The sequence below is a fragment of the Primulina eburnea genome, chromosome 17 (genome assembly GCF_022965805.1).
Source record: "Primulina eburnea isolate SZY01 chromosome 17, ASM2296580v1, whole genome shotgun sequence".
NCBI classification, from domain to species: domain Eukaryota; kingdom Viridiplantae; phylum Streptophyta; class Magnoliopsida; order Lamiales; family Gesneriaceae; genus Primulina; species Primulina eburnea.
The window spans coordinates 21,834,732-21,906,820 of record NC_133117.1 but is presented as its reverse complement, the minus strand read 5'-3'; the positions used below and the strand labels follow the sequence as shown (position 1 = coordinate 21,906,820).

General features: G+C 39.7%; 3 protein-coding genes and 1 non-coding gene across 4 annotated transcripts; 2 read left to right on the top strand and 2 right to left on the bottom strand.

The window, feature by feature from the left end:
• Nucleotides 1-1,699: 1,699 nt before the first annotated feature.
• LOC140817943 (uncharacterized) lies at nucleotides 1,700-3,032 on the bottom strand. Its single transcript, XM_073177735.1, has 5 exons — nucleotides 2,587-3,032; nucleotides 2,313-2,513; nucleotides 2,119-2,226; nucleotides 1,969-2,038; nucleotides 1,700-1,894 (listed from the first exon to the last, which is right to left on the bottom strand). The coding sequence occupies exons 2-5, from the start codon at nucleotides 2,477-2,479 to the stop codon at nucleotides 1,700-1,702; spliced, it is 540 nt and encodes a 179-aa protein (XP_073033836.1). The 5' UTR covers nucleotides 2,480-2,513; nucleotides 2,587-3,032.
• LOC140817942 (uncharacterized) lies at nucleotides 2,953-19,029 on the bottom strand. Its single transcript, XM_073177734.1, has 6 exons — nucleotides 17,526-19,029; nucleotides 16,893-17,024; nucleotides 16,084-16,409; nucleotides 15,454-15,939; nucleotides 15,229-15,312; nucleotides 2,953-3,150 (listed from the first exon to the last, which is right to left on the bottom strand). Exons 1-6 carry the CDS (start codon nucleotides 19,027-19,029, stop codon nucleotides 2,953-2,955), a joined length of 2,730 nt encoding a protein of 909 aa, XP_073033835.1.
• Nucleotides 19,030-49,897: 30,868 nt separating this feature from the next.
• On the top strand, nucleotides 49,898-50,003 carry LOC140818881 (small nucleolar RNA R71). Its single transcript, XR_012115112.1, has one exon. It is a non-coding gene; the product is annotated as a small nucleolar RNA R71 (small nucleolar RNA).
• A 15,571-nt stretch (nucleotides 50,004-65,574) lies between these two features.
• Nucleotides 65,575-69,040, top strand: LOC140817941 (uncharacterized). Its single transcript, XM_073177733.1, has 6 exons — nucleotides 65,575-65,659; nucleotides 65,987-66,364; nucleotides 67,196-67,248; nucleotides 67,925-68,056; nucleotides 68,366-68,504; nucleotides 68,670-69,040. The coding sequence occupies exons 1-6, from the start codon at nucleotides 65,575-65,577 to the stop codon at nucleotides 69,038-69,040; spliced, it is 1,158 nt and encodes a 385-aa protein (XP_073033834.1).
• The last annotated feature ends 3,049 nt before the right edge of the window (nucleotides 69,041-72,089 follow it).

Sequence of the window (72,089 nt, the reverse complement as noted above, 5' to 3'; positions counted from 1 at the left end):
CCCACGTCATACCATAATGCCCCTTTTCCATTGACAATAATTTTAAAATTATCCATTACTTTTAGTTTCCTATAAAAAAAATTATCCATTACTTATAATATAAATAAAATTATTTAGAAATAATTCATTAAACACCAATAATAATTTTTTTTTAAAAAAAATTACAATTAAACAGCATGACATGCACGAATTCGGTTAGTGTTTAATCATTTTAAGTTTTGGTAATTTAACAAATCTGCTGACCCAATGGATAATTACAAAGCCTAACGAAACTGAATTCGAGAAGAAAATTTAATATTCACGAGCCAAAATTTTCCAAGAGTCTAACTGACTTGCGAGCCAAACTGATAGTTTAAGACAATAGGGATATTGATAGGCAAACTGATTTAAGGACAACTAATGGAGCTCAATTGTTAGAAGTTTATTTCAATCGATCAGTCAGCTTAAATCCAAACAATGTTTTAAGAAATCAGTATACTCAGTGATTAAGAATCAGACTCCAGCCAAGCGCACTACCAGAAGCTGTCAAAAAGAGACCGTTGCAGATGAAGTCTATAAATAGGTCAGTTTGTTAAGCTATTAAGGCTTTCCATTTATCTGGAATTCTGAATTCTCTGATCTTCTGTATTTTCTTGAAAAATCTTTTTACGAGCCAAACTGATCAAAGCGAGCACTCGCTGATAAATTACTATCTAATGAATTGAGGATCAATTTGTGCTATAATTTCTTAGTGAAATCTTTGTAATTGAGAGTAAGAAAACTTATTATTAATTTTCATTAAGATTGAAATTTATTAAGAGTTTTAGTTAGACAGTGTTTAAGTCCTACTGAAGTATGCGATTCAAATTGCTTGTAATTACCAAAATGTGATTTCAAATTACTTGTAATTATCAAAATCTTTTAGTACAATCAATCCATGAGGAAAAAGAGATGACATAGGAGTGTTGACGACTCTAAATATCCAGAAACAAACTTGTTTCAATTTACTTTTCAGTTTACCTATATTTATCTTTCACTTTATAGCCCAATTCATATTTGATATTGAAACGTCTGCTATTCGTTTTGCTTAAAAGTACTAATTTTTTTTTGTCCTAATTGGGCCAATCCCTTCACTAGAAGAAAAACGCTAAATGACAACAGATTTTATCCGTTGTCTTTTAGGGTAAAGAACTGATGTTGTAAGCAGTGTTGTTAAAAACCAGGACACCGACAACGGATAAAATCCGTTGTCTTAGATAACAAAGACAACGGTTTTGCATTGTTTTTTAAATGTTGTGTAATATGAGATACGACAATGTAAATGAGCTACAACAACGTTTTTGCAACAAATTAAAAACGTTGTTGTTCTGAATTTACAACAACATTTTGACAATAGATAAAAAAAACGTCGTTGTTTGTGTTTTACGAACAATTATGCAACGAATAAAAACCGTTGTTGTAAGTAATTTAACAACAGGTGAAAACCGACGTCTTTGACCTTGATTACAAATCAATTTTGCATCATTTTATAATTATTGTCGTTAAATTTGTAAAAACTGTTGTCTTTCACATTTTATATATAATGAACTAATTAATTAATAATTATATAAAAACACAAATTAAAAAATCCTGAAATTAGAACTAATAAAAACTAAAAGCATACAATCATCCTCAAACAATTCAGCCCAAATGTAAAACATAAATTGTGCCCAAATACAAATTATGTTACTAAAAAAACAATAATTACTGAATTTTCAAAATGTTGAAATCGATAATGTAAATTTTCAAAGAAGCAATATAATTTTGCTATTGATCGTAGTGAATCTCTCTCGATAGTTGCAATTTCTTCAATAATTTGTCTCATAAATCTCATCACATAATAACCATATTGTTTTGCATCTGGTTGTCGAGGAGACTATGGTAATTAGAAACAAATGGTTAATTAAAAATATAAGCCTTAAAGTTACTGTTTAACATAATTACACACACCTTTACCACTTCCCACAAAGCATTTTTCCTGCATTTCCTTCCCTTGTTTGAATTAAACAATCTCAAGGCCCTCCATACAATAACAATAATTATTATGATCTTTTTATTGACTAAATTTAAATTCTTAATAAAAAAAGAATATTAACTCACATTTCCACTACATATTTCCATTCGTCATCGCGAATACGATGATACAGGGAATCCAACAAATAAATAACCTCCTTGTAAGGTTCAATGACAACGAGGATCCAATGAAAACTATGCAGAAACACATAATCAGTGCATAAAATGCAATAAATTGTCGAAATGAAGCGATTGAAAGTGAGATTGCAATTCGTACTCACCCGATATTATACGGCACAAAAACTAATTGATCCACTAATGCACCACTGAGCATATCTGCTATAACACTTGCATTGTGGTTCAACCTTTCAAGCTTACCTGTTTTGTCCTGTGTATTTTTTGACACATATGGAATGCTATGTGGATTGACAAATCTGAATTTCTCCATCTTTTTATCTTTCAATAGATTTTTGTAAAGATGCCTGGCATTTAAAACATAAGTAGCATACAAAACAATATAAATAATGATTATGGTAGACTAATCAAATCACTTACCATATGTACCCAACTACACAATTGGCCGAAATTGGGTCCAAATGATACAAAGGAATGATTTCTCGTCAAGGTGCAGAATAAGTTTGTAATTTTTACCAAATACATCATGATATAATAAAATCATTGATATGTATCTTCCTTCATCAAGAGCACGCTTACTATAACAATACAACATATGTATTGATCTTGGGACACTTGCTGACAAATGATGTTTCTTCATTGACTGTTCAATTGTCTTCCTTTCGGCCTTCTGGTAATTGCAAATATAAAAATGTTAGATAGAATAAATAAGAAACTTTTTAGTCAATTTAATTTTCCATCGAATATAACATGTACCTTATTGGATTTCACTATCAAGTGTTCTGGTCAAACCACAAGTGTTCCTACAGCATCACCAATAGTTTCACATTCACTAGGAATCGGAACTGGCAAATGTGTTGATTTGTCCACTGCTTCATCAATGGAAACCCGTATGCAATTATGGGGTAACGGAACATCATGGATCAATTTATCTTCTCTTTTGACACAGACAACTGTACCATATGCAACAATATTTTTTGCTACCTTCAAAACAGTTGTAAATAATAAAACAAAATATTAAGACAAACACAAGTAACAAATAGTAACAAAACAGTCAAAATATTTAATTGAAGATTTTGCATAGCTAATAACCAAACTCGTATTTTAATTGTTTAATTGCGTAAATAGGAATTAAGTTTAAGATATTATTTAATATATTTCATTAGATTTTATCCTTATCCATGGATTTTTTAAACTTAATTTATTAATTATTATTTTTTAAAACTTTAATAATATTTATACACAATAATATTAGTGAATTAAAATAACTTAAATGTGAATTAATAATAATAATCTACATTTAGCCCTTTAAAAAATGAAATATATCAGACAATAATGAAAGACAACGAGGAAAGACTTCTATTGGAATGAAATATGAGGGCCTTTTGTTCTTATATTTTAATGTATATTTTATCTTGATGCATGTGCACTGTTAGCATGTATTTCCCATACCAAAGTAATTAGGATGCGAACACACCACTGTTACCACAATTTTTCAAGGCAAGGCATTGATTATAAAAGGCTTGAAGTCAGCTGTAAAGTCGGTTGATAGACTCGTCGCCACCACGACCATCGTTGTTGTTATTATTATTATTATAAATAAATAAAACTATAACCATGATTAGATAGACCCCTTGGCTTGTATTATTATATTGGGTGGACCTCACTAGCCTACTTATATTCTTAATTAATCTCAAATTAATCATGAGTGCTAATTTAAGTACTGTATCAGATTTCAATAAATAACAAGAAAATATGTGTGCGTGTGTGTGTGATCAAATAAAAAGCCACTTCGAATTGAAGTATAATTAGAGAGATTAAGTAGATTTGTTAATAAAATTGGTGTTGAAAAGGGTAGACTGTGAGAAATGAGGGATTTCTGGTACTGTGAAAGGGATTCCTACCTATGTGAGCTAGGCTCAACCCTTGGCAATTTGTATTTTGGGTCTCATATGAAAAATTCCGACTTAACATCTTTCTGATGAGTCAATAACATTCTGGATTCCAGAAAATTTTTTTTATAGTGTTTACTCTTATATTGCAGGGGCTTACATGGTAGAAGTGTGAATTTGAGTTTTGTTTTTTTTTAATCGTAAATGTTGCTTTGTGAAAACAATTTTTCGTTCTGACCAAATAAATTGTTCTTGTTGGCAGATCTGGTAAATTATGTAACTCTTGTTACCTCTGATGTTTGTCGTACGTTTATGACACCTAAAAATTCAGAATATTCAATTTACTCTACCTATCATTTCTGAACTCTAAGTTAACAGACAGAAACCATTGGATTCTTCATGGCCAACTTTAAACTTTGCAGGTAGGGTATTGATCATCAGGAATTTTAGCTAACACTAACTGTGCCAAATTGGAACATGCTCTTCCACAATTAAAAACATTTACTAGTAGTTCCCACTTTTAGATTGCTATATCAAATGAAATTAAAATCTTCTTTTATTTATCATTCCATGCTTTTATCCACAATTGTTATACTCTGAAAAGTTCTGCAAGTTCAATAATTATAATTTGAATTACATTCAAATAAAAACTTTAAGTTTTTCGAATTTAAATAATTTGGGGAAGAACAAACAACCAAGAATCGATTCCACATAAACTTAATTCCTTACTCAATACAAGACAAACAACAAAGAATCAAACGCAAATCTAACCTGAATCGAACGCAAATCTCGCACAGCCAACATAAAAGAGGTGCAAAGGCTTGGGGAAGAACTTTAGGAGCTCGACGCTTCTTGTCCGGTGTTCTGGGCGGCGCTCGCCGGAGGCTGTCGTACGTGAGAGAGAGAGCAACGGGAGTAGGGTTGGGTTTTCTTCTTCCTTAGCTTGGACGGGGCGGGAATGAATTTGGGGAATGGGTTTTTGGGCTGCTCGGCTTCACTCTGTATTTTTTATTTTTAATTATTATTTTTGGTTTTTAATGGTTTTTTACATCAATTTTCCAAAACCGTTGTCGTAGGTAATAAAAAACGCGCTCATCGACAACGGTTTGTAAAAACGATGTCTTTGACACCTACAACACAACAGTTTTTTAAAAAACATTGTCGCAGCGACAAAAAAATCCGCTCATAGACAACGTTTTTTAAAAAACGTTGTCCTTGACCCATAAAAGACGACACTTTTTTGAAAAAAACATGGTCTATTGAAATAAAAAAACGCATAAAGACAACAATTTTCCTTGAAACCGTTGTTAAAAAAAAAGACAATAGTTTTTCGTAAAAACGTTGTCTTTGGATAGTGGTTGAATGTAGATTTTGTTGTAGTGTTTAATCGATTTATATAAAATAATTCGACACTATTTTAAAAATAAATCGACCAACAAATATTTGAAAATCAAGAGAATAACCAAATCGTCAAACATTTTACCAAACTTAAAAAACAATAAATTTGAAAAGTGTGGCCCATACTAAACCTCTCAAAAATCTCTCAAAAATCATAAATAAATAGTCGTAAAATCTTTAACTTAATCATAAACGGAAATCATAAGGGCGGAAAATAGAAGCGCTGGACCTCGGGTCATGTGCACCTCCAGTCCAGTCAAATCAGGCATCCAAGCCTCCCTCCACATTATTATCATACTCACCTGCATCAATCACACCTAGCGAGTGTGACGTCCCGAAAATTTGAGGTCTACATGAACCACATGTGTGCAATTCATTAAATTCCTTATGTATTTTTATTAAATGGTTTTAATGCATGTTTATTTCATTAATTTGTGTTTTAATTCATTATTTATTTATTTGCATCATTTTAAATTAACTATGCTTATGCGATGCAAGTTAAAATGTTTTCTTGAGTTTCATGATTCAGGCGAATATTCGATGCGGGATCGCGAGGAAAAGACCGGTGACGATTTTGGCAATTTTAACGTGGTATTTTATTTTTAAGTTGAGGTTGGGGTTGGGGTATTTTAACTAACTTATTAAGTTGTTAGTATTTTAAATCCAAATTTATCTATCTAGTGATTTAAAAGTTTGAACTTTTAAAGTTAGCATTTTGTGTGTGTTATTTTAATTAAGGGATTTAATTAAGGGTGTGTAGTGAATTACTATTTTATTGACTTGTTAATGGAGTTAGCATTTTAAATAGCTTGATTAATTATTTAATTAAGCAAATTGTTCCCCTAATTACTCACTCACACACGTTACACACACTTACACATTTTTACACACACCAAAACACACACATTCAGATTTTATATTTTTAAAAGAGAAAATCCTAGGGTTCTAAGAACCAAGAGCAGCCGCCCCACTCTCTGAAAAGTTCCAGCAACTTTCATGAATTTTATTACAAGATTTTAGCGTCACGTTCGTCCCGGATTGACCCTCACGCCATCTCCGCTTCGGTATCGTCGTTACGGTATTTTAAATATCAAAAGGCACGTATATCTTGTTCTTTCTGCATCGATCTTGTCATAGTATGTGTTGGGTTATTTTTATGCGTGAAAACTCATGTGTGACGTTCGTCGTTTGAGCGGAAAATGGTTTGAATGCGTTTGAAATATTTTTAGATCTGAAATCTCGTAACTTACTGTTCTGTTGAAAACTGCGATTTTTTTGTCGGTATTTTGAGAAAACTTTCAAATAAAAAATTGTAGAACTTTTTGATGCCTTCGATTTGATATAAAATTCGAGATTTTTGGATGAAAATTGAGTGAGTTATGACGTTTTTTGTGGGACTGCTCAAGCTGCGACTTTTATGTAAAATGTGTTCTTGAAGTTATTTGTTGCAGGCTTTGTTGGACATCGCCGGGCTTGTGCTACTGCATTTATATATGTTACGAGATGTATTTAGGTGTTATTTGGTGGTTCGTTCGGTCGGGTTTGGCTTGGAATGTAATAGAAGTCGTAGGAAGCGAAACGATACCTAATTTCGAGTTATTGTTGTGTTGGAATTAATTGTTGATGCTTAGGGACGTTTGGGGCGTTTTTACGGGTTTGAATCAATGTAATAACATCCTAGGATGAGTCTAGGGGTGTTGGTTCATGGTCCTTAGGCTTGGATTGAATGGGTGAAAGGTTAAGTTAGCGAATTTTCGTGGGCACGGAGTCCGTGTCCTTTTTCCTTCAAAAATACGAATTTCCAGAGTCTACCCGGACCCGTACACGGACCCCTACACGGGGTCCGTGTACACCCTTTTTTTTAAAAAAAAAAAAATTTTTTTTTAGGAATTGCTTCGGGGTTCTATATCATGGTTTAGCACCATGGTTAAAATTTATTTATGTAAAAATCTAGGATTTGTTTTGGGTTTTCATGTCATGGTTTAGTACGATGATTAAACGAGGTCAAGTCCGGAGCGAAATAGAATGTCATAAGCTACTTATTCACTTTGGTGGTGAGCTCGAGTACCTACGTCTAAGACATGCAAGTTAAGTTTTTAAATTCATGTTAGTATGTGCAGTAGCGGCCCCAAGTGAGATACAACGAAGCCCTCAACACCAAGTAAGTATGTTGACGTGCAAGAAAATATTTCAAGTTTTTGAGGTATGCTAAATGTCTTGTGACCAAATTATGTTTAGGATTGGAAAGCGTTAAATTATGAACGGGGACCAATCCGCCCGTTAAATTATGAACGGGTTAGATCGTGGTTGGAAAGCGTTAAATTATGAACGGGGACCAACCAGCCCGTTAAATTATGAACGGGGATCTTATGTATGTGGCAGTGGATACGTCCCTGTCAGCCCAGTACTGTGGTTTGTCTGATCAGACGTTTATTATGTTATGCGTCACTTGCTTTGAAACATCCTCTATGCAAATTGATGAAGTTATGTATGTTCAAGTATGCAGTATGTTTATTAAAGTTTATGTTGATGGCACGTCTAGTTATGTACGTACGTATGTTCAAGTTTATTATGCAAGCTCAAGTTTCAAGTTATGTATGTCCTATTTTAAAGTTGTATGCGATTTTATTATGTAGTACTCGCTATTTCCCAGTTTATACGTGTTGAGTCTTTAGACTCACTAGACTTGATCGATGCAGGTGACTATGTTGAGGAGACAGGAGGTGGGGACCAAGGGACAGGCTTGGACTGAGGGGAAGGCTAGACCCGAGGACCGCAATGCTTACGTTTTATTCAAAGTTTCAAAATACTCTGATTTTTAAATATCTGGATGCGAAATATTTTGAGACAGTTTCTTTTAGCAAAATTTTATTGGGAATGGATGATGTAGTGACGACCGTATTGATTTTATTTTCGTATTTAAGAAAATTTTAATTTTTCCGCAAATTTTGAATATGAAAAGTACGGTACGGCACAGCGAGTCTAAAGACTCAACACATCATATTCTTGATATCAAATAATACGTATAAAACCACAAGCAACAATGAAAAATACTTATACATAAAATACCATTTTCATGACATGCATAAACTTCAAACTTAAACATTTTCATAAACATTTTCATATCATCATGAATATATTTGTATACATATTATCATTAACATATATGTATTTCTTTTTTCCTTTTTGTTGAATTCAGATCGTTAATTGTGACTTTCGTGTTCATCTACGTCTACGTGTTGAGCGATGGATCCGTCTACATGTAACCACAGTATTGGGCGGCGGGGACATCAGAAACTCTCTCATAGGTCAACTGATTGGCCTTACTTATTAACATATCATCGTATACATATCTGTATCCAAGGAAACACGATCGTCGGGCTCCCACTAGGACCCTCACCCTCACGTTATTTCCAACATATCATCGTATTATTCACAATTACTTCACTTTCTTCAAAGTTTCATATTCTCATCACTTTATAAAAATTTAAACATGCGTATAACGTTTTTATTTTAAATCAGGCATGCAACATGTCGTTTAAATGTCCACGTTAAATCATAAATCTATAAACATTTTAAAAATACACATTTTAACATTATACATATCCATGAACATTTAAAATAATCATATTAACATATAAAACAGAAATCAGAGCACTGCTATGACATTTACTAATTTCTGGTGTAAAATTACTGTTTTACCCATAGACGAAAAATTTCATGTTTTTGACTTTTTATTAATTTCATTGACTCTTATCATATCCCAAATAATTATTTAAGTCTAAATGAAAATTATCACAATTTTATTTAGCTTAAATACTAGGCTTTTAATTAATTCGTAATTAGTCGTTTTGAAGGCGTTTTAATCCCGAAAACTTTCAAACCTTAATATAAAATTCCTAAATTCAAAACTTAGACTCTTTATATTATTTTAGCCCTCGTGAACTACGACTCGACCCCTGTGAGCCGTGTTTCGATTAATTTGTTCATTAAAAAACCCTCGCTTGACCCATACTTGGAACCCACGAGCCACAGTTCGATTTTTCTTGAGCTATGCTGGACTAAACCCTGAACAACCCCCTTAGGCACCATCCATGACCCTTAGAACCCACAGACTAGACCCCTAACTCGAACTCAAAGGCATAGCAGCAAACCATGTCATCGGCCGAGAACCCTTCATGCCATGGACTCTTGTTTGTGCACCTAGGACCTAACCCAACGAGCCAAATCTTGAACCAGACCTTCAAGCACTCTCCTAAGACCCTAAGAACCTATTGTAGATTATTCGATACAGCTTAGACCGAAGTCTAGGAATAAGACGTACAGTCACCCCGAGTGGGAGGGTAGGTGACAGCCATTGACGTCTTATTCACACCGGGATCCCTAGAGTTATAATTGAGTCGAGTCTAGACATGATTTGACTAGAACTGCATGTGTTTAGAGATGTGGTTTCATAGACTATGAAACCCATGTTTATTGCTTTCAGTATGATAGCATGTTTATATGATTTGATTTGAATTGCATGTATATCTGATTTGAGCTGCATGCTTATTTTGATTGGATTTCATAGATTATGAAATCTATTATATTTAATTTTATTCATGATAGAACGTTTCATGATTTACTTTGTGTATATGCATGTTTACCATGTGTTATACTGGGATTTATTCTCACCGGAGTTATCCGGCTGTTGTCTTGTTTTGTATGTGTGCATGACAACAGGTGGGGCAGTATCAGGGTCGAGAAGATGATGAGAGAAGACGAGTTTAGCGTGGTGATTCCGGACTTATTGTAGACTTGGTTTTATTACTTGAACTTTAGTAGTTGAACCTTAGATTAGTTGAAAGACTGTTGTACATTACTGTACTTTTATACAGATATGTATATTATTTAGATGCCATTACCTTCCGCACTTGGATTTTAAAAGAAAAATTTTTAGACCCTGTTTTAACTAAATTGATAATTAAATCCCAACAGATGATTAAGAAAAATATTAGCGTCCGGGTCCCCACATCTTGAAACCATAAACCATCACCATTACATCACATATCCTCGAACGATTATCATAATAAACCATAAAAGGAATAATGACCATACTTAATCAAAATCATTACCTTACATCATATGCATACGAATGTCTGGACGTTACAATTCTCCCCTCCTTAAGAATTTTTGTAGTGACCCGTTCCAGAATCACCTACTAATCAAGAACTAAGCATGCAATCAACCTAATTAACAATAATCAGAGATAACAGCGGAAATACTACAAAATAATGGTTATACAACCCAATCGAAGTCTAGAATAACTCAAAATAAAATATCCAATACAACCATATCGAATCAAAACAATACCGATAAACTAAACCAACCAGCTACTCAACGTCCTCCTCCTGCTCCTCCTGAGCTGTCCAACCTGAGGCCTGCCCCGTGGGAATGGGGTGTCCAAGAATAAACAAAACCGAGGACGTGAGCGATAAGAACGCCCAGTACAAAAGTATGAGTATACAGACCTATATGAAATGCACATGCTATGATCATGATACCGGGGTAGTCAAGAAACAGGAATCACAAAAGGATCTCAACAATGCTCAGTCTAGAGGCGCCAAGTGGATAGTGCCGCGCGGTACACCTCTGGGTCACTGCATCCACTATAAGACAGACGTGGACCTAAAATGTCCCGGACCACCGAAGCCCTCCCGACCCGTCGGCCACTGTGTACTCTCGGTGTCCATGCGTCCACAAGACAGGGCTGAGCGGTCCCAAGATATAGCTTATCTCGAAAGAGATACAGCTCAACAGTAAAGGCTATCTCGAAGGAGAATACGGCTCAACATGATATGCAATATGCATCATAACTCGTGACATAATAGCATGCATCATATGACATATATCAATGCACCACATAATCATGCAACACATATATGAATGTATACTCAACCAGGATATCTCGGATAGTACTTTCGTACCTCTATCACAGCAATCCTAATCCACTGGAACAACCAGACAACAGGTCTAATCCAAGCCTATTCATCAAGTGAAAACCATCACTAAACTTATCTACCAGACTTAACTAGATAATCCTGAGATAAATACTGATAAAATTCCAAACCTTCGTCCGTCGCTAGCCCGCTGATGCCGCTAGCTCCCAACTAGAGCACAGCTCTGCTACAAGACCAGCAGCTCCCCGCTAGTGCCCAAATCTCGGAACAAGACTAGAACCTGTCAGAAACGACTGAAATGCTATGGAATTCTCTGAATTGGCGAGTCAAAATGAGGAAATCCGACCACTATTTATAGGCCATGTTCGGATCCTCCGAACACCACTTCGGAACGTCCGAACGCTACGTGTCCACTGGCTCTTGACAGCTCATGATCGGATCCTCCGATCATACACTTCGGACCGTCCGAACATGCACGTGTCCAGCTGCTCTTGACACCTTAGGATCGGATCCTCCGATCATACACTTCGGAACGTCCGAACTCCCACGTGTCGATCAACTCTTGACACCTAATGATCGGATCCACCAAACTCACTTCGGACCTTACGAACTCTTCGGTGCTTCCGAACCATCTTCGGACCTTCCGATCATGATTAATCACCATTAATCCGTTAATTACCCAATTTGGAATTCGGGCTACTACATTCTCCCCCCCTTAAAACGATTTCGTCCTCGAAATCTAGGCAAGAGAATAGAACACCATTGTAATACACTGCAAATATTCTTCATTACAACTGTATAACAATTACATCCCAGGCTGATCCTGGTTCAGCGCAAAAACCTGACCTTGGGCACGAGGTCGAAGATTCGAACTACCCACTGCCTGACCCTGTCTCCTCTGCTGAACAGTCGTCTGGGATCCAGAACCAGATCCTGCTCCACCTCGCAACTGAGGACAATTCTTCTTGAGATGACCCATCTCTCCGCACTGAAAACAAGCTCCTGCTACTAATCGGCATTGCTCCGATGGATGGTTCTTCCCACAATGTGCACAAGAATCCTTCTTCTCACCAAAGCGAACATCACCGCTAGACCTTGATCCAGATCCAGAAGAAGAAGAAACTGACTTCTTGAAAGACTGAGGTCGAGGGCTCAAAACACTCGGAGGTCTAGAAGAAAGAATAGCCCTACCACGCTGGAGACTGATCTCTGCTTGACGACACCGGTTCACCAACCCATCGTACGAAGTAGGATTATCACAGACAGTGACTCGATCAAAGATCTCCTGATTAAGGCCCTGGAGGAAATGATCATACTTGGCTTCAGAACTGCCACTGATATGAGGCGCAAAGGGTAACAACTCGAAGAATTTCTGCTGATACTCATCAACAGACATACTCCCCTGCTTAAGGTTCAGGAGCTCAATCGTCTTGGCCTGGCGAAGGGCTGGAGGAAAGTACAGCTGCATGAACGCTGCACGGAACTCGACCCAAGTCGCTCTACCCTGCGACTGAACTATCGGCGCAGAAGTCGATCGCCACCACCTGCGAGCACGGCCCTCAAGAAGAAAACTAAGGGTCTCCATCTTCTGTTCATCGGTGCACTGGAATGTGCGGAAACAACTCTCCATGCGCTCTAACCAATCCTCCGCATCATCGGGAGTCTCACCGCCAACTAAAGGCTTAGGCCCCATCTGCATGAAACGATGCATATCGAAACGCCTAGGACCATCCCGACGATGACGATGTTCACGATGACGCCTACGATCGTCCTGGTCACCCCATCGACCTACACTCCCCTGACTACTCCCGTCATCAAAATGGTCAGCCATCGCTACAACATAGAATAGGGGAAACTAGTAAATTGGTCAACGGAAATCCCAAAACAGAAATCTATATCCCAAAATCGTACGCATGCTCTGATACCATAAATGTAGTGACCCGTTCCAGAATCACCTACTAATCAAGAACTAAGCATGCAATCAACCTAATTAACAATAATCAGAGATAACAGCGGAAATACTACAAAATAATGGTTATACAACCCAATCGAAGTCTAGAATAACTCAAAATAAAATATCCAATACAACCATATCGAATCAAAACAATACCGATAAACTAAACCAACCAGCTACTCAACGTCCTCCTCCTGCTCCTCCTGAGCTGTCCAACCTGAGGCCTGCCCCGTGGGAATGGGGTGTCCAAGAATAAACAAAACCGAGGACGTGAGCGATAAGAACGCCCAGTACAAAAGTATGAGTATACAGACCTATATGAAATGCACATGCTATGATCATGATACCGGGGTAGTCAAGAAACAGGAATCACAAAAGGATCTCAACAATGCTCAGTCTAGAGGCGCCAAGTGGATAGTGCCGCGCGGTACACCTCTGGGTCACTGCATCCACTATAAGACAGACGTGGACCTAAAATGTCCCGGACCACCGAAGCCCTCCCGACCCGTCGGCCACTGTGTACTCTCGGTGTCCATGCGTCCACAAGACAGGGCTGAGCGGTCCCAAGATATAGCTTATCTCGAAAGAGATACAGCTCAACAGTAAAGGCTATCTCGAAGGAGAATACGGCTCAACATGATATGCAATATGCATCATAACTCGTGACATAATAGCATGCATCATATGACATATATCAATGCACCACATAATCATGCAACACATATATGAATGTATACTCAACCAGGATATCTCGGATAGTACTTTCGTACCTCTATCACAGCAATCCTAATCCACTGGAACAACCAGACAACAGGTCTAATCCAAGCCTATTCATCAAGTGAAAACCATCACTAAACTTATCTACCAGACTTAACTAGATAATCCTGAGATAAATACTGATAAAATTCCAAACCTTCGTCCGTCGCTAGCCCGCTGATGCCGCTAGCTCCCAACTAGAGCACAGCTCTGCTACAAGACCAGCAGCTCCCCGCTAGTGCCCAAATCTCGGAACAAGACTAGAACCTGTCAGAAACGACTGAAATGCTATGGAATTCTCTGAATTGGCGAGTCAAAATGAGGAAATCCGACCACTATTTATAGGCCATGTTCGGATCCTCCGAACACCACTTCGGAACGTCCGAACGCTACGTGTCCACTGGCTCTTGACAGCTCATGATCGGATCCTCCGATCATACACTTCGGACCGTCCGAACATGCACGTGTCCAGCTGCTCTTGACACCTTAGGATCGGATCCTCCGATCATACACTTCGGAACGTCCGAACTCCCACGTGTCGATCAACTCTTGACACCTAATGATCGGATCCACCGAACTCACTTCGGACCTTACGAACTCTTCGGTGCTTCCGAACCATCTTCGGACCTTCCGATCATGATTAATCACCATTAATCCGTTAATTACCCAATTTGGAATTCGGGCTACTACAATTTTCGTCCCCGAAATTTCCATTACTGTGCGAATAACTCAGGATATCGCTGTTTCATTTCTTCCTCTGGCTCCCACGTTGCTTCTTCTACCAACTGATTACGCCAAAGAATCTTGATAATGCCGATCTCCTTATTTCTTAGTACTTTAACCTTGCGATCTAAAATCTGGATTGGTACCTCTTGATAAGTCAAGTTCGGCATCAGATCCAACGCTTCATGTCTGAGAACATGGGAAGGGTTCGAGATGTACTTCCTGAGCATTGAGACGTTAAATACATTGTGGACTCTATCCAAATCCGGCGGTAAGGCTAGACGATATGCTCTTTCTCCTATCTTGTCCAGAATTTCAAATGGCCGATAAATCTTGGGCTCAGCTTTCCTTTCTTGCCAAATCTCATAATGCCTTTGAGAGGGGCAATTTTCACAAATACATGATCTCCAACTTCAAATTCCAAAGGCCTTCTTCGGTTATCGGCATAACTTTTCTGTCTGGTTTGGGCCGTCTTCATTCTATCCTGGATTAAAGTAATCACATCAGCAGTCTGTTGAACCAATTCTGGTCCTAACATCTTTCTTTCACCGACTTCATCCCAATTCAACGATGACCTACATTTTCAGCCATACAATGCCTCGTATGGTGCCATGCCAATCGTCGCCTGATAACTATTGTTATAAGTAAATTCCGAAAGTGGCAATTTAGAATCCCAACTACCAGGAAAATCAATCGTGCAGGCTCGTAGCATATCTTCAAGAATCTGAATCACCCTCTCTGAATGCCCGTCACTCTGAGGATGATAAGCTGTGCTAAAAGCCAACCTGGTGCCCAAGGCTCTGTGCAAGCTCTTCCAAAGATCGGAAGTAAACCTCGGGTCACGGTCAGATACAATTGACACAGGGATACCATGAAGTCTCACAATCTCAGCTACATAGACTTCGGCATACTGGTTCATTATAAATGTTGTCTTGACCGGAAGAAAATGAGCCGACTTGGTTAACCTGTCAACAATCACCCAGATAGAGTTGTAACCCTTTGGTGTCCTTGGAAGTCCTGTTACGAAGTCCATGGTGATGTGCTCCCACTTCCACTGAGGTATTGGGAGGGATTGCAAAGTTCCAGCAGGTCTTTGATGCTCAATCTTTACCTGCTGACATGTTAGACATTCGGATATGAATTTTGCGATATCACTTTTCATACCTGGCCACCAGTAGAGACGTTGGAGATCCTGATACATCTTTGTGCTACCTGGATGTATCGAGTATGGCGCGGTATGAGCCTCTGTCAAAACATCCCGTCGAATGTCATCACCACTGGGAACACATATCCGACCTCTAAACGTTAACAAATCATCATTATTCATCGCAAACTCTGTATTTCCTTTCTCATTAGCTTTATATCGCAATTTCATCAACTGATTGTCATTAGGTTGCTCCCGTCGTATCCTATCTGTCAACGTAGGTCGAATAACCGAAGCTGAAAGTCTAGCGATGGTCCCTTGCTCTACCATAGCGATCTCGCTTCTCTGAAGATCCAATAGCAACGGCTTCTGAATCAATGAGCTCAAAGAAAAAACTGACTTGCGGCTCAACGCATCTGCAACGACGTTTGCTTTACCTGGGTGATAGCTAATGGTCACATCATAATCTTTAACAAGTTCTAACCACCTTCTCTGCCGCATATTGAGTTCCTTCTGAGAGAATAGATATTTCAAGCTCTTATGGTCTGTGAAAACTTCACATTTCTCGACATACAAATAATGCCTCCATATTTTCAATGCGAAGACCACTGCAGCCAACTCAAGATCGTGGGTGGGATAATTCTTCTCGTAATCCTTTAACTGACGAGAAGCATAAGCGATTACTTTCCCACGCTGCATCAGTACAGCTCCAAGTCCCATCTTTGACGCATCAGTGTAAACAATAAAATCTTCAGTACCACACGGAAGTGCTAGGATAGGGGCTGATGTCAACCTGTATTTCAACACTTGAAATCCATGTTGGCACTCGTTTGTCCACTCAAACTTCACCGCTTTCCTCGTCAGATTGGTTAATGGCAGGGCTATTTTGGAGAAATTGGCAATAAAACGTCGTTAATAACCTGCCAAACCAAGAAAACTACGCACATCGGAGACTGTCGTAGGAATAGGCCATTGCTTAATCACTTCAATCTTCATGGGATCCACTGCAATGCCTTCTCTCGAAACGATATGGCCCAGAAATGATACTTGCTCTAACCATAATTCACACTTTTTAAACTTTGCGTATAACCGCTTTTCCCTTAATAACTGCAACACAGTTCTAAGATGCTCGGCATGGAGTTCCCGAGTCTTGGAATAAATCAGGATATCGTCAATGAAAACGATAACTAAGCTATCCAGATATGGCTTGAAGACCCGGTTCATTAGATCCATGAAGACAGATGGAGCGTTTGTCAACCCGAATGACATGACTAAGAACTAATAATGACCATATCTGGTTCTGAATGCAGTTTTAGGGACGTCGGCTTCCCTAATTTTCAGCTGATAATAACCAGAACGCAGGTCAATCTTTGAAAACACTTTTGCTCCCTGTAGTTGATCAAAGAGATCATCAATCCTCGGCAATGGATATTTATTCTTGATCGTGGCTTTGTTGATCTCTCTATAATCAATGCACAACCGCAAAGATCCATCTTTATTTTTGACAAATAAAACTGGAGCTCCCTACGGAGAAGAACTCGGACGAATAAAACCTTTGTCTAATAGATCTTGCAACTGATTCTTCAGCTCCTTCATTTCAGTCGGGGCCATTCGGTAAGGAGCTTTTGAAATCGGAGCAGTACCTGGAACCAAGTCAATCACAAACTCAACTTCACGGTCAGGTGGCAATCCAAGCACATCATCCGCAAATACGTCAGGAAAATCCCGAACTACCTCAATCTCATTAAACTCAATCTTCATCTCAGTATTCAAATCTATCACAGCAGCTAAAACCCATGACACCCCTTTTGATAACATTTCATGAGCTTTGAGACAATAAATATAAGGAGTGTCAAGCGAAATACCTGAACTCTGGAAAATCCCGCTATCATCAACTTCTGCAGGAAATCGCACTGTTTTAGCCACGCAGTCAATAACGGCACAATATGACGATAGCCAGTCCATTCCCAAAATAACATCAAACGCCACCATGGGAATAATAATAAGATCAGCAAAAGAGATTTTCTCATTTACTTGCACTGTACAACCTTTAAGAATACTAGAAGGCCATAATTCGTCTCGCGACGGCAACAAAATACTATAGTGTAGGGGTTCAAAAGATGGAACAACATTCAAAAAGCGCAAGAAAATTTCTGACATAAAGGAATGCGTAGCACCAGTGTCAATCAATGTAATAGCGGCCTTGCCTGAAATTAAGATAGTACCTGATATAACAGAAGAATCAGGATTTGCGCCTTCTTTGGTCATTGTGAAGATTCTGCCTTGAACCCTATCTTTCCCTTTCTCACCTTTCACTGGACAATTTTTGATAACATGTCCAACACCTCCGCAACGAAAGCATCGATTACTTCCAACCAAGCACTCACTTGTATGCATTTTGCCATATTTTGGACATACATGTCGATCATATGTAAGCGGTGGCATAGGAGCTTTGGGTCGATGCTCCTCTTTTTCTTTGCCTCTGAACTTGCCCTTACCTTTCCATCCAGATCCTTGGCCTTTAGTAGAAAAATCTTGGTGCTTCAATTGTCTTTCTCTTTCAATTTCTTTCCCGTCCTGCTCGGCCATCCTTGCTTTTTCAACAATCTCTTTATATGAAGCAGCTTTAGACATTCGAACGTCTCTTTTAATTTCAGCTCGGACACCTCTAAGAAAATGCTTTCCCTTTTCGATGTCATTGCTAGCCAGATATGGGGCAAACTGACACCCCTCTTCGAATTTGAGAATATACTCTTGCATTGACATATTTCCTTGCTTCAGTTCTGGAAATTCCTTCACTTTCTGACTTCGAACATCTCGAGGAAAATATTTGTCGTAGAATAAATCTTTAAACTCCTGCCACTTGAGTGCCGATACATTAACTGATATCTTGGGGGCGTCCCACCAAGTCCTCGCCGTCTTGGTCAGTAGAAAGATGGCACAGCTGACTCGATCTTTATCGTCAAACTGCAGATAATCATAAATGGCCACTACAGCTTTGACCCATTCCAAGGCAACCATGGGATCAGTGCTTCCCTCGAATTCTGGTGGCTTCATCTTACGAAATCTTTCGTATGCGCCTTCACTATCGGGCTCGGGCCTCACTTGCTCTCTCTCTCTCTCCCTCGCCCTGCATTCTGCATCCGTAATAGCTGCTGAATTTGCTCGCCATGTACCTTGGCCTGTTCTTTCAGTAACTTGCTAAATTCACCAACCACTCTAGATGATGAACTATCCTCCCCTTCTGGTTCTTTACGCTTAGGCGGCATGATCCTATGATACATATTAGTTTAAAACCATTTCCATACATAACATATCATAATTATTGAGGCTACACATCCATATTATATCAAATGATGCAGGTACATACATACCGAATTGTCGACAGCAGAGGAAGTCATATGCCAAATCATTGGTCCGAAAATCTCGGCTCTGATACCAATAAATGTAACACTCGTGACTAAAATGCATATAATTAGTGCGGAAGCTTTAAAATATATTTGGAGAAAATGTGTTAAACTAAAAATTTGGGCAGCATCTCCCCGTAAATAGGACATGCCACCTGTCTCAAACAACACATAATACACAAGCAAAAGATTTTCATATACATCGGATACCAGTAAAAAAAGTATCTACACATCTTGCCAAAACCAAAGAGCAAAACAAGATTTTCAATGTTTTCCAAACTAGTCAAAAGCTTGACAATAACAAAATAACATCCATTCAAAATCTCCAAAGTTTGGCATATTCCCTTCTCTCGCTTCGACAACTTAGGGATGATCAGTATTTCTTACCTGTGCCTGCATCACATGAACATAACTGGAATGAGTATAAAACTCAGCAAATAGAATCAATACTAACAAGATACATATATATCATTTTATTGTAAAACATAAATGGGATAGCCTCAATTTCATTTTCTTGAAAACATTATACTTTTCATTTCATAAACGTCGAATCATCATTAATATAATCCTTCAAGAATCATAATACAACAATACATAGGGATGATATTCATTTCATTGATCAACTGAAGAATTGATAGTTCTTATAAGATAGTTCATTCATTTCTAACCCTCTTCGTAAAAACGAATCTTATAGGAGGGACACGTACCTCTGCATAAAATGCATCTTATAAGAGAGCACATGTTTTCATCATTAATTGGCCAATTACATTGCGGATTTAGGATTGCCAGAGACAACACCGCTACTATCACTATCAATCCAATCATTCAATCATATAAAACTTCATTCAAGCATTTTATCAAACACATTAGAGGCATCTTGAAAAGTTTAACTCCTTTCAATCAAAATGCATATAATTGCACTACCATATATACATATTTACATATATATATCATGAATGGAATTTGAAAGGAGTTAACGTCATAAAATCATCAAAACACATACATATAGGATCATGTGATGCATTGAAGAAATGATTCCACTTACAACACTTGGAGCACTTGTTTTCCTAAATCTTGATGGTAATCCTACAACAATAAACCCAATAACTAACCATCAACTCCAAAATAATAACATTAGATGACCATTTAACCAAATACATCTATCACAACCATCATTCCCTAACTTCGCCATCTTCATAACTCAAGAACAAGAAGAAATTCACTTACCTTTGCTCCTTTCGCTAAAAAGATGAAGTTCCAACTCCGGATTGAAGATTAATTTGCTTGGTTGAAAGAAAGGATAAGAAGAAAATGCATAACCCTAGCTTGGAATCGTTGGTGAAGAGAAAGAAAAGAAGAGAAATGAGGAAAAGTTGTGTCTTAACCGATTTTATACCTTAAAACACCCAAAACACGTTTTTTGTATTGTGCTGGGCGCTCGGGCGGTCATATATTACCGCCCTAGCGCGGACCATACTGTCCCAGACCGAAATTTCAGAACCAATGGCGCTCGGGCGGTAGTTTCTTACCGCTCGGGCGCCGCTCTGTGCACAGCCTCCTCAAAGATCGCCTCCGAAACGCCTCTTCCCTTTATAATTTGGAAAAATGGTAAACTACAAAGTTGTAGCTCTATGTCTTATCTTGAATCCCTCCAAATTTCAGATCATTTGGAGGTCTAAGGAAAAAGGTATGCTCAATCTCCCAACTTGTGTCACTGGAGGAACGACGATACACACGACACACTTCGGGGCGCTTTTGGCTAGTCTTCCACAATGATTTGGACAAAACTCAAAATAAGAAAGTTATAGCCTTATGTCTTATCTTTCTAATGAAAGTGGCCTCACATCATTTGGATCAATATACAAAACATTATGCTAAAAACCACAACTACTGCCACAGTTTCATACCGTTTAAGCATTTCTATTACTTATTTGGCTAAATATCAACTTTCTATTCTACCCATACATTCTTGGTTTCATTCCAAATCATTCAATACCATTCATATCACATCTTGAAACCATAAACCATCACCATTACATCACATATCCCCGAACGATTATCATAATAAACCATAAAAGGAATAATGACGAAACTTAATCAAAATCATTACCTTACATCATATGCATACGAATGTCTGGGCGTTACAAGAACTGTCTTTTCAAATCATTATACATCTTTCTGCCACCAGGATGAATGCTGAATCGACTGTTTTGCGCTTCTGACAATATCTGTCGTCTCAAATCTGAAACATTTGGCACAACCAGACGATTATTCACATACAATACGTTATCACGTACCTGATACTACGATCGATGCCCTGTTCTGACCAACGATACTGATTTCTGTACATTCTGATCAACTTTTTGAGCTGCCTTAATTCTTAAGATCAACCCGGGTTCTACTTGTACCGTATAGAGTCTCAACGGTTTATAATCTGTTTCAAATGCTAATGCAGACAAACAGCAGTCTTCTATCAAATTTGAAACACAGATCCTCGACAAAGATAAAGAACATACCTTTCGACTTAGAGCATCAGCTGCTGCGTTAAACTTTCCTGGATGGTATTTGATTTCACAATCAAAGTCTTTAAGCAAATCAAGCCATCTTCGTTGCCGCATATTCAATTCAGATTGTGAAAACAGATATTTTAAGCTCTTATGATCAGAATATATCTCAAACTTTTCACCGTAAAGATAATGTCGCCATATCTTTAATGCAAAGACAATGGCTGCCAATTCAAGGTCATGAATTGGATAACGGGTCTCATGTGGTTTAAGCTGTCTTGAGGCATAAGCAATAACATGCCCTCACTGCATCAGAACACATCCCAACCCTCTGTGAGAAGCGTCGCAATAAACCACAAAATCACTAGTATCGGATGGAATAGTCAACACCGGGGCACTTGTCAACCTCTTCTTCAATTCCAGAAAACTGGTCTCACATTCTATAGACCAAACAAATGGAGCATTCTTCAGAGTCAGCTGAGTAATTGGTTTAGCTATACTCGAGAAATCTTTAATGAAACGACAGTAATATCCCGCTAAACCCATGAAACTGCGAATTTCAGGTACTGATGTCGGTCTTGGACAAGAAATTACGGCTTCAACTTTACTGGGATCCACTGATATCCCGTCTCTGGATACAATATGACCCAGAAATACTACCTGTCTTAACCAAAACTCACATTTCGACAGTTTAGCATATAATTTCTCAGTCCTTAAAATTCGCAACACAGTTCTTAAATGCTCAACATGCTCACTCATATTCTTTGAATAAATCAAAATATCATCGATGAAAATAATCACAAAATCATCGAGATATTTCTGGAATATACGGTTCATCAATCCCATAAACCCAGCTGGAGCATTCGTCAAACCAAACGGCATGACAATAAATTCATAATGTCCATACTTGGTTCTGAATGCTGTCTTTGTGATATCAGAATCTCTGACTCTCAGTTGATGATATCCCGATCTTAAATCAATTTTGAAATATACCAAAGAACCCTGCAACTGGTCAAAAAAATCATGAATACGAGGCAAAGGATATTTATTCTTTATCGTTGTCTTGTTTAGTTGCCGATAGTCGATGCAGAGTCTCATCGAACCGTATTTCTTTCTTACAAACAGTACTGGAGCACCTCAAGGAGAAACTCTCGGTCTGATGTACCCCTTGGCCACTAAATTTTCCAGCTGATCCTTCAATCCTTTCAATTCAACTGGTGCCATTCTGTACGGAGCTCTAGAGATCGTCACTGTACCTGGCTACCTCCTGGCCTTTGCTGTGACTGAGCTGGCGTAGGCTGAAATGTATGAACAGCAGCTGATCGTCTCTCAGTCTGTGCTGCTGATCCCGATGACTCAGCTCCCTGAGATATTTGGGAACCTCTCTGTGGACACACTTTAGCAAAGTGTCCCGGCTGTTTACAGATATTGCAACTACCAATCACTCCCTGGCATTGCTCAGTTGCATGTCTTCTTCCACAAGTCTTACAGTAAACTCCATTGTAACTCTGGCTCTGTCTGGAACCACCAGAGCTAGAAGAACTGCTGCCCGATTTCTTAAATTGCTTTCCTTTGGCTTTCAAAAATTCCTTCTTCCCTCCACTGCTACTGCCACTCTCAAATCTGGGAGGTGGTTGTTGTGATCTCGGTGCTGGAGGCACAAATGAAGCTCTTTCTGTCTTATCAGACCGACTTCTGCTCCCTTAGCTCTGTTCAAGGCGTCAGTAAAATTATTCGGTCGCCGTGTGTTCACCAATGTGAAAATATCGGGGTTCAAACCATTGATGAACTGGTCAGCAGTAGCTTCCTCGCTGTCAGCCACATGTGGAGCAAATTTCAACAAGGTGGAGAACTTTGACACGTACTCTTCTATGTTCATCTGTCCCTGCCTGAGATTGGCAAACTCCGCCCCCTTGTCCTTTCGGTATGACACTGGGAAGAATCGTTGGTAAAATTCAGTTCTAAAAACATTCCAGGTAATAGTCGTACCTCTATGCTCCAAAGCCATCTTTATCGTAATCCACCAGTTCTTTGCAACATCGTGTAACTGGTGTCCAATCAATCGAATTCGCCGCTCATCTGTATACTCCAATGATTCAAACAACATTTCAATATCATCAAGCCAACTCTCGCACTCCACATCATTCTATGTTCCTTTCAAAGTTGGCGCGTGAAATGACTGAAATCTTTTCAGTAACGTTTCCATTGGAGTCGGTGTTACATCCATTGGAGGATTTGATGTACTACCTTGTTCTGGTACTCGTCTCGGAGGCATATCTGATCATCAAATAGATTAGTAACAAATACCACAATTCTGTTTCAATCCTCCTCTGATCATCTTACTGCTGATCTAGAATTGGTGCTGATCCAGTCTCAATAAAACATATTACTATATAAAATCAGATAAAGAAGTAACATGTATTAAAGCAGTAAGACATGCTAGCATTCAGAAGTAGGAAAGAAAACCTCAATCTACCCCGCTCACTAGCCTCTTCTATCCCAATCTAAAAGATCTATCGCTCTGATACCACCTGTTGTGGGGACCCGGACGCTAATCATCTTCTTAATCGTCGTTGGGAATAATTTAAACATTTAGAATAAACAGGGTCTAAATTTTTTTTTAAAATGCGGAAGGTAATGGAATCATTCTATTATACAAACCAGTATAATAATACAAATCCTGTATAACATGCATCTAGTTCAAAACTAAGGTTCAACTACTACAATCAATTAATAAAACCTATCTATATCCAAGTCTGGAATCACCACTCTAATCTCGATCTTTCTTCAGCTCTGTGACCCTGAACCTGTCCCACCTGTTGCCATGCACACATACAGACAAGACAACAGCCGGATAACTCCGGTGAGATAAAATCCCAGTATAAACAATGTATCAATGCAATCATATAAAACATATATAAAAGCATAAACAATCATAAAAACATGTATCTAATCTGATTACATGAATCAATACGAATCTGTATTTAAGTCAATGACTTGTTATCTTATCTTAACTCATTTCTAATCTAGGGATACCGATCTAATTTATACTTTGGCATGTTGTATCGAATGTCTACAATAGAAGTCGATCTACATCTACGTTCATCGATACACCGTAAGTCTAGAGTCTTTGCGGTTCTGACAAAGACTCGACCTGCCCTAGCTAGGCTGATCTGCCCTAAACTCAAACTCTGGCTCTTATATCATTCAATAGACTAAACATATCAATCTGATAATCTGCAAATATCAATGCAATAAAATAAAGTATGTGATTTTGGGAAACTCAAGTCAAACCTAACTCGAATTGTGCAATCCCGAATTAACATTTATTTATACCTTTCGTTCTGTCGTTCTGGTACAATCGAAGTCTCGACTCAAAGTTTGTCAATGTTTATTATGGCAATGACAATATCAATATACCGTATCAATATTCTATTCAAATCAAGACATCTCTATCTTATTAAATTCTGACGGTACAACCGTATAATTCTGCGATACCGGTGATACCACACTAGTATATAATAATTCCAATAACTTATAATCAACCACCGTACAAATCTGACATCACATCTCAGTCAATTTACTCTGAAATTCATAAAAATTCCATAATCAATCTGTTTCTTAATCTTAATAACTCTCGGATACCCTCGCGCAGATGCGCGAATCTAAGTCGCGCATGTGCGCCCAACTCTCTGGACTTTTCGCGCATGTGCGCGTATACAGGTCGCGCATGTGCGCTGGTCGAGCAAAACTTGCACTGTGAATTCCCCAATAAAATATGATTTTGTATGCTCAAAAAGTAATCGCAAGTGCACGATGTCAAGTAATAATATAGTGTATGTGAATAAGAGTATCGTTCCACTGAAGACTGTATTTAACAATTATTATTTTAGTTATTAAAACTTTAGCGACGAAAGGTGATTTGTTTTGTTATAACTACTAAAATGCAGAAAATTAAATAAACAAGTTCAAAGATTAAATGATCAAATATGACTGCTAAATCGATTGATTAAATTTCAAATGATAAAAGAATTTGTTGGGAATTCTTGTTCACCTACCCCTTATTAATTTATTAATTCGTTCGATTGTGTTCTACGCTTCCGACAGGATTTCCTATTCAATTGAACACACTCTCTCGAGCTATGCCAAACTAATTCACTCAATGAAGTAATTAAATGTCTTTAATTATTTATCAAGAATGAATCGCATTTCGATTTATGTAACCCCCTAGTTTTCAACCCTAAGGACTATGACTATCGGCACGTATCCAATTTCATATATCTATGTAAATTGTAGATCCGCGAATTATACCACTCGATCCTATCACTAGTTATTCTCTCGAACTCACTCGTGATATAAAATTGTCGTTAAAGTTAGTTACGCTCAACGACACAATGAAAATCGTAGAATAATCAAGAATAAATTACAAACCGAAATATAAATTAACCAACTAAAAGTTTGGGGTAGGATCCCCTTTAATCCCAACAAATATGAAGATTTAGCTACTAGAAATCATAATTAAACTGAGCAAAACAATGTTTAAAAGATAACAACTAAGTTAGAAATACTAGAATTGACGAAAAACGTGAAGAACGGTGCCCGGAAAGCTGCAAATCGTCAATCCAAGCGTGAATTCCTCTCCAAAACTTGCGGCGGCTGAAGAATAATGTCTCCCTCAGACAAAAACGTCTACCTAGGGTATATCCTCTCCAGCCCCTCTCTTTCCAAGTTGAATGCAAATTAAAAGGGAACTTTCCATTTTCGCGTCGCGCTGGGGCGGTCAAGTTTCACCGCCCTAGCGCGAGGTCTTTTGTTTTGAGTCTTCACTCTTCAGCATCTCGCGCTGGGGCGGTCAAGTTTCACCGCCCCAGCGCGAAGTGTTCTGTTTTGAGTCTTCTTTTTTTGTTGTTTTCTCCATTTTTCTGCACATTAACGTAACCTCAGTGAGCGATGATCAAAGTTAATAGACTAAGAGGAAATAAACAAAATGTAGACCTCATAAACTCAAAAACGATGCAAACTATGACTCACACAATGCATTAAAACACGTAAATATGCCCTCTATCAACCCCCCCATACTAACCTTTTGCTCGCCCTCGAGCAAAAATAGGTTGCAGGAAATAACAACTGGAGAAGTGGTACATCGGTGCATTCATGGTTCTGGTTTGCCTCAGTGAATATCAACACATACTTGTATCCACCAATTCATTAACACAAGACACTAGTTTCAAATGTCACTACGAAGTTTCGACATTACATTCTTTCATGGATGTGTAAAACAATGTGTGTGTGTGCACTGTTGGCTCAATCATCTTGCATTTTCATAGTGAATATTTCAACGTCGTCAGAGACTTTAATCTACACTTCAGTGTACAATCCCTTTCTCTCATCCCTCTTCACTAACACCGATATACGGCACAGTTAGGGAGGATTTGGTATGAACAGAATCATCAATGCAAGTTAAGGGTGTCTTCGACTAGGCTAGAACGGACAATGAGGGAGGTGTAGTGGTGTAATGATTGCGCACATTCAGACTTTGCGTCTGATTTCCTTCAACTCCATACATCTCCATTCTTTTAGCCCAGGAATAAAATTTCATTCCTTTATTTGGCTCCCCCACACCTTACATCTCCATCTTCCTCTTTTTTCTTTTTTTTTTTTTATTTTGTGCCGCAATCTTTCATTTTCTGTTCTCCCTCGGACTGTGACAAGAAGTATGGGCGTGTGGTGGTGTCCACTCTCAAGGGTGTCTCAACAAGATAAGATAAGTGTAGGTATAAGAGTGTAGATATCGCAGCACCATTATTATCAGTAAGCTCAGTTCGATGCATTTGTTTAGCAGATATATGCCTACTCAGTGTTCATGTCAAAGAATGTGTTCAAGTTCAAGTCACCTAGTGCATTTCAAATTCCCCACAGACAATGTCCAAGTTCACTATGTCATGCACTTTGATTTTGCCAACATTTGTGCCGAAAATTTAAGTATCCATTTCAGATTTTCGTGTGTCAACCTCTTGTGTATTCTAGACTAGTGCTGTGAAAATAACAGTGGTCATATGTATGTGTATCCCATTCAACATCATCATTGGCTACCATATACCATTCTAGCACCAACTATAGCTCACTTCTCATCTGACAACAACAAACACGAGATAAATGCAGTCCTCAAGCAACATGAACTAAACAAACAACCAACATACGACATAACCGGAGTAAATGCCCACCCCCCAAAGAAAAATGTGCACTGTCCCCAGTGCACAACATTTACGAAGACATAGATGCAACCGGTCAGACTAATAACCACAAATGCAAACAAAATGCATAATAAATAGAAGCAGAAAGTAAACGCGAAAGGAAGGGGAACGAGAAGACTCCCCTGATCACCGGTCATCCTCCTCGTCGTCGGGTGGTGCAACTCCATGCTCCTCATCATCGGCCTGAGGATAAGCATACTGAAAGGGGAAAGGCAGCGGGTATGCCGGTGGTGGTGGGTAGGCTACGGTGTCCATGCCCATGTGCAATGCTATCCCACGTACCAGAGACTCCATCGATGTCATGTGTGCACTATTGACAGTGTTATACTGATCTTGATGGACCGCAAAGGCACCCAACTCGTCAACTTTTTCAATAATGGACCGCCGGCGGGGCTGTGGTGGTTGTGGTGGGTGGTTGGCGGCCGCCTCCTCCTCAGGTACCTCGGGGAAGTCATTCGCACACTTGCCTCTTTTTGTCTTCGCCCACGAGACGTCAATGGGCCTCATTGGTTGTAGCCATTCGTCTTCCACATTAACGACTACCCCGGCTCGCACACACAGCTCGGTAATAATAGTAGGAAAGAATAGGGCAATGCTCGAGCTATGTATGGACTGCTGGATCTGCGAAAAGATCACTCGGCCCACATTAATGGGTATCCTTTCTACCAATGCGTACACCATGATGGCGCGGTCCTTCTGAACGTCACTGGTATGTGACACTGGCATCAATCGTTTGGATAGGAATGCATACCACATCGCGGGTTTGAATGTAGTAGCCCGAATCCTATTTATTTAAATAAACATGATTAAGTATCTTTAATTAAGTAAATCATGTGTAATTTGGCTTTAGAGTTCGTGTGAGTAAGCCGAGGTGTAGCCCGGGAAGGGAAGAGCAGCCCGGGAAGGGAAGATCAGCCCGGGAAGGGAAGAGCAGCCCGGGAATAGTATTTGGTTGACACGCCTGCCGGGCAGGTGTCAAGTGCATGGTAATTGTTGGACACGTTCATGCATGTAAGGTGAGGTGTCTTTGTGCATGCTGTCTAGCGACAGATGTCCGGATGCATGGGATTTGGTTGACACATTCATGCATGTAAGGTGAGGTGTCTTTGTGCATGCTGCCTAGCGACAGATGTCCGGATGCATGGGATTTGGTTGACACGTTCATGCAGGCTGAGGTCTATAAATAGGCCATGGGATTTCTCATTGTGGAGGGGGTACTGTGTGTTTAAATGCAAGTTTTAGCTCTCTAGAGCAGCCCAGAAAGGGAAGAGCAGCCCGGGAAGGGAAGATCAGCCCGGGAAGGGAAGAGCAGCTAGGAAGGGAAGAGCAGCCCGGGAAGGGAAGATCAGCCCGGGAAGGGAAGAGCAGCCAGGAAGGGAAGAGCAGCCCGGGAAGGGAAGATCAGCCTGGGAAGGGAAGAGCAGCCAGAAAGGGAAGAGCAGCCCGGGAAGGGAAGAGCAACCCGGGAAGGACAGAGCAGCCCGGACAGAACAGTCAGGCATAGCCGACGGTCCGAGAAGGGCAGTCAGGGAGCTCAGTATCGTCAGGGCTGACGACGGACTAGACCCGATTGATAGGATTTCCTGTGGACTAGGATTGCTTTACTAGAGGTACGAAAGTACTATCCGAGATATCCTGGTCGAGTATACATTCTTATATGTGTTGCATGATTATTTGCTGCATTGATATATGTCATATGATGCATGCTATTATGTCACACTTTATGCTGCATGTTGCATTTCATCTTGAGCCGTATCTCTTTCGAGATAGCCTTTATTGTTGAGCTGTATCTCTTTCGAGATAAGCTATATCTTGTGGGGCCGCTCAGCCTTGTTTTGTGGATGCATGGACACCGAGAGTACACAGTGGCCGACGGGTCCGGAGGGCTTCGGTGATCCGGGACATTTTAGGTCCACGTCTGATCTTGTAGTGGATGCAGTGACCCAGAGGAGTACCGCGCGGCACTATCCACTTGGCGCCTCTAGACTGAGCATATTGAGATCTTTTGTGACTCCTGTTTCTTGACTACCCTGGTATCATATCATAGCATGTGCATTTCATATAGGCTTGTATACTCATGCTTTTGTACTGGGCGTTCTTATCGCTCACGTCCTTGGTTTTGTTTATCTTGGACACCCCATTCCCACGGGGCATGCCTCAGGTTGGATGGCTCAGGAGGAGGATGAGGAGGACGTTGAGTAGCCGGTTGAGTTAGTTCTTCAGTACTGCTTTGTTTCGAGACAGTTGTACCATTTATTGTTGTTTGAATTATTCTGGACTTCGATTGGGTTGTATATCTATCGTTTGTTGACCTTTTCCGCCATTATCTCTGATTGTAATTAATTAAGTTAATTTCATGCTTAAATCTTGATTAGTAGGTGATTTTGGAACGGGTCACTACATTTATGGTATCAGAGCATGCTTATGATTTTGGGATATAGATTCTGTTTTGGGATTTCCGTTGACCATTTTACCATTTTTCCCCATTCTATCTTGTAGCGATGGCTGACCACCTTGGTGATGAGAGTAGTCAGGGGAGTGTAGGTCGTTGGGGTGACCAGGACGATCGTAGGCGTCATCGTGAACATCGTCATCGTCGTGATGGGCCTAGGCGTTTTGAGATGCACCGTTTCATTCAGATGGGGCCTAAGCCTTTAGTCGGTGGTGAGACTCCCGATGTTGCTGAGGATTGGTTAGAGCGCATGGAGAGTTGTTTTCGTGCAATCCAATGCACCGAAGAGCAGCAGATGGAGACCCTTGGTTTTCTTCTCGAGGGCCGTGCGCGCAAGTGGTGGCGATCGACTTCTGCGCCGATAGTCCAGTCTCAGGGTAGGGTGACTTGGGCCGAATTCCGTGCAGCTTTCATGCAGCTATATTTTCCTCCAGCCCTTCGCCAGGCAAAGACGATTGAACTTCTGAATCTTAAGCAAGGGAGTATGTCTGTTGATACATATCAGCAGAAGTTATTCGAGTTGTTACCCTTTTCTCCTCATATTAGTGGCAGTTCTGAGGCCAAGTATGACCATTTCCTTCAGGGTCTTAACCAGGAGATCTTTGATCGAGTCACTGTCTGCGATAATCCTACTTCTTATGATGGGTTAGTGAACCGGTGTCGCCAGGCAGAGATCAGTCTCCAGCGTGGTAGGTCTATTCTTTCTTCTAGACCTCCGAATACTTTGAGCCCTCGATCTCAGTCTTTCAAGAAGTCAGGTTCTTCTTCTTCTGGATCTGGATCTCGGTCTAGCGGTGTTTTTCGCTTTGGTAAGAAGAAGGTTTCTTGTGTGCATTGTGGGAAGAACCATCCATCGGAGCAGTGCCGATCAGCCGCGGGAGCTTGTTTTCAGTGCGGAGAGATGGGTCATCTTAAGAAGAATTGTCCTCAGTTGCGAGGTGGAGCAGGATCTGGTTCCGGATCTCAGACGACTGTTCAGCAGAGGACACAAGGTCAGGCAGTGGGCGATTCAAATCTTTGACCTCGTGCCCAAGGTCAGGTATTTGCGCTGAACCAGGATCAGGCTGCAGATGAGACAGGGAGAGTCATAGCAGGTACTTTTTTTTTATGCGGTATTCCTGCTTTTGTTCTTATTGATACCGGAGCATCACATTCATTCATTTCTGCACGATTTGAAAAACGTCATAAGTTACCGTATGTTTCTCTAGACGTCATTCTTTCCGTTTTTACTCCGATGGGTCATTCGGTGTTAGCAAAGCGTCTAGTGATGGGTTGTCCTTTAGATTTTGAGGGTAACGAGTTGACTGCGAATCTTATGATCCTAGAGATGGAAGATTTTGATTGTATTCTGGGTATAGACCTGTTGACTACCTACCGAGCTACTGTGGATTGTTACCAGAAGCTTGTTCAGTTTCGTATGACTGAGAGCTCTAGTTGGTTTTTCTATGGTGTGGGAGCGCGACCTCCGATGCCAGTGGTATCTGCTCTGAAAGCCTGTCGTGCTTTAGAGTCGGGCGGGGAAGGCTACCTCATCTATGCGATTGATTCATCCACAAGTAGTGTTAGTACAAATGATATTCCAGTGGTTTGTGAATTTCCTGATGTTTTCCCAGATGAGATTCCTGGTTTTCCTCCGATTAGAGATGTGGAATTTGGCATCGAATTAATGCCAGGGACTACACCGATTTCTCGTGCCCCCTATCGTCTTGCTCCGTCAGAGATGAGGGAATTGAAGCAGCAATTGCAGGATCTTCTTGATAAAGGTTATATTCGTCCGAGTGTTTCACCTTGGGGAGCTCCAGTCTTGTTTGTCAAGAAAAAGGATGGATCGATGCGATTGTGTATTGATTATCGCCAGCTGAATCGTGTGACGATCAAAAACAAGTATCCATTACCTCGTATTGATGACTTGTTCGATCAGATTCAGGGTACCTCTATTTACTCCAAGATTGACTTGCGATCGGGTTATCATCAGATGAGAGTCAGAGATGATGATATTTCCAAGACTGCATTTCGTACTCGATATGGGCATTACGAGTTTCTAGTTATGCCATTCGGATTGACAAATGCGCCAGCGGTGTTCATGGACGATATCTTGATTTATTCTCACAGTGTGGAAGAGCATACCCATCACTTGAGGATTGTGTTGCAGATTCTTCGCGAGAAGCAATTGTATGCTAAGCTGAGTAAGTGCGAGTTCTGGATTAATCGTGTAGTATTCCTTGGTCATGTGATTTCCAAGGAAGGAGTTTCTGTGGTTCCTAGCAAGATTGAGGCAGTGCTGAATTGGTCACGTCCGACGAAAGTGGCCGAGATCCGTAGTTTTCTAGGTCTGGCAGGGTATTATCGTCGCTTCATCGTGAATTTCTCTCAGGTAGCTAGACCATTGACGCAACTTACTCGGAAGGATGTTCCATTTGAGTGGTCATCTGAGTGCGAAGATAGTTTCAGAGATCTTCGTCGACTTCTGACTTTTGCACCTGTTTTGGCGTTACCGTCAGGATCTGATGGTTTCAGTGTTTACACCGATGCCTCCTTTCAAGGCTTAGGGTGTGTGTTGACGCAGAATGGTCATGTGATCGCTTATGCTTCCAGACAGTTAAAATCTCACGAGGAGAAGTACCCTATTCATGATCTAGAATTAGCTTCTATTGTGTTTGCGCTAAAGATCTTGCGTCATTATTTGTACGGTGTTCAGTTTGAAATCTTTACTGACCATAAGAGTCTTAAGTATCTGTTCACTCAGGCTGAGCTGAACATGAGACAACGTCGTTGGATGGATCTACTAAAGGATTATGACTGTGTGATCAATTACCATCCAGGTTCTGCGAATCTCACAGCCGATGCTCTTAGTCGCAAGGTGAGAGCCTCTGCACTTCAGACCAATGCTATGTCTAGTGCTGTCCAGTATTGTTGTTCGTTGGGGTTTAAATTCAAACATCGGAAAGGTATGGAGAGCATTCGTGTTGCTACCATTTTATCTGAGCCAACTTTGTTCACTCGGATTCGAGATGCTCAGATGTCTGATCTCAAGACTCAGAGATTACCTCGGTTGGTTGGTGGAGATAGAAATTTCCATTATCAGTCTAATGGTCTTCTGTGTTTGTCTAATCGGGTTGTAGTACCAGAGGATGATACTTTGAGGGAAGAGATCTTGTCTCAGGCTCATCGAAGCAAGTTGAGTGCTCATCCGGGAAGCAACAAGATGTATAAAGATTTGAGGACACGATTTTGGTGGAAAGGGATGAAGCGCAGCATTTATCAGTTTGTCTCCAAGTGTCTAGTTTGTCAGCAGGTTAAGGCAGAGCACCGTCGAGCGGGAGGATTATTGTTGAACTTACCTATTCCTGAATGGAAGTGGGAGCATATCGCGATGGACTTCATTACTCACTTGCCATTGTCTTCGAGGAACAGTGATGCTATTTGGGTAGTGGTGGATCGACTCACCAAGTCTGCTCATTTTCTGCCATATAACCGTGATTTCACTTTCGATCGTATGGCTCGATTGTATATTCAAGAGATTTTACGTTTGCATGGAGTGCCAGTCAGTATTGTTAGTGACAGAGATCCTCGTTTTACCTCACGATTTTGGGGTAGTTTCCAGTCAGCATTGGGTACTTCACTAAGTTTGAGTACGGCTTATCATCCAGAGACCGACGGTCAGTCAGAGAGGACTATCCGTACAATTGAGGATATGTTGCGAGCTTGTGTTATGGATTTCGGAACCGCTTGGCAGGATCATTTGCCTTTGATTGAGTTCGCGTACAACAACAGCTATCATCGTAGTATTGGTATGGCACCATTTGAGGCGTTGTATGGGCGACGTTGTCGTACTCCATTATTCTGGGACGAAGTTGGGGAACGAAATGTTGAGGGACCGGAGTTAGTCCAGCAGGCTATTGATAAGGTTGCAGTAATCAAGAAGCGGATTAAGATTGCTCAGGATCGACAGGCTAGTTATGCGAACACCAAGCGTCGACCTCTTCAATTTCAGCCAGGTGAGAAAGTGTTTCTCCGAGTTTCGCCTTTTCGCAGGATTTTGAGATTTGGTCTCAAGGGTAAGCTGTCTCCGAGATTTATTGGTCCATTTGAAATATTGGAAAGCGTGGGAGATTTGGCTTACAGACTTGCATTGCCGCCGTACCTATCAAGTATTCATGATGTGTTCCACGTATCTTTGTTGAGACGATATGTAGCAGATGAGTCTCACATCTTACATCCCTTTGAAGTTCAACTTGATTCAGATTTGTCTTACATGGAACGACCAGTTCGGATTCTCGATCGCAAAGACAAGGTGTTGCGGAATAAGATCATTCCTCTTGTCTTAATTCAGTGGCAGCGCAGAGGCACTGAAGAAGCCACTTGGGAGTTAGAGAGCCGTATGCGTTCAGAGCATCCAGAGCTCTTTTGAGTTGTACTGTAGTTGTACTATGGATGTATGTGTGTTTTTCCGTTGTAAACCAAACATCGGTTGTATTCAACAGTATTTGAGCTGTTTATCGATGCTGTGATTTCGTTTCGTTCTTCTTCTAGCCTGATTTCGAGGACGAAATCTTTTTAAGTGGGGGAGAATGTAGTAGCCCGAATCCTATTTATTTAAATAAACATGATTAAGTATCTTTAATTAAGTAAATCATGTGTAATTTGGCTTTAGAGTTCGTGTGAGTAAGCCGAGGTGTAGCCCGGGAAGGGAAGAGCAGCCCGGGAAGGGAAGGGAAGAGCAGCCCGGGAAGGGAAGAGCAGCCCGGGAATAGTATTTGGTTGACACGCCTGCCGGGCAGGTGTCAAGTGCATGGTAATTGTTGGACACGTTCATGCATGTAAGGTGAGGTGTCTTTGTGCATGCTGCCTAGCGACAGATGTCCGGATGCATGGGATTTGGTTGACACTGAAGAACCTAAAGGGGGGGTGAATAGGTTCTTTAAGGCTCTTTAGCGTTTTTAAAACGAGTTTGCAAAAATTGCAAGCGGAAGAATTGAGGGACAATCACAAATAAAAATGAATGCGTAAAGTAAGTGCGTAAAATAAATGCGTAGTAAAGTAAATGCGTAAAGTAAAGAGGGATAGAGATGTTTATGGAAGTTCGACGAAGAATCGTCTACGTCTCCCCTTCTCGATGAGGATCGAGGTATCACTATAACGACTTGGCTTTAGGAGCTCCAAGCTAGCTTTTACAACCACGCCTCGATGCGTCTACTTGGCCTTGAGGGCTCCAAGGATAGCCACGAACTTTACAACCCACTCGAGAGTATTACTTTCACTCTTTTTCTACAACTCTTTTGATATTACAACTCTTTTAATCAACGCACACAAGAGATAGTAGAAAGCTTTGTAAGAGACAAGAGAGAATGGAGTGGGATGATTGAGAATGCATCCTCAAAGGCCTATTTATATTAGTCTTGGACGCCAAGGTTCGGATCTTCTGTTTATGCTTCGGAACTTCCGATGTGATTGAAATCAATTTGCGTAATTCTGGAATGACTTCGGATCTTCCGTTCTTGACTTCATAGGGTCCGAACATATGCTTCGGAGGGACCGATCAAACTTCGTTTCTTCTGAACAGTTCTTTTAGACAGTGTATGAACCACTTCGGAAGGTCCGAACTCCAGTTCGTACCGTCCGAACTTTCCCGCGTTTCCGGAGATTTGAAATCTTCAACACTTCGTAGCTTCCGATCATGTCCATCGTAGCGTCCGAAATCTACTCAATCAACAGTCAGATCAATTTGTCTCCGGATTGAAGTGATTTGATTGCTTGTGTTCGGAACGTTCGATCCAGTCTTCGGAACGTCCGAACTTTGCTCCTCGCAGCTTCCGAACAGCTTCTATTTTGCTTCTGATTTGCACAATTTCGGAACGTCCGAACCAAATTTCGGATCTTCCGAACGTAACCTTGTTCTTAATTTCATGCATGCCTCAATATAAAACATTAGTACATTTTTAATCCAAGTTTTGGTATCATCAAAACAAAAACTTTGGGATATGTTACAGCATTAAAAACATTAATCTCATCCTCAAGATTTGTATGCGTTTAAGGCGTAACAATCTCCCCCTTTTTGATGATCACAAAACTTGGTTAAAAATTGAGAAACAATAATCAACATAATCTAAATGTTATTAAATAACTCCCCCTTAATCAAATAACAAGTCTAAGAGGTTGAATTAAGGCGAATTTATTTAATAACCATTTAAAAGCAATTTTAACCAAATAAATTCTCCCCCTTTTTGCGATAATCAAAAAGACATAAGCCTAAAGAGAGACAAATAAACAGGTAAAATATCCACTAATAAATGCAAGTCTTCTATACAATGATGCATAAAGATAAAATAACAAAAAAAACAAAAACATAAGCTAAGAATCCGCATCCGAATAAGGAACGGTGATTCCGAAGTAGCCAAGATGAGGAACACTTAAAATTTAAAATATTTAGCACATAAATGAATGTTGAGCCATAATTATGGATAAATACAATTAATTTGTATTATCCGACATTATAATGCTCACATTAATAATACTCCCCCTCAATTTAACAAATATGTATGAGAGTATTTGACTAATGTTTACAACTCAATCATGCCAAGTTCACCACGCAAACGAGTAAAAGTAGATTCATCTAGTGGTTTTGTAAAAATATCAGCAATTTGATTCTTGGTGTCAACATAGTGAAGTTCAACATCATTTTGCTCAATGTGATCACGAATAAAATGATGTCGAATGTCAATATGTTTTGTACGAGAATGTTGAACTGGATTCTTTGTTAGACATATGGTGCTTGTATTATCACAAAAGATTGGAATTTTTGAAAAAGTAACGCCATATACGAGTAATTGATACTTCATCCAAAGAATTTGTGCACAACAACTACCGGCAGCCATATACTCGGCCTCGGTCATTGAAAGTGCAACACAGTTTTGCTTTTTAGAAAACCATGACACCAAGCAATTTCCCAAAAAGAAACAAGTACCACTAGTGCTCTTTCTATCCACCTTATATCCTCCAAAGTCGGCATCACAGTAAGCTTTTAAATCGAAAAAAGAGTTCTTAGAATACCATAATCCGAGATTTGGAGTATTTGAAAGATATTTGAAAATGGGTTTTAAGGCGAATAAGTGTGATTCCTTTGGACATGATTGAAATCGTGCACACAAGCAAACACTAAACATAATGTCAGGTCTACTAGCAGTCGCATAGAGTAGGGAGCCAATCATGCTACGAAATAACTTTTGGTCAACATGTTTACCTCCCTCATCTTTGTCGAGTCTGATTGTCGTGCTCATAGGTGTGGATGAGGCTTTGGAGGACTCCATCCCAAACTTTTTGAGCATCTCCTTGATGTACTTCCCTTGGTTGACAAAGAAACCATCCTTGCATTGCTTGATTTGGAGACCAAGGAAGTAGTTGAGCTCGCCCATCATGCTCATCTCAAAGTGATCCTGCATAAGCTTAGAAAAATCTCTACACAAGTGTTCATTAGTAGCACCAAAAATAATATCATCTACATATATTTGTACTATCAGCAAATCATTATCTTTAGTCAAGGTAAACAAGGTAATATCAACTTTACCCCTACAAAAACCATTAGACAACAAGAAAGTAGACAATTTCTCATACCAAGCTCTAGGAGCTTGTTTCAAACCATACAAAGCCTTATCAAATTTATACACATAATCAGATAAGTTCACATCTTCAAAACCAACAGGTTGCTCAACATACACTTCTTCTTTCAAATCACCATTAAGAAAAGCACTTTTAACATCCATTTGAAACAATTTAAAGTCTCTAGAGCAAGCAAAAGCAAGTAGCATGCGAATGGATTCTAGTCTAGCAACAGGGGCATAAGTCTCATCATAATCAATTCCCTCTTCTTGACTATATCCTTTAGCTACTAGCCTAGCTTTATTTCTAGTGATTGTACCATGCTCATCTAACTTGTTCCTAAATACCCATTTAGTTCCTATGACAGGTCTATCAGTGGGTCTAGGTACAAGATTCCAAACTTTATTCCTTCTAAATTCATTTAGTTCATCTTGCATAGCAATAATCCAAGAATCATCAAGTAAAGCTTCTTCTATGTTCTTAGGCTCTATGTGAGAAAGAAAAGCAAGATAATTGCACATATTAGAAGAGCGAGTAGATACTCCCTTCGATGGGCTACCAATGATGAGGTCCATGGGATGATCCTTGTGCGTAGTCCACTCCTTCGGAAGAGGTGCGTCCTCTTGATCTTTAGGAACATCATCTAGGCTTGTGGACTCCAACTTTTCGCCAAGGATATCTATATCATCATCATCAGAAACAACAGGTCTAGGCAAGCAAGGGTTAGTTTCATCAAATATGACATGAATAGATTCTTCAACTAGTAAAGTGCGTTTATTAAAGACTCTATATGCTTTGCTAGAAGTAGAGTAACCAAGAAAGATACCTTTGTCCGATTTAGCATCGAACTTACCCAGGTTGTCCTTACCATTGTTGTGGATGAAGCATTTTGATCCAAAAGCGCGGAAGTAAGAAATGTTAGGCTTTCTCCCTTTCCATAGTTCGTATGGAGTTTTCTTGAGAATTGGCCTTATTGATACGCGATTGATGATGTAACAAGCAGAACTCATCGCTTCAGCCCAAAAATATTTTGGTAGAGAATGCTCACATAGCATGGTCCTTGCAATCTCTACTAGGGTCCTATTCTTCCTCTCAACGACACCGTTTTGTTGAGGAGTTCTAGGACAAGAAAAGTTGTGACCAATGCCTTTACTTTGACAAAAAATTGAAAAATTTTCATTTTGAAATTCCGTTCCGTGGTCACTACGGATTTGTTTGATCAAAAGATTTTTCTCATTTTCAACCTTTTTGACAAAAATTTTGAAATGATCAAAGGCATCACTTTTGTGGGCTAAAAACAATGTCCAAGTAAAACGTGAAAAATCATCCACAATGACAAAAGCATAGGATTTACCTCCTAGACTAGTTGTCCTCGAGGGACCACATAAATCTAAGTGAAGTAATTCAAGGGGCATAGAAGTGGATACAAAATTTTTATTTTTGAAAGATTCCTTTGTGTGTTTACCAAGTTGACAAGCATCACAAAAAGAATCTAATTTTAAATTCAGCTTTGGCATTCCGGAAACTAGGTCAAGTTTTAAAAGTTTTTCTATGGTGCTCATCCCAACATGACCAAGTCGTCTATGCCAAAGAATGTTGTCATCAACATTTAATGTTACAAGGCTTTTTATTTTGAAAAAGATGAAGTCTTTAAATCGACCTTGTAAACATTTTCACTTCTATAACCTTTGAAACTAATGGATTTGTCAGTTGTGAGTGATACTGTGCAATCGTGTGGTGTGAATTTGACTTCATAACCCATATCGCACAATTGACTAATGCTTAGGAGGTTATGTTTAAGTCCTTTCACAAGAAGTACATCATCAATAATAGTAGAGTTAGATATACCTATTGAGCCGATGCCTTCTATGATCCCTTTGCTGTTGTCTCCAAAGGTCACCGATCCCTTTTCTTTTGGTCGAATGGATTGTAGCAGCTTCTTTTCTCCCGTCATGTGTCGAGAGCATCCACTGTCAAGATACCAAGTGCTAGATGACTTGTCTCCCCTTTGTCCCTATAAGATTGAGATACAATTTGATAGTTGGTACTCGTTTCTTTGGGTCCTTTGAGGTTAGTAGTAGTTGGGGATTTGGGGATCCATTTCCAATAACTATTCTTATTGTGTTGGTGTCTAAGTTTCTTGCATTTAGGTCTTATGTGGCATATCTTACAACAGTAAGTGCATGTTGGTGGTGTTCTTAGTTTTGCCTTTGCGATAAGACTAGCGAAGTTGACTGATTTCTTTTCATATCCTAGACCTCCTTTGTCGAAGTTACACCTTTGCATGCTCAAGAGGTTTTCTAGTTTACCGCTACTCACATTGAACTTGTTGAAGGCTTTCTCTAAGTCTCTTAGGTTTGTCTTGAGCTTAGTGTTGTCATGCATCCTAGCTTCTAGTTCAGTTTTAAGTTGCTTATTCTCATTTCTAAGTGACTTAGCCTTATTGTACATACTAGTGTAAGCGGAGAGTAATTCATCGTAAGAGGGTACCTCGTCGTCATCCGAGTCGGTCAGATGATCTTCCTTTGCCATGAAGCATAGGGTAGACTCCTCTTTGTTGTCGCTGTCGCTCCATGTGGCTAGAAGGGCCTTCTTCTTGTCTTTGCCGGCCTTCTTCTTGGAGGGACACTCGTTTGCATAGTGACCCTTTTGTTGACAGTTGTAGCAGGTCACTTCTTTCTCAATCTTTTTGTCCTTCTTGTTGAAGTTGGAACTCCGCATTAATCTTTTGAACTTTCTAGTGAGGAGTGCCATTTCTTCATCGTCGCTATCTTCAAGTTGACTGGTCAAGGCGATCCCTTTTGCCTTTACTTTGTCGTCATCTTTCTTTGTCTCCTTCCGGGTAGATACTTCAAGTTCATGGGTCTTTAGGGTTCCATGAAGTTGATCAAGGTCGTAGGATGCCGCATCTCCCTTGTTGGATTCAATGATAGCCGTGCGCTTTGTATCCCATTCTGCCGGTAGTGCTCGAAGGGCTCTCCTCCACACTTGTTTAGTTGGGTAGTTCTCACCAAGTTGGGCAAGCTCATTGATGATTTGGGTGAGCCGCCGGAACATGGTGTCGATATCCTCCTTGGGTTCCATCTCAAAGGTCTCGTACTTGAGTTGGAGAAGATCTATCTTCGTTTCTTTGACTTGATTGGTTCCCTCGTGGCAAATCTCCAATTTGTCCCAAATCTCTTTGGCGGAGGTGCAAGCCGAGATTCGGTTGTATTCATTCATATCTAGGGAACAATGAAGAATATTCATAGCTTTAGCATTTTGAGAGATAAGTTTCATATCGTCCTTGGTGAGGTCATCCATTCCCTTAGGAATTTCCTTATCATCCACCGTTTTCATGGGGATATAGGGACCTTTCACCGTTATTTTCCAAAGGTCGTAATCGACGGATTGGATGTATAGAGATATTCTATTCTTCCAATATCCGTAATTAGTACCATTGAAAAGAGGGGGACGATTTGTGGATTGTCCTTGGGCATACTCGCTTGCTAGATTGGCCATTTTAAAAGATTTTGAAAAACCTGGCTCTGATACCACTTGAAGAACCTAAAGGGGGGGTGAATAGGTTCTTTAAGGCCCTTTAACGTTTTTAAAACGAGTTTGCAAAAATTGCAAGCGGAATACTTGAGGGACAATCACAAATAAAAATGAATGCGTAAAATAAGTGCGTAAAATAAATGCGTAGTAAAGTAAATGCGTAAAGTAAAGAGGGATAGAGATGTTTATGGAAGTTCGACGAAGAATCGTCTACGTCTCCCCTTCTCGATGAGGATCGAGGTATCACTATAACGACTTGGCTTTAGGAGCTCCAAGCTAGCTTTTACAACCACGCCTCGATGCGTCTACTTGGCCTTGAGGGCTCCAAGGATAGCCACGAACTTTACAACCCACTCGAGAGTATTACTTTCACTCTTTTTCTACAACTCTTTTGATATTACAACTCTTTTAATCAACGCACACAAGAGATAGTAGAAAGCTTTGTAAGAGACAAGAGAGAATGGAGTGGGATGATTGAGAATGCATCCTCAAAGGACTATTTATACTAGTCTTGGACGCCAAGGTTCGGATCTTCTGTTTATGCTTCGGAACTTCCGATGTGATTGAAATCAATTTGCGTAATTCTGGAATGACTTCGGATCTTCCGTTCTTGACTTCGTAGGGTCCGAACATATGCTTTGGAGGGACCGATCAAACTTCGTTTCTTCTGAACAGTTCTTTTAGACAGTGTATGAACCACTTCGGAAGGTCCGAACTCCAGTTCGTACCGTCCGAACTTTCCCGCGTTTCCGGAGATTTGAAATCTTCAACACTTCGTAGCTTCCGATCATGTCCATCGTAGCGTCCGAAATCTACTCAATCAACAGTCAGATCAATTTGTCTCCGGATTGAAGTGATTTGATTGCTTGTGTTCGGAACGTCCGATCAAATCTTCGGAACGTCCGAACTTTGCTCCTCGCAGCTTCCGAACAGCTTCTATTTTGCTTCTGATTTGCACAATTTCGGAACGTCCGAACCAAATTTCGGATCTTCCGAACGTAACCTTGTTATTAATTTCCTGCATGCCTCAATATAAAACATTAGTACATTTTTAATCCAAGTTTTGGTATCATCAAAACAAAAACTTTGGGATATGTTACAGCATTAAAAACATTAATCTCATCCTCGAGATTTGTATGCGTTTAAGGCGTAACAGACACGTTCATGCATGTAAGGTGAGGTGTCTTTGTGCATGCTGCCTAGCGACAGATGTCCGGATGCATGGGATTTGGTTGACACGTTCATGCAGGCTGAGGTCTATAAATAGGCCATGGGATTTCTCATTGTGGAGGGGGTACTGTGTGTTTGAATGCAAGTTTTAGCTCTCTAGAGCAGCCCAGAAAGGGAAGAACAGCCCGGGAAGGGAAGAGCAGCCAGGAAGGGAAGAGCAGCCCGGGAAGGGAAGATCAGCCGGGAAGGGAAGATCAGCCATGAAGGGAAGATCAGCCCGGGAAGGGAAGAGCAGCCAGAAAGGGAAGAGCAGCCCGGGAAGGGAAGAGCAACCCGGGAAGGACAGAGCAGCCCGGACAGAACAGCCGGGCATAGCCGACGGTCCGAGAAGGGCAGTCAGGGAGCTCAGTATCGTCAGGGCTGACGACGGACTAGACCCGATTGATAGGATTTCCTGTGGACTAGGATTGCTTTACTAGAGGTACGAAAGTACTATCCGAGATATCCTGGTCGAGTATACATTCTTATATGTGTTGCATGATTATTTGCTGCATTGATATATGTCATATGATGCATGCTATTATGTCACACTTTATGCTGCATGTTGCATTTCATCTTGAGCCGTATCTCTTTCGAGATAGCCTTTATTGTTGAGCTGTATCTTTTTCGAGATAAGCTATATCTTGTGGGGCCGCTCAGTCCTGTTTTGTGGACGCATGGACACCGAGAGTACACAGTGGCCGACGGGTCCGGAGGGCTTCGGTAATCCGGGACATTTTAGGTCCACGTCTGATCTTGTAGTGGATGCAGTGACCCAGAGGAGTACCGCGCGGCACTATCCACTTGGCGCCTCTAGACTGAGCATATTGAGATCTTTTGTGACTCCTGTTTCTTGACTACCCTGGTATCATATCATAGCATGTGCATTTCATATAGGCTTGTATACTCATGCTTTTGTACTGGGCGTTCTTATCGCTCACTTCCTCGGTTTTGTTTATCTTGGACACCCCATTCCCACGGGGCAGGCCTCAGGTTGGATGGCTCAGGAGGAGGATGAGGAGGACGTTGAGTAGCCGGTTGAGTTAGTTCTTCAGTACTGCTTTGTTTCGAGACAGTTGTACCATTTATTGTTGTTTGAATTATTCTGGACTTCGATTGGGTTGTATATCTATCGTTTGTTGACCTTTTCTGCCATTATCTCTGATTGTAATTAATTAAGTTAATTGCATGCTTAAATCTTGATTAGTAGGTGATTCTGGAACGGGTCACTACATTGAACAACAAATATTTTTCCAGAAAGCAACTCGGAGTCTTCCACCTAGCACCCGGGTAACATATAGATTGCAAAATGACTTCAAAATTGGGATTTGCGATCAGCGCCTCTAAATCAGACTCATCAACTACAGGGGTAGCTAATAGTGCATTTATCGTGATTAAGTCGAAAGAAACTAGCTTACCCCGTATCATAGCCGCGCCATCAGTTCTCTCGGCGGCGTTGGCATAGAATTCTCGCACAATCGGAACTACCGCGGCCTTAGGTGGCGTACAAAAGGATTCCCATCCCCGGTTCGCAATAGCCCGCATCAAACCCAATGACCCCGAAGATAATTCAAACCCCCGCTCCGGAATTGGGCGCCTATGAATTTTGGCATGTTCATATCTCTGTCGTGCTTGCTCGGTGACAAATTTACCTCGAATACCAGAGGATGAGGAGGAAGAGGCGTGTGTTACCTTGGATTTCTTCGGGTCCATGAATGAATGTGTGTGTGAAGCTTTGCCAAGGTTACTCCGCGTGGCTGTCCCGAATTTGAGTGAAGAGTGGAGTCACCAACTGATTGAGTGCTCTAGGAGTGTAGGAACCCGAGAATCTGCAATTCAAGAAGATATTTGAAGGTGAGGGGCGATTTGTGCAGAGTGTAAGGTGTGGGAGGGGAAATGGGGCGTGCAGAATGAAAAGGGAAAGGGGAGTTCGTGTTTAAATACCGCGGCGCGCTGGGGGCGGTCAAACTAGCGAGGCTCTCGGGTGAAAATCAAAAGGGTTTGGCGCTGGGGCGGTAAAGTTCCACCGCCCTAGCGCAAGACCCTCGGTCCCAAACGTGCCATGGGCGTTCGCTGGGGCGGTCAAACTTGACCGCCCTAGCGCCCTAGCTTCTGTTTTTGTTTTGTCAAATATTTTAATTTTTTTTTTAAATAAAATAAAACAAAAGCAAGAGCAAATAAATAAGTTGACACGAAAGCAACATTAAATCAAATGCAAGAGAAGGGGAAGAAAAGTAGTTCTCAATTTATAGTCGAGAGCTTGACTGTCGGTCCGTCTTAGTTCGGCATGTCTTGGAACCGGGTGATTCCAAGTTGTGGCTCAATTGTGCCACCCAAATAGTGCTTCAGGCGCTGGGCATTGACCGTAAATGTCCCATCCTTCCCATCTTTCAATTCTACAGCTTCCAATGGATAAACTTTTGCGATCACGAATGGACCAGACCATCGTGACTTCAATTTTCCGAGAAACAGTCGCAACCGGGAGTTGTAGAGTAGGACAATTTCGCCTTCTTTGAATTCTCTCTCGATGATCCTCTTGTCATGAGCCTTCTTTTTTTTCTCTTTGTACGACAATGCAAGATCATAGGCCCGATTCCGGAACTCCTCCAATTGGTCCAATTGAAGCAAACGCTGTTCACCTGCATCAGTAAAATTAAAGTTCAGCGCTTTTGTTGCCCAATATGCCCGATGCTCCAACTCGACAGGTAAATGACATGCTTTACCAAATAACAACCTATACGGTGTAGTGCCTATAGGTGTTTTAAAAGCAGTCCTATATGCCCATAGAGCATCATCTAACCTCACCGACCAGTCTTTCCTACTGACGCCTACCACTTTCTCCAGAATTCTCTTTATCTCTCGGTTCGACACTTCCACTTGACCACTCGTCTGGGGGTGATAAGGGGTAGAGATCTTATGTGTGACACCATATTTGCTTAAAAGTTTTTCAAAGAGTTTGTTGCAAAAATGAGTGCCACCATCACTAATGATTGCTCGTGGTGTTCCAAAGCGGTTAAAAATGTTTTTCTTCAAAAATTTTAGAACCACTTGAGCATCATTAGTGGCGTATGCTTCCGCCTCTACCCACTTAGACACATAATACACCGCCACCAAAATTTATTTTTTCGTGAAAGAACTGGGAAACGGTCCCATAAAGTCTATTCCCCACACATCAAAAACCTCACATTCAATGATATTATTTAACGGCATTTCATGACGGTTAGAGATGTTACCTGACCGCTGGCATTTATCACAGTGTAGCATATAAGAACGAGCATCTTTGAAAAGAGTTGGCCAATAAAAGCCACATTCAAGTACCTTGGATGCCGTCTTTGTTGGTCCGAAGTGACCACCTACCTCACGGTCATGGCAATGGTTGAGAATTTGATCAAACTCTTCTTCCGCAACACACCGTCTTATCATGGCATCTGCACAAATTTTGAACAAGAAAGGTTCCTCCCAAAAATAATACTTCACGTCCGAAAAGAATTTCTTTCTTTGGTGAAATGTTAAATTTGGGGGGGGTGAGCCTGTAACAAGAAAATTTGCAAAATTGGCATACCATGGACAATTTTTCACCTCAAACAACTGCTCATCTGGGAACCAATCATTAATCGATCAGCCACACAATCATTACTGATAAATTCTAATCTAGACAAATGATCGGCAACCACATTCTCAACACCCTTCTTATCTTTTAACTCCAAATCAAATTCTTGCAATAATAAAATCCACCGAAGTAAGCGTGGCTTTGCATCTTTCTTTGCAAGTAAATATTTAAGGGCAGAGTGATCAGTAAACACAATTACTTTCGACAAAACAAGATAAGCATGAAACTTGTCAAGTGCAAACACTACTGCAAGTAACTCTTTTTCGGTGGTGGCATAATTCAATTGTGCTTCATCTAGAGTCCTACTTGCATAGTATATGGTGTGAAATACCTTGTTTTGTCTTTGTCCGAGGACAACACCTACCGCAGTATCGCTAGCATCGCACATGATCTCGAAGGGTAGATCCCAATCCGGTGCCACCAAGACAGGAGCCGTCACTAAGCGCTCTTTCAACTTCTCGTATGCCTGCAAACAATCAGAATTGAAATCAAAAGGCACATCTTTCATGAGTAAAGAAGATAAGGGTTTTGCAACTTTAGAAAAATCTTTGATGAAACGTCGGTAAAAACCGGCGTGGCCTAGAAAGCTTCTAACTCTCTTTACGGACGCCGGAGGTGGTAAGTTCTTGATAACTTCAACTTTCGCCTTATCCACCTCTATTCCGTGCCCCGAAACCTTGTGCCCTAGGACAATTCCCTCTTGTACCATAAAGTGACATTTTTCCCAATTAAGCACCAAGTTTGTCTCCTCACATCTCCTCAACACTACCTGCAAGTTCTGCAAATAATCATTAAAAGACGAGCCAAAAATCGAGAAGTCATCCATAAATATCTCAAGAAAAGTCTCAATCATATCATGGAATATAGCAGTCATGCATCGCTGAAAAGTGGCAGGGGCATTACACAAACCAAATGGCATCCGTCTAAAAGCAAAAGTGCCATAAGGGCAAGTGAAAGTGGTTTTCTCTTGGTCCTCGGGCGCAATCATGATTTGGTTATACCCAGAATACCCATCTAAAAAACAATAGAACTCATGACCCGCTAACCTCTCAAGCATTTGATCAATAAAGGGAAGAGGAAAGTGGTCTTTACGGGTGGCATCATTCAATTTCCTATAATCAATGCACACACGCCATCCCGTAACAGTCCTAGTGGGTATTAATTCATTATTTTCATTTGTGATAACAGTAATCCCACCTTTCTTTGGCACACACTGAACAGGACTTACCCATGCACTATCAGATATAGGATAGATAATACCTGCGTCGAGAAGCTTAATTGTTTCAGCCTTTACTACCTCTTGCATCTTTGGATTTAATCGTCTTTGAGGTTGCACGAGAGGTGAGTACTTCTCTTCCATCAAGATCTTGTGCATGCAGACGGATGGATTTATTCCTCTGATATCCGCCACCTTCCATGCAAATGCACCCTTGTGCGCTTTCAAAACTTCCAACAGCTTGTCCTCCATCACATCTGTCAAAGCAGCAGAAATAATGACAGGTAAAGTGTTATTCTCACCTAAGTATACGTACTTGAGGTGTGTAGGCAACGGCTTTAGCTCAAGCGTTGGTGGATCCTCGATGCTTGACCTTTGAGGTGTCAAATCTCTTCGTTCTCCTAGATCCTCCAGTTGCATCCTCATTGGCCTTCTCCATGGTTGGTTAGCATTAAAGTGTGCCACAATTTCAGCTCTTTCTTCGTCTAACTCCTCTTCTCTCAATTCAGTATTGATAGTGGCCTCCAAAGGGTCCTTAAGAGCATCCTGCACATAGTTGGATACAAGAGAGTCAAAAGCATCAATTCTAAAACAACTATCAGAATGCAGTGTGTGCTTAAGTGCATTAAAAACATCAAATGTAATCTCTTCTTCGCCCACTCTCAATCTCAACTTTCCCTCTTGCACATCAATAAGTGCCTTGCCAGTTGCAAGGAATGGTCTCCCCAAAATCAGAGGCATCTCTGTATCCTCTTCCATGTCGAGCACCACGAAGTCTGCAGGGAAAATGAATTTGTCCACTTTTACTAGCACATCCTCAATCACTCCGCGGGGGTACTTGACAGACCTGTCAGCCAGTTGCAAGGACATCCTCGTCGGCTTAGGCTCTCCTAATCCGAGTTTCCTGAAAACAGATAGAGGCATAAGATTAATACTTGCACCAAGGTCACACAATGCTTTACGAAAAACTACATCACCAATCATGCAAGGGATAGAAAAACTCCCTGGGTCTTTTAGTTTCGGTGGGATTTTGTTTTGCACCAAAGCAGAGCAACTTTCGGTCAAATTTACCGTCATGTGATCCTCCAATTTTCTCTTGTTGGCTAAGATGTCCTTCAAAAATTTAGCATAACTAGGCATTTGCATCAAAGCATCGGCAAAAGGAATATTAATATGCAATTTTTTAAACACCTCTAAAAACTTACCGAATTGTGCATCTAGTTTTGCCTTTTTCAATGCTGCAGGAAAAGGTGGAGGGATAACAATCTTAGGTTGTGCAGTGAGTGCTGGTGTAGAGTTAGATGACTTACCTTGAGACGTCGTAGCATGTTCATCCGGCACTTGGCTTTTCTCTTTTTCTCTAGGCTCCAAAACTTTTCCGCTCTTCAACTCAATGGCCTTCACTTGCTCTTTTGGATTAGTCTCGGTATTACTTGGCAAGGTGCCCGGCTCTCTACTTGCTATCATCTTGGCCAACTGTCCAATTTGATTCTCGAGCCCCTTTATTGATGCATCTTGGTTTTGGAGTCGAGTTTCAGTGGATTAGATAAACTTAGACATCATTTGTTCCAAGTTGGACTTTTCTTCTCTAGGAGGATCGGATCTGTACATCGGTTGTTTCCCATATTGTTGTCCTCCTTGCGGCCTATTCTGACTGTTTTGACCGCCCCATGAGAAGTTGGGATGTTGTCTCCACCCAGGATTATATGTGTTCGAGTAAGGGTCATTCCTTGGGCGGTTTTGGACTCCCACTTGATTCACCGGTGCTTCATCTTGCACATAGAAGGGATTTCCATCTTGACAGTCTTTCACATAGTGTTCCCCTCCACACTTCTCACAGAATATCTCTTGAAGACGCATAGCCGTGCCACCCACATTCAAGCTGTCTATTTTCCTGTTTAAAGCGTCAAGTTGTGTAGTAATAACAGAAAAATCAGTTACCTGGTGAACTCCGGCACTTCTCCGCTAGTTGTTCCTGTCAGATTGAGGATGATAGCTGCTAGCAGCCATCTCCTCCAACAACTCATATCCTTCTTCCGCAGTCTTCCTCAAAAGGTTCCCACACGCAGCAGCATCTATCATAGTACGGTTAGGAGTAAGCAACCCGTAATAAAAGGTTTGAATGACTAACCCAAGTGGCAACTCGTGATGTGGGCATCTTCGTAATAGATCTTTGAAACGCTCCCACGCCTCATATAGTGACTCTTGATCGAACTGAGCAAATGTTGTGATGTCTGCCCGCAGCTTCATGGTCTTCGATGGGGGAAAGTATTTGATGAGAAACGCCATCGCCATGTCCTCCCATGTAGCTATCGAACCTACAGGTAAAAAATTCAACCAAGCTTTAGCTTTATCACGCAAAGAGAAAGGAAATAAACGCAGTCTAACATCATCATCAGAAACCCCATTAAATTTAAAAGTATCGCAAATCTCAAGAAAATCCGCGATGTGTGTGTTTGGATCGTCCACAGCAGTTCCTCCAAATTGGACGGTGTTCTGAATCATCTGGATAATGGCTGGTTTGATTTCGAATTGGTTTGCCCGAACAATCGGCCTCACAATGCTGGGGCGTGCACCATCCAAAGAAGGCTGGGCATACTCTAACATGGGTATGCGGCGTGGCATCTCAATTCGTCTCTCGTTTTGGCGCTCCGCCTCCTGCTCTTGTTCGTGCCTCTCCATCAGTTCCTTAAGTCTTTGCTGTTGTCTTCGCCTGCGGAAAGTCCTTTCAATTTCAGGGTCACACTCAAGCTCCAAGTCAAGTGACTTTGGCATGCACCAGAAGAGATATCTGAATTAAAATATGGAGTGTTAGTTCAATAAAAATAAAATACACTAAAGGAAATAACTAAAAATATAATTGTAGATTAAAAGTCCCCGACAACGGCGCCAAAAACTTGGTCGAGAAAAACTTGCACTGTGAATTCCCCAATAAAATATGATTTTGTATGCTCAAAAAGTAATCGCAAGTGCACGATGTCAAGTAATAATATAGTGTATGTGAATACGAGTATCGTTCCACTGAAGACTGTATTTAACAATTATTATTTTAGTTATTAAAACTTTAGCGACGAAAGGTGATTTGTTGTGTTATAACTACTAAAATGCAGAAAATTAAATAAACAAGTTCAAAGATTAAATGATCAAATATGACTGCTAAATCGATTGATTAAATTTCAAATGATAAAAGAATTTGTTGGGAATTCTGGTTCACCTACCCCTTATTAATTTATTAATTTGTTCGATTGTGTTCTACGCTTCCGACAAGATTTCCTATTCAATTGAACACACTCTCTCGAGCTATGCCAAACTAATTCACTCAATGAAGTAATTAAATGTCTTTAATTATTTATCAAGAATGAATCGCATTTCAATTTATGAAACCCCTTAGTTTTCGACCCTAAGAATTATGACTATCGGCACGTATCCAATTTCATATATCTATGTAAATTGTAGATCCGTGAATTATACCACTCGATCCTATCACTAGTTATTCTCTCGAACTCACTCGTGATATAAAATTGTCGTTAAAGTTAGCTACGCTCAACGACACAATGAAAATCGTAGAATAATCAAGAATAAATTACAAACCGAAATATAAATTAACCAACTAAAAGTTTGGGGTAGGATCCCCTTTAATCCCAACAAATATGAAGATTTAGCTATTAGAATTCATAATTAAACTGAGCAAAACAATGTTTAAAAGATAACAACTAAGTTAGAAATACTAGAATTGATGAAAAACGTGAAGAACGGTGCCCGGAAAGCTGCAAATCGTCAATCCAAGCGTGAATTCCTCTCCAAAACTTGCGGCGGCTGAAGAATAATGTCTCCCTCAGACAAAAACGTCTACCTAGGGTATATCCTCTCCAGCCCCTCTCTTTCCAAGTTGAATGCAAATTAAAAGGGAACTTTCCATTTTCGCGTCGTGCTGGGGCGGTCAAGTTTCACCGCCCTAGCGCGAGGTCTTCTGTTTTGAGTCTTCACTCTTCAGCATCTCGCGCTGGGGCGGTCAAGTTTCACCGCCCTAGCGCGAAGTGTTCTGTTTTGAGTCTTCTTTTTTTGTTGTTTTCTCCATTTTTCTGCACATTAACGTAACCTCAGTGAGCGATGATCAAAGTTAATAGACTAAGAGGAAATAAACAAAATGTAGACCTCATAAACTCAAAAACGATGCAAACTATGACTCACACAATGCATTAAAACACGTAAATATGCCCTCTATCATGCGCCCAATGTTCTGTCCAACATCATAGGCTTCCGCACTACTCGCACATATGTGCGCCTACTCTTCGCGCATATGCGCGAGACCTTCGGCTCTCGCACCAACAATCTCATATGCAAAATTTCAATTCGTGTCTCGGTTAGCCCTTTCGTAATCGTCTTGATTAAAAATCAGTAATCGTAATTTAACACGATATAAAATCTTGGGCATTACACCTACTGTCCCAAATTGAACAAGGGTGAGAAAAGGTCAACTAAAAAAGAAGGCCAATCTCAAGATAAGAAGAACAAGCCCAAGGATGACAGGAGGTCATTCATGAAGAATAGATTGCCAAAGGTGCTGGTCGGTGAAGGCATCAAAGCCAGGTGAGCTGATTCTGAGACTGAATCATCTGAGTCAGAATGTTCCACCAGTGAGAGTGATGAAGGTGTAGTACAATGTCTTATGGCCGACGCTGAACTGGAATCTACCTATGATGATGTATTTGACTTTATCTTAACTGATTTACACAAGATGATCTCATCACTTCACTCACGATACGGTAATATATTACAAAATACTTTCTAATCATTCGAGGAAGTGAAAGCAAATCAAGCAAGCCTAACTAACAATGATAACTGAGCCTAACTGGGAACAGTCAGGTGAAATGATAAGTCTTAATGCAGAAGTTGGAAAGCTAAGAACAGGGAATGAAGGGTACTACATGTAACGTCCGAAAAATCAACCTACATAAACCGCATGCATGAAAAATTATTTTAATTTTTTAATTGTTTTATTTAATTATTTTTAAATGCTTGCATGATATTTATTATATGATTAAATGTATAATTGCATGACTAAATGATTATATGACATGATTACATGAAATTAAGGATTTTACCCGGATATTCGATAATAGGCAGGGGAAAGAAGACCGGAGACGACCAAGACAAGAATATTTATTTTTCGTTAAATAATGGCAAGGCTTCCTAATATGATTAAAATGATTTAATTTTTTCTAAAAATGATGGAGTTCGAATTATTTTACGAGTCGAGCTATTTCCCAAGAAGCCGGTTTTTGGCAAACAAGGAGTTTTAAAAGATCAAAAATATTATTTTATGGAAAATAATTTTATAAACTTTTATTATTTAATTAATTAAGTGTTATTGGACCCAATTTAATCAATTTAAGTAGGCCCAATTACCATTAAGTTGCAAGCCCAAGACCAAAGCCCATTTAACTTGAAAATTAAATTATAAATATGCTACCCAGGTCCTTGAAACCTCGTAATTCACTTACACCAGCTGAAAAACACACAGCACACACCTACAAAATTCGAAAATAAGGATGGGAAAGAAAAGCTCGTGTTCTTCGTCGTCCGGTCGTCCAACATCGCACCCTCGCCAAAGATCGTATATTCGACCGTTATAAACGCAAAGGCACTTTTCCTAAACTCTTTTAACATCATACAAATAATATTATGCATGATTTAATTGGTGATGCATGAAAAAATTAGGCGTTTTAATATTTTACGGTGGGACGTTTATTTTTCAAAAAAATTCGTTGATGTTATGCTTGTTTTGAAAACGTTTTTGAATCCAACGGACACGCTGTCAATTCATGGTAAAATATGATTAAAATATGGTTGAAATATGATAAAAAAAATATTAAGGGAACCAAGCTGGAACCATCGTGGGTTAAGGGAATATAAGAACTGTGTGTGTGTGTTGGGTTGTGCTTGGTGCAGGGGATCAGATTGTTTGCATGGGTCACGGGGCTGGCCAGGGCTAGTAGGGGCTTGGCCAGGGTCAGGTCTGAAGGCTAGGTAGGGTCCTAGGGTGGCTAGGGTTTAAGCTAGGGGCTGGGGAAGAGTCCACGTGAAGTGGGACTCCCCCCATGTGCTGTACGCTTCTGGACTTCGCGAGTGGTGAACGGGCCTAAGGGCGAGTCAGGGTAGGTCCATAAGCGTCCAAGGGTCATGGGCATGGGTCGGGCTAGGGGCTTGTTTGGCTGGCTCGCTGCTGGCTCGAGTAAAACAAGGGGACCGTAGGACAGCAAGGTGGAACGCGCATAGCTTCTTGTTCTGGTTTCAATTGGTTCGATGCAGGGGTTTATGGGGCTGGGCTGGGTCTAGGTGTGGTCCAGGGATGGTTAGGGTCAGGTGGTCTCGATGGTGACTCGGCTGGAGGTGTCCTTGTGTCACTAGGAATCTATAGGCGTGAGTTCAAGCCATGTGCAGGTTGGGTCCGGTTCCAGGAAAGTCTGAGCGAGTTAGGGCTAGGTTCCACTAAATGGGCTTGGTCAAGAGGGTTCCTAGATGGGTTGGCATGAGATGGCTCAGGCGTGGTTCGAGTATTTTGGGAGATGGCTCGGTGTGTTCGATTGTGTGTCAATTTCGAAAATTATAAGACTAAAATTGAATCCATAGGTCCACGGGTGTGGCTCATGATTTGGAAGGGTAGAATAAATAATGAAAAGTTGAGAAACATGTGGAACTAATGAATACATGCAAAAATTTTGGTTTTGGGTATACACCAGAGAGTTCCTCTTTCAAGCCAACTGGTCTAGCAACATATTCAATCATGCATGACATAACTCACTGATGGTTGAGCCCTATCGAGATTACAACTGCAAGTTTGTTCAAAAGAGATACATGCAGACCAATGATGACATAAAGGCTAAACAAATTTTTTTTTCCAACACTCATAGAGAATCACACAAACACAAAGCATTGAACATACATACTTTTGCACAACCGTTGTTGAACAAACAGAGTGGTCGGTTAGTCAAGCAAATCTAAGTGTGGTTTCCTAAGGGACTAATCTCGTTTGGACCCAAAGAGGATTGAGTACCAGTTAATTTAATTTTTGTATGTAGAAAAATAAACGAGAAGGGCCGAAGTATTCAATTTTGTACTTAGACAGTGGATGTACGAGGCACATGACTGGTCAAGCCCAACTGTTGTCTGACTTAATTAGTTGTGAAGCACCCAAGATCACTTTTGGTTACAATTCTAGGGGTAAGAAAGTGGATAAAGTTAAGATTACTCATGGAAATGTAGTAATTAATGACATATTACTTGTTGAAATATGTATTATAACTTGATCAGTATCAGTCAACTCTATGATAATGGCTAATTAGTTGAATTTAATAAGAACAGATTTTTAATTAAGGATGGTGATAATCAAAACTTGTAAAGTGGAATTAGAAATGGTAATACTTACTAAATTGATTGGAATAATAATTATCTAACCTCATCAACTTTTTTTTACTGCAATTAATAATGATAAACATTTATTATGACATAAAAGACTGAACCATTTCAATTTTATGTTAATTAATAATCTGTGTAAATTGAACTTAGCTGATGGCTTACCTAACATTGAATTTGTTAAGAATCATGTGTGTTCAACATATAAGTTAGGTAAACATATTTGATCTAGCATTACGAACAAAGATAGCAAACTGACTAATAGATACATGGAACTGTTCCATATGTATTTGTTCAGTTCTATACCTATAATCAGTTTATGATGGATGAGATATACACCTGTAGTTGTTGATTATTTTTCTGGATTTACTTGATTGATATTATTTAGTGGTAAATAGCATACTAGTATTAAATTTCTTAAATGTATTCAAAATGAGAAATCAGCCTCAATAATCAAGATCAGAAGTGATCGAGGTACTGAGTTCATTAACAAAACTTTAGATAATTATTTATCAGAACATAGAATTCAACATGAGTTCTCAGCAGAAAGAACTCCTCAACAGAACGGAGTCACTGAACGAAGAAACATGATGCTGAAAGAAATTGTTGGAACAATGGTTGCCGACTCCGATGTTTCTAAAACAATTTGGGCAGAAGTAATCAATACTGCATGCTATAATTAGAACCGATCCATGATCAACAAAAGGTTTTGTAAAACTCCATATGAGATATGTAATGAGAGTAAGCATAACTTATCTTATTTTCATGTTTTTGGCTGTATATTTTACATTCATATTAATGGTAATATTTATCTTTCTACATTTGTTGTCAAATCTGATGTTGGCATATTCCTTGGTTATTCAGTATTCAGTAAGCCTTTTCATGTATTATGAGAAAACTCTAAATATTGAATAAATTGTTCATGTTGTCTTTGATGAAATCGAACTGATTGACGATAAAACTAACCTAACTAATTTTAGAAATCGAATTAAAGAAATAGAGTTAGTAAACGAGAGCAAAGATGAATCAATGTCAACAAAAAGATTCATCTATCACCTGAACTAGAAATCTCATATCAGTCAGCTAGACAAAGAAATGAAGAACATGAAAACCATATTGATCTGACCCAGGCTGACTTGAACCAGACTGATGATATCAGAGTTGATGGGAACCAAGATGATATGAACCAGGCGGAGGAAAACCAAAATGATCTTACCCCCAAACAATGCTGATAAAAATCCACTCGGACCAAGTTACAAATTGAGTAAGACTCATCCACAATCGCTAGTGATCGGTAAACCTTGAGATGCTTTTAGAACTAGACAACAGATGATTAATGAATTCTATCATGGTTTTTTTTTTATCAAGTAGAACCCAAAAAGATAAATGAAGCTCTCTTAGACAACACTTGGATAGATGTTATGCAAGAAGAACTGAATCGGTTTGATAGAAATAAAGTGTGGTACTTAATTCCTAGACCTTCTCATCAATCAGTCATAGGAACTAGATGGGTTTATAGAATAAAATTGAACATAAATAGAATTGTGATTAGGAGTAAAACCAAATTAGTTGTACAAGGATTTTGGCAAGAAGAAAGCATAGACTTTGATGAAACCTTTATACTAGTAGCCATATTAGAGGCAATAAACTTTTTTCTTGCTCTTGCTGCTTAAAAAAACTTCAAAATATTTCAGATGGATGTGAAGAGCGCCTTTGTAAACAGCCTACTTCCAGAAGAAGTGTCTGTGGAATATAATCCAGGTTTTGTTAATCATACTTTTCTTAATCATGTTTTTAGATTAAATAAACCTTGTATGGATTAGAACAAGCATCACGAGCCTGGTATGACACTTTATCACAATTTTTGTTGGATCACAGTTTCTTGGGTGGTTAATTTGATATGACATTATTTATATTTGTTAAATGTGACCGTGTATTATTAGTACAAATCTATGTTGATGACATTACCTTTGGATCCACTAACTCAAAACTCTACAATAAGTTTTCTAAACTGATGCATGAAAGATTCGAGATAAGTATGATGAGTGAACTGACTTGATTTCTCGGATCGCAAGTCAAGCAGTTGGATACTAGAATTTTTGTCAGTCAAACAAAGTACACCAAAGAATTACTAAAGAAATTCGGAAAGGAGTCTTGTTCGGCAGCGTCAACCCCCATGATCTCAAAAATTAAGCTTGATAAATATACATGATTCATATTCGCAATCTGTATGTGTGGATGTTTTCAGTTTGATACAAAATAGTCTTATTATTTAGCTGCCAAAAGAATTCTTAAATATCTTATTAAGAACACAAAATGTTGGGTTATGGTATGCTAAGAACTCATCGTTTAATCTAGTTGAATATTTAGATGTAGATTATGCAGGTTGTAAACTTGACAGGAAAAATGTAGAGGCCCGTATTTCGTATTTGTAAATTTGCGGAATTATTTAAAATTTTTCTGTTTAAATGAATAACATGCATCAAACATAAAATAAAATGATAAATGGATTTAACTTTAAAATAACAGCGGAAAAAAATATTGTTTTCAAAATCACAACTTGAAAATAATTCATCAAAGTAAAAACTGAGTTTGAACATAAATAGTAAATGATAAAAACTGAGGTCCTCGAGTTCCAACTACTGCTGACCCAAGGTAGCTCATCGGTCCCCTCCCTCAGTCTCGACCTCATCAGTACCTACAACAATCAAGTCTAGTGAGTCTAAAGACTCAGCATGCATATATCGTGAATAACAAGTAAATATATCATAAAATTTCATGTAACGTAAAAATATTGTATCGTAAAGTATAAGGAGAAAATCATGTCATGAGTACATATAATTACTTTCATATATGGAAATCTTACGTAAAAGATTTGCTCGATAGAGCCCTGTTATAAAATATCATATCGTAATTTTTCTGGTAGAGATAATGTTTCTACGCAAGTGGCCCGTAACATAACATGAATCGTCTGATCAGACTAAACCACATTATACTGGGTGGTATAGATCACCATAGCCCTTGGACTGGATGTCCGTACCCATACATGAACATGAACCGGTCACCAGGTGAAACAATCCCATAAGCGTAAGGTGGACACAAGACATATCACATATATCTCAAAAATAAACATTTTATATTTTATGCACGTAATATAATTATGACCATGTTTTTACTGAATGAGTTGGATCGTTCCTAGGCTCGCTGCGACATAATTCTAACATGAGACAAATGCAAATGATTTTGACTTGACGAAGACTTCATAACCGAACCAAAAACAAGACAATTACGCCCAACAAACTGAGTATCCAACCATGGCTTCGTACCAACTCGAACCAACATTGAAACATCGTTTAGCCATGATTAAAATACTCCTAAAATACTGGAAAACATAACCCTAGGGCTGTAATACACGAAAAATGTGAATGGAGGCCAAAATCATGAAACGTTCTTTCGAGAGTCACTTTGGCACATTGCACCGTAAATTCTCATACGACTTCTAAACTTAACCAAATCACAAACGGCCAAAACCATGACCTTCCTAACTCATTGAGGTACTGTACAGTCCAAGGCCATAGGCTAAAAGCCAACCAAGAACTCGCACGATACCTCTGAACCGCAGCAAAGCTGCTGTCCAAAGCCATGGCAGCAACCGTGCTTTACTTTGCGTGGTTTGCAAAACCAAGGCCATCGGGGCTTGAACCACCGACCAGAGTCTCTTGCCAACGTCCTAAGGTGTGGCTTAAACCATGTCTAAGGGCACTTGGCCAACCACAACTCAAGCAAACACCTAGGACAACCGAAGCTTGAAACCGAGAACGCCAACCAAATTCTGTACTATGCGATGGTGTGGCTCGCTTGCTACCCTGTGTCGTTCCACTGGTCATTGTTAGAGTAGGTGTCCATCGAACCAAGTGTTGGCCGAGTGTTCACAATGAAACTCTATGTATAAGCAGTCTTTATTTTAATAATATTTGAAATTATTGTTTCGGCAAATCTTTATCTGTATACCCATGCTAGTTGCATAGATAAAGCCCTTGAATAAAAAAATAGTAGAAAGAATATGAGATGCTCATATGATGAGTATCATGAAACTCATATTTGTAATACTGTATATTCTAAAAGGTTCCTAGTCGATTCAGCCGCCACTAAGAAGGATATAGGCCGGTCGAGTTCGAGACTAGTATCTGCGATGTGAGTACCATGTTTCATTAGTAGGGGACATTGTGATGTCCGACCATGCAGATAGGTGCTCCTTGTAGAGTGCACTGAACAACCCTCCATAAAAGGACGTTCCAAGTGGTTCTCACTTATCGAGTGGAAAAGTCCTAGTTGTACACCATTAGTCCTTATGACCCGGGACAACATTGAGACTCTATGTGCTAGCATTACACTTTGACTTGTTTACCGACTCTCAAGGGGTCATCAGGTGGCAAGGTTGGGTGTTTTGTCGAAACATATAGGAGTGGATGCATTGTAGTCGGGGATTCACCGCTTACCTTCGGGTATGGATATCCTATGTGTTCTCATGTGTATGTAGGTTGAAATCTCTGATCAGAGTATGGTGGTAATTATGAAAGGGGTTTCATAGATTACACCATCGATGCAACTACAACATAACACATAGTATCTATTCATTGACAACTCTCGATAAACCAATGGTTGTCGAATCGATCGGGATAAATGAGTTGAAGGGATCGTACTGTACGCTAACCATAATTGAATGGTTCTTGCAGACACTATCATTTGATACCTAGAGAATCATGTAAGCGATGCTGCTAGGCATTTAACATGATTGGTTGGGTACTATCAGACTTGAGTTCTGACGTTCTTGTTATCAAGAGTTGATAAGTAAGAATGGAGCAATTGGGGTATGCTCATATAAGGACATGTTTAGTCCGAATCACATGGAGATGTGAACCCACGGCTAGTTGTATCAATGAACCATTGAGGGCCACACAAGTACTAGCTTTCTAGATCCCGTTGAGAAGTAAAAATAGTTCAATGTGTTGAACGGCTTATAAATGAGTTTATAAGTGTTGAGAAAAATAGAAGTATGACTTCTATGAGAGAAATGTAAATTTTAATTTATGAATGTGTTCCTAAATTAAAAAAATTGGTCAAGTAAATAATGTATTTGAAAATTGTGATTTTCATAAACATTATTATGGACTAAATTAAATTAATTCAAGTGTTGAATTAATTAAACACTAGTCGGCCTAGTAGAGTCCAAATAATTAAATTAATTCAAGTGTTGAATTAATTAAATAACATTGGGCCTTGTAGAGCCCAATTGGAAATAATTATTTAACTAGTGGGCTTGAGTAAAATCAAGTAAAGTCTAATTGGGCTCAAAAATGTTTGAGACGATTTAAATAGTCCATGAGCCTTGTAATTGTTACAAGCCCACTAGGTTTTTCATGCTTGGGAGGTGAAGGAATGTGGATTATTTTTTATTAAAATATTGCATGGCATGCAAGACAACTTTTCACCTTTTTCCCACACCCAAGACAAGTCATCCTCCCCTTCATTCTTGCATACCCTTGGCCGAATTCTTGAGGGATTTTCTCTCCAATTTTTTTTTTCATTTTTGTGTTCTTCAATTGTTGGAGAAAACACTCACTTCTCAAAGAAAAATCCTCTTAGTTTTCTAGTGCAAATTAAGAGGGGATCTACCTAGTTGGTGGTGGGCTTAATAGTTGAGCAAGGAGTGCTCAAAGGAAGCTTGAAGATAGTTTCTACCATTGAAGAGCTAAGGTGTTTACACCTTAGTTGGAGCCATACATCAATCCTTGTGATTGATAGGTACATTTCTTAACACACTATGAATGTCATTTTGTGTTTATTGTATATGCTACACACAAAATCGAGGTGGCCGAAATTTCTTATGAAAAATTCGATTTTTAAACTTCGGTTGCGCTTCCGGTCAACGTAACCGATCCCCTTTCAAGTTGTATCCGAGCTATGGTTACGATTTTGTGTAACAATGACAAGATATTATATTGGGATTGATTTCTAACCGCATGAGACTAAAATTTTGTATCGAATCAAGGCCGGTTTCGGGGGAATTTGGGGCAGCTAGGGGCTGTTCAAATAGCCCTTACATTTTATTAAAAAAAAAAATTTTGCCAAGTTGGCCGCAATCCGGCGACTGAGCTATGGCGACGGAGATGACGACTAGGGTTTTAAAAAGGTGTTTTGAAATATCAAAGTGTCATGGGCCTTGAGTTGTTGGGCCATTGGATGGCTAACATATTTGTGAATTTTAAACGGGCAAAAAAGTTTTTGGTGAAAAATGAGTTTTTGGGCCCTTAAGTTTAAAATTACAAAAGTTGCAAATATTTTCTCATGAAATAAATATTTTGAGTTGGACTTTAAATATTTATAGTAAATGGTGATTTACAAGAAATTCGGTTATAAATAAATTAATTTGAAAGTAGACAAAGGTGTTTGTATACTTTGTTAATTTCGTTTATAATCGTGGCAGTTAGTGATTCGATCAAGATATATAATATTGGATCAATTAATTATTGTGATAATTAATTGATGGTGTATGATATGTGATATTGTGCATGAAGGATGATCAAAAGCCCAAGCCCAATTTTCTAGGTGTATGCTAGGATATTTTGTGTTGAATGATTGTAATAATTATCAATTTATAAAGTGGGCTTGGTTTATGGTCCGTTCCCATCCCATGAGATGTATCCCTATTTGCCATGGATATTTATTTGTAAATATTAGTATAGTGGATGATCAAGATTGGAAGATGGTGGCCATGATGTTTATGAAGATCGAAGACATGTAAATATTGGATGCTAATGTAATAGTTGCATTTGCATCCCTTGCATTACCCTAGGATTGGACCTAGGCCCGTGTTTAGCTCACACGAGCCATTAGTATTGGGGCGATTGATCATCCTTGTTTTGTTTACTGTTTATAATATATGCATGATATGTTATAAATAATGAGTATGTGCGTTATTATTATGATAATAACAAAGTTGCATGAATCCGGCAAACATACGATCAAACATGGCGAGCTTTTAAATAAAATTAATGATGAGACCTTTCAAAATTCAAAACCCTCATTTTGAATAAGATTCAAAATTAATATCAAGCCCGAAAAGGGAAATTATAAATTTGTTTATAATTTCCTTGTCTTCCATCGACAATGGGTGCATCATGAACGCTACCCGTACTCGGGGCTCGGCTCATATTATTGGGGGAGCTTTGGGTGCCGGAAAGCTGTGACATCCATTGACATGGAGATGTGAACTACGTGGAACTCCCATGATTTCGGCTCATGTAATGCCTGAAATAAATATCACAAGTTGTTGATTTAGTAATGTGAGATTACTAAATAATTAATTATTTTTAAAGAATAAAATATGACATATCTTGGTCATATGAAGTCCAAATGATTTGAAATTTGGATATAACGTAGAAAACTCAAAGATATAGAAGTTCCATGTTTTGAGTTTTGGAAAATTTGATCGTTTGACTGATCCAAAGAGATATACCGGTGTTAAAATGTTAAATATATTATATTATATTAATAAATTAATATAATATAATATAATATTAAAAAAAATAAAAAAAATAAAAAAAAAGATTGGATCTGTGGAATTCAATATGAATTCCACCGAATGGTTCAAAATAAATGACAGAGATATCAACGAAGATTGAGGAAGAAAGAATTTTGAGATTTCTTTTTGATCGTGCGACTTATCGGTTTATCCAATCGACGAACCGACTTCAGTTTTAAGATCGTTGATGTGAGGTCTTCGATTTGAGGTATAAATTTTATAGTTTTGGTGATGTTTGAAATTCGTCGATTTCTGGAATAAATCTGATAAATTGTTAAATCATACCGAAATTGAAAATTGTTGAATAGTGTATGATTTTAACGAAGTAGAGAAGATTATTGTGTTGTTGTTTTGAATTATTCCTAATTTATTTTAATTAGGGATTTTTAATCGTTGGATTGAGATTGGAGAGTTGTTTTTCAGTTGTTATTAATTCTGATTATATATTCGGAGTCTACGAAGTATAGGCTACACGTTGATATAAAGTTTTCGTAATTTGACGGATGTTGTAAAATAGCCTATTATTTGAAGCTAATTAATTAGGGTGTATTTGATGGTAGTATTGTGAATTAAATACACCAGAATATTAAATTGTTGAACAATACGAATTTATAATCGAGTTTTATATTTTGTTGTATTAATTGTTGTTGGGCTATTTGATGTTGTACATTGAGGCTGTTATAACCGTGTTGATACGGTGACAATGATCTGATAATTATGGTTGAATTATTTAGATACTTCACAAGCCTCAGGATCAAAGAAATAGCCAGATTGTATATACACTCGATTATCAGGTACGTGTTGACGTACGAGCATATGTTGTTATTGTTTAGTATTGATGAATACTATTGCGTTGAACGATGATAAATCACCGGAATTGGGTGATTTGATATCGTTCAACGATATTGCTGTCGCCGGTGTTGGGGTGCGACGTATCGTTGATGTTGTTATTCGTTCGACGATATTGCTGTCGCCGGTGTTGGGGTGCGACGTATCGTCGATGTTGTTGTTCGTTCGACGATATTGCTGTCGCCGGAGTTGGGGTGCAATGTATCGTCGATGTTATTGTTGCAGTGTGATGTTGTTGAGGTTTTTGATGGCTGATTGTCCAGAAACGGCAAATGGGGTATTTTTGTTATCATTTCAGTTATATCTTATGTTGTTTTTAATATAACTGTTATGTATTACGATGATGATTGTTGTATATGCTCACCTCTTTGAGGGCTGTTTCTGTTGGGCAGGTTACAGGACTATGCGTGAGACAGGATAGTGGTGAAGGACTAGGTGTGTCTAGTCAAACAGTCCTGTAGTTGATAGTAGATAGAGACAGTATAGCTTATTGTCTTATTTGAGTTGTATGTGTGTATTTATTATACTGTGTCTGCTACACTGACGTAGATAGTGTGGTGATTGCACTATTTTGTCGTATATGCATTATATTATTACGTCGTCGAAAAGAAAAAAAATTATGCATAGGACGTCACATGTTGCATGCTTACGTGGCGAGGTTTGGGGCGCCACATTGGTGGTATCAGAGCATATGTTAGATGTCTGGGATAGTTAGGAGTTGGGTTTGTGATGAGGGAGTTGGATGACGATATTATCTGCGTGTGTCTATGCATTTGACTTGTTATTGATGATTTCTCGATGTGATTGATTGTTCTTTAGTTGCGTGTACTTTCGTGCGAAAGGTGTGATGATGATTACAGGATTGTAATTGTTAAATGTTATGATTAACAATTTGTTTTCCAGTGATGGCAGCTAGAGAACAAGTACATCCACACGAGGAAACAGATGAGGTTGACAGTGGGTTTGGACAGATGAATCCATTGCCACCTCCTCCTATGGGACAGGCACCTGCAGATCAGCCTTTATTGCATGGTGAGTTGACTTTGGCACAGTTCAGCAGTTATCTTCCGCCGAGATTTGATAGTTCTGAGACTGGTGAGAGAGCAGAGGAGTGGATTGAGAGGATAGAGCAGATATTTGTGACCGCTCCGTGTGCTAGGTCCGCTTGGTTACGATTGGCTACATTTCAGCTTTCGAGGAATGTACTATTGTGGTGGCATATGACTGAGGCCGGATTGAGAGCTCGGGGCCGTACTGTTGATTGGGATGTGTTTCGATCTCGTTTTCTTGATAAATATTTTTCTATAGCAGCCAGACAGAAGAAAGAGAGAGAATTCGAGGATTTGAGACAGGGCAGTATGTCTGTTGCGGAGTATGAGTCTCGGTATTCTGCATTATTGAAATATGTGCCACATGTTGCTACGAATGTTCATGCTAAGATGAGGCATTTCTTGAGAGGGTTGAAGTTAGAGTTATTTGATCGTGTGCAATCAAATAACCCGATATCATTTGAGGATGCAGTGGCGAGGGCAGAGATGGCTGAGTTGGTGATGCAGGAGTATGGGGCTCAGGGACGATTATCAGAGCCGACTAGGGAGTCATTGCGACCTCAGGGACAGTCTTTTAAATATCAGAAGGGTTCATCTTCTTCTTCAGCATCATCTGGGAAGCGTCGATTTGATTCACGACGTGTTGAGAGTCGTGGGAGCAGTTCTTAGTCTGTTCAGGGGCAGAGAGGGGAGTCCAGAGCAGTGAGATGTTTTCGTTGTGGGGGACCTCATCTGATCAGAGATTGTACACAGACCGAGATCACCTGTTTTGAGTGTGGCGGTGTTGGTCATCTGGCGAGACAGTGTCCTAGTCGCGAGGGACAGCGAGAGCCTAGGAGTGCTAGAGGTAGATCCTCAGAGAGAGGAGGACGACAGCCTCAGCAGTTTACACCACGACCTTCTGGAGGACAGCCACGTATGCAGGGAGCTGGTCCGCCTCAGGCACATGTGTATGCTTTGACACGAGAGCAGGCAGAGGAGGCACGAGAGGAGATGATAGCGGGTAAGTGTTATTTATGTTCTTATCCTGCTTATATTCTTATTGATACTGGTGCCTCGCATACTTTTATATCGAAGAGGTTTGTGGTTGAGCATCATATGCGCTCGTATCCATTGTCTATGCCTCTTTCTGTTTCGACACCCTCTGGAGTTGATATATCAGTTGTATCGATGATATCAGATGGTATTATATCTTATGAGGGCTATGAGCTGAGATCTGATATGATTATTCTAGAGATGACTGATTTTGATTGTATTGTGGGAATTAATGTGCTGAGGAGATATTGTGCGACAGTTGATTGTTATCAGCGGGTGGTATATTTTTATACAGATGAGAAAGAGCGTTGGACATTTTATGGGAAGGGTTCTCGTCCCCGTGTTCCATTGGTATCTGCTATCCGGATGTCTCTGTTATTGGAGCATGGACATGAGGGTTATCTTATTTATGCTGTAGAAGTGACAGAGAAGAAGAAGGAGGTGGGAATAGAGGAGATACCTATAGTTGCTGAGTTTGCCGATGTATTTCCTGATGAGATTCCAGGCTTCCCACCAGCCCGTGAGGTGGAGTTTGGGATCGAGTTGATGCCAGGTACTTCCCCTATTTCTCGTACTCCTTACAGAATGGCACCCTCAGAGTTGAGAGAGTTGAAAGCCCAGTTGCAGGACTTGCTGGACAAGGGATACATTCGCCCTAGTGTATCGCCTTGGGGTGCACCAGTCTTATTTGTGAGAAAGAAAGACGGAACGATGCGGCTTTGTATTGACTATCGACAGCTGAATAAGGTAACGATTAAGAATAAATATCCCCTCCCTCGTATTGATGATTTGTTTGATCAGTTACAGGGAACCTCGGTATATTCGAAGATTGATTTGAGGTCAGGATATCATCAGATACGAGTTAGAGAGGAGGATATTCAGAAGACTGCATTCAGGACCAGATATGGGCATTACGAGTTTTTGGTTATGCCGTTTGGGTTGACGAATGCTCCAGCTGTGTTCATGAGTTTGATGAATAGGGTATTTCAGCCTTATCTCGATCGATTTTTTTATTGTGTTTATTGATGATATATTGATATATTCCAGGAGTGAGGCTGAGCATGTTGGGCATTTGCGTTCAGTGTTACAGGTGCTGCGAGATAAACAGTTGTATTCCAAAATCAGTAAATGTGAGTTTTGGTTGGATCGAGTAGTCTTCTTGGGTCATGTTATATCGAGAGATGGGATTTCTGTTGATCCAACGAAGGTCGAAGCTGTGTTACAGTGGTCTGCACCCACATCTGTACCAGAGATCCGTAGTTTCTTGGGTTTAGCAGGTTATTATCGTCGATTTATCGAGGGATTTTCAAAGATTGCTAGACCTTTGACACAGTTGACTCAGAAAGGTGTGCGATTTCAGTGGTCTGAAGCATGTGAGAGGAGTTTTTAGGAATTGAAGCACCGACTGACGACTGCACCGGTGTTATCAATCCCTACATAAAACGAGAGGTTTGTTGTTTATACTGATGCATCATTACATGGTTTGGGATGTGTTTTGATGCAGGATCGACACGTTGTAGCATATGCCTCGAGATAGCTGAAACCACACGAAACAAGGTACCATGTACATGACTTGGAGTTGGCAGCCATTATCTTTGCCTTGAAGATATGGCGACACTATCTATATGGTACCTCGTTTACGATTTATACTGATCATAAGAGTTTGAGATTTTTGTTTACTCAGACAGAGTTGAATATGAGACAGAGACGATGGTTAGATATGTTGAAAGATTATGATTGTGAGATTGAATTTCATCCTGGTCGAGCCAATATTACAGCTGATGCACTGAGTCGTAAAGTTAGTTTTACTGCAGAGGATGTGAGTCGTTTATCAGCTATGATGATGTCTTGTTGTTCCTTGGGATATGATTTTGATATCTCGACGACTCCTATCCAGGTATCTACCTTATTAGCTGAACCTGATATATATGGTTGTATTCGTGATGCACAGATGACAGACGAGAGAGTTCAGCGATGGAGGGAGTTAGTTTCTCAGAAACAAGATACTCGTTTTAGAGTGGCTGATGATGGCAGTTTGAGGATGAATGATAGATGAGTAGTTCCTGATATATCTGAGTTGCGTCAGGGTCTGTTGCGGCGTGCACATTGTAGTCGATATTCTATCCACCCTGGTGGCAAGAAGATGTATAAGGATCTACGCTCTCAGTTTTGGTGGAAGGGAATGAAACGTGATGTGATTGATTTTGTACGTTGATGTCTCAATTGTCAACAGATCAAAGCTGAGAGGAGAAGGCCCGGAGGTGAATTGAGGAGTTTAGAAGTACCGACTTGGAAATGGGAGCACATATCGATGGATTTTGTGACTCATTTGCCAAGAAGCACTGGAACTATTGATGCTATTTGGGTGATTATTGATCGATTGACGAAAGTTGCACATTTTATACCCTATAGCATGAGTAGTACGTACTTGACGATGGCACAGTTGTATATACGAGAGATTGTACGATTGCATGGGATTCCAGTGTCTATTATATCTGATAGAGATCCTCGATTTACTTCTCATTTTTGGGAAGGATTGCAGACTGCGATGGGGACAGAGTTGAGATTGAGTACAGCTTATCATCCTCAGACAGATGGTCAGACTGAGCGTACTATTCAGACACTTGAGGATATGTTGCGTGCTTATGTTATGGATTTGAAATCTGTTTGGCAGTCATCTATTCCACTGGTAGAGTTTGCGTATAACAATAGTTATCAGAGTAGTATTCAGATGGCTCTGTTTGAGGCATTATATGGGAGACGTTGTAGATCTCCGTTATACTGGGATGATGTTGATCGAGCTGCGGTTACCGGTCCTGATATGATTCATGAGATGGAACAGAAAGTAAAGTTGATACAACATCGATTGAAAGCAGCTCAAGATAGACAGGCCGCCTATGCCAATAAAAGACGAAGACCCTTAGAGTTTTAGCAGGGTGATCGAGTATTTTTGAAAGTGTCTCCTTTTTGTGGTACAGTACGATTTGGTATGAAAGGAAAGTTGGCACCGAGATATGTTGGACCATATGAGATATTGCAGCGGATAGGCACTTTGGCTTATCGATTAGCTCTACCTCCATCTTTATCTGGTATTCATGATGTGTTTCATGTGTCGATGTTGCGGAAGTATGAGCCTGATCCTTCACATGTGTTGGATATTTTTGAGGTTCAGTTAGATCCTGATGTGTCTTATGTTGAGAGACCAGTTTGTATTTTGGATCGATCTGAACGGAAGCTTCGTAGTAAGCTTATACCGATGGTGAAGGTTCAGTGGGAGCATAGGTGTGTCGAAGAGGCCACTTGGGAGACAGAGCGGCATATGAGGGAGCTCTACCCCTACTTGTTCTGATGGTATGAAGTATCTTTATTTATGCATGTTATTACTGTTGTTGATTAATTTCAGGGTCGAAATTCATTTAAGGGGGGTAGAAATGTAATGCCTGAAATAAATATCACAAGTTGTTAATTTAGTAATGTGAGATTACTAAATAATTAATGATTTTTAAAGAATAAAATATGACATATCTTGGTCATATGAAGTCCAAATGATTTGAAATTTGGATATAACGTAGAAAACTCAAAGATATAGAAGTTCCATGTTTTGAGTTTTGGAAAATTTGATCGTTTGACTGATCCAAAGAGATATACCGGTGTTAAAATGTTAAATATATTATATTATATTATTTTATTAATATAATATTAAAAAAAATAAAAAAATAAAAAAAAAAGATTGGATCGGTGGAATTCAATATGAATTCCACCGAATGGTTCAAAATAAATGACAGAGATATCAACGAAGATTGAGGAAGAAAGAACAGAGGGTTTTGAGATTTCTTTTTGATCGTGCAACTTATCGGTTTATCCAATCGACGAACCGACTCCAGTTTTAAGATCGTTGATGTGAGGTCTTCGATTTGAGGTATAAATTTTATAGTTTTGGTGATGTTTGAAATTCGTCGATTTCTGGAATAAATCTGATAAATTGTTGAATCATACCGAAATTGAAAATTGTTGAATAGTGTATGATTTTAACGAAGTAGAGAAGATTATTGTGTTGTTGTTTTGAATTATTCCTAATTTATTTTAATTATGGATTTTTAATCGTTGGATTGAGATTGGAGAGTTGTTTTTCAGTTGTTATTAATTCTGATTATATATTCGGAGTCTACGAAGTATAGGCTACACGTTGATATAAAGTTTTCGTAATTTGACGGATGTTGTAAAATAGCCTATTATTTGAAGCTAATTAATTAGGGTGTATTTGATGGTAGTATTGTGAATTAAATACACCAGAATATTAAATTGTTGAACAATACGAATTTATAATCGAGTTTTATATTTTGTTGAATTAATTGTTGTTGGGCTATTTGATGTTGTATATTGAGGCTGTTATAACTGTGTTGATACGGTGACAATGATCTGATAATTATGGTTGAATTATTTAGATACTTCACAAGCCTCAGGATCAAAGAAATAGCCAGATTGTATATACACTCGATTATCAGGTACGTGTTGACGTACGAGCATATGTTGTTATTGTTTAGTATTGATGAATACTATTGCGTTGAACGATGATAAATCACCGGAATTGGGTGATTTGATATTATATTTGTTGTTGTTTATTATTGTTGATATTGTTGACTATCATTGTTGGGAGACTTCTCGTTGATGTTGTTCGTTCAACGATATTGCTGTCGCCGGTGTTGGGGTGCGACGTATCATGGATGTTGTTATTCGTTCGACGATATTGCTGTCGCCGGTGTTGGGGTGCGACGTATCGTCGATGTTGTTGTTCGTTCGACGATATTGCTGTCGCCAGTGTTGGGGTGCGACGTATCGTCGATGTTGTTGTTCGTTCGACGATATTGCTGTCGCCGGAGTTGGGGTGCGACGTATCGTCGATGTTATTGTTGCAGTGTGATGTTGTTGAGGTTGTTGATGGCTGATTGTCCAGAAACGGCAAATGGGGTATTTCTGTTATCATTTCAGTTATATCTTATGTTGTTGTTAATATAACTGTTATGTATTACGATGATGATTGTTGTATATGCTCACCCCTTTGAGGGCTGTTTCTGTTGGGCAGGTTACAGGACTATGCGTGAGACAGGATAGTGGTGAAGGACTAGGTGTGTCTAGTCAAACAGTCATGTAGTTGATAGTAGATAGAGACAGTATAGCTTATTGTCTTATTTTAGTTGTATGTGTGTATTTATTATACTGTGTCTGCTACACTGACGTAGATAGTGTGGTGATTGCACTATTTTGTCGTATATGCATTATATTATTACGTCGTCGAAAAGAAAAAAAATTATGCATATGACGTCACATGTTGCATGCTTACGTGGCGAGGTTTGGGGCGCCACAACTCATATTATTGGGGGAACTCATGGCGACCGTCCATTAAGGTTCAACATCGATGGGTAAGGCTTGACACGTGAAGTTGAACGACGTCATATATTGGGTCCTAATCAAACGTGAGACAAAAGTTTACGTAGAGGGTTGCATTGTGATGTAATTGAAAACTACCTTTTAGAAATTGTGATTGGCTGATATTATTCGGGATCATAATTCGCTAATTGGACCTTACGTACCTACTGAGGAAAGGAGTTTCCCGTTTTCAGTAGAGGGTAGTGAAAGATGTCAAAACTGTGGGAGAAAATATTTATGAAGTAAAAGTCCAAACTTCATATCTTACTAAATATTTTAAAATAGTCATCAACATTTATCTGTTTTTACTTTTCACTACAAATTGACAATGTCTTCGATTCGCAATCCGATATCCGTAATACTCGACAAACACATATTAACTGGACCTAATTACCTCACTTGGCTAAGAAACCTGAAAATCGTCTTGAATTCGGAAAGGGTAGCATATACATTGACTGAGTCGCCCCCTGTTGAGTCTCCGACTGACTGCACTCCTGAGGAATTGCAGGCTTACAAGGAATGGTGTGACCATGACTTGATAGCCAGGTGTTATATGCTGACTTCTATGAATGATGAGCTGCAGAGGCGTTTTGAGGATGCAAAGAGTGCTGCTAACATTCATTTGCATCTCAAGGAGTTCTTTGGTGAGCAAACACGGCCTCTTAGGCATGCTACCGTCAAGGAGCTGATCACTTTGCACATGCGAGATTGGGCCTCGGTCCATGAGCATGGACTGAAGTTGATTGGGCTCGTGGACAAGCTCGTTGGCATGGATCTGATCTTACCTTCGGAGTTGACCACCGACGTGTTGCTGTTATCATTGCCTAGCTCATTTGATCCTTTTGTGGTGAACTTCAACATGAACAAGATGGAGCCGACCCTTGAGGAGTCGGTGAATATGCTTGTTACGTTTGAATCAACCATAAAGAAAGAGAAGTTGGTTCTTTATGTGGGTTCTTCATCTGGTACGA

What these genes read in the sequence shown, in the direction of transcription:
- LOC140817943 (XM_073177735.1), bottom strand. Translation starts at nt 2,479, where the DNA reads ATGGAGAAATTCAGATTTGTCAATCCACATAGCATTCCATATGTGTCA. An exon ending in TTTGTGCCGTATAATATCGG is followed by an intron (nt 2,227 to 2,312) that starts GTGAGTACGAAT and finishes GTTTCTGCATAG; the next exon opens with TTTTCATTGGATCCTCGTTG. An exon ending in TGGAAATATGTAGTGGAAAT is followed by an intron (nt 2,039 to 2,118) that starts GTGAGTTAATAT and finishes TATTGTATGGAG; the next exon opens with GGCCTTGAGATTGTTTAATT.
- LOC140817942 (XM_073177734.1), bottom strand. Translation starts at nt 19,029, where the DNA reads ATGAAGCCACCAGAATTCGAGGGAAGCACTGATCCCATGGTTGCCTTG. An exon ending in TAGTTTTCTTGGTTTGGCAG is followed by an intron (nt 16,410 to 16,892) that starts GTTATTAACGAC and finishes GCTATCACCCAG; the next exon opens with GTAAAGCAAACGTCGTTGCA. An exon ending in CTTATAACAATAGTTATCAG is followed by an intron (nt 15,313 to 15,453) that starts GCGACGATTGGC and finishes ACTTTAATCCAG; the next exon opens with GATAGAATGAAGACGGCCCA.
- LOC140817941 (XM_073177733.1), top strand. Translation starts at nt 65,575, where the DNA reads ATGCAGGGAGCTGGTCCGCCTCAGGCACATGTGTATGCTTTGACACGA. An exon ending in CCCTAGTGTATCGCCTTGGG is followed by an intron (nt 66,365 to 67,195) that starts GTGCACCAGTCT and finishes GTTTTGATGCAG; the next exon opens with GATCGACACGTTGTAGCATA. An exon ending in GAACTATTGATGCTATTTGG is followed by an intron (nt 68,057 to 68,365) that starts GTGATTATTGAT and finishes TCTGTTTGGCAG; the next exon opens with TCATCTATTCCACTGGTAGA.